At 42.3% G+C, this 70,545-nt stretch overlaps 8 protein-coding genes and 1 pseudogene across 8 annotated transcripts; 5 read left to right on the top strand and 4 right to left on the bottom strand.

Moving 5' to 3' along the window:
• Window positions 1-5,066: 5,066 nt before the first annotated feature.
• On the top strand, window positions 5,067-6,495 carry betaggt-II (geranylgeranyl transferase type-2 subunit beta). The gene is made up of 4 exons (XM_065235529.1): window positions 5,067-5,186; window positions 5,257-5,361; window positions 5,433-5,792; window positions 5,852-6,495. The coding sequence occupies exons 1-4, from the start codon at window positions 5,184-5,186 to the stop codon at window positions 6,380-6,382; spliced, it is 999 nt and encodes a 332-aa protein (XP_065091601.1). The 5' UTR covers window positions 5,067-5,183; the 3' UTR covers window positions 6,383-6,495.
• LOC135712571 (transmembrane protein 256 homolog) lies at window positions 6,380-7,242 on the bottom strand. Its single transcript, XM_065235530.1, has 3 exons — window positions 7,080-7,242; window positions 6,721-7,023; window positions 6,380-6,657 (listed from the first exon to the last, which is right to left on the bottom strand). The coding sequence occupies exons 1-3, from the start codon at window positions 7,161-7,163 to the stop codon at window positions 6,514-6,516; spliced, it is 531 nt and encodes a 176-aa protein (XP_065091602.1). The 5' UTR covers window positions 7,164-7,242; the 3' UTR covers window positions 6,380-6,513.
• A 1,680-nt stretch (window positions 7,243-8,922) lies between these two features.
• Window positions 8,923-10,369, top strand: LOC135712563 (probable mitochondrial glutathione transporter SLC25A40). Its single transcript, XM_065235525.1, has 2 exons — window positions 8,923-9,134; window positions 9,348-10,369. Exons 1-2 carry the CDS (start codon window positions 9,002-9,004, stop codon window positions 10,352-10,354), a joined length of 1,140 nt encoding a protein of 379 aa, XP_065091597.1. The 5' UTR covers window positions 8,923-9,001; the 3' UTR covers window positions 10,355-10,369.
• A 156-nt stretch (window positions 10,370-10,525) lies between these two features.
• LOC135712572 (uncharacterized) lies at window positions 10,526-25,535 on the bottom strand (annotated as a pseudogene).
• A 733-nt stretch (window positions 25,536-26,268) lies between these two features.
• Window positions 26,269-27,438, top strand: BBS5 (Bardet-Biedl syndrome 5 protein). The gene is made up of 2 exons (XM_065235549.1): window positions 26,269-26,366; window positions 26,438-27,438. Exons 1-2 carry the CDS (start codon window positions 26,311-26,313, stop codon window positions 27,423-27,425), a joined length of 1,044 nt encoding a protein of 347 aa, XP_065091621.1. The 5' UTR covers window positions 26,269-26,310; the 3' UTR covers window positions 27,426-27,438.
• Window positions 27,439-27,978: 540 nt separating this feature from the next.
• On the bottom strand, window positions 27,979-29,904 carry Gmppb (GDP-mannose pyrophosphorylase B). The gene is made up of 3 exons (XM_065235532.1): window positions 29,762-29,904; window positions 29,603-29,659; window positions 27,979-29,529 (listed from the first exon to the last, which is right to left on the bottom strand). Exon 3 carries the CDS (start codon window positions 29,425-29,427, stop codon window positions 28,345-28,347), a length of 1,083 nt encoding a protein of 360 aa, XP_065091604.1. The 5' UTR covers window positions 29,428-29,529; window positions 29,603-29,659; window positions 29,762-29,904; the 3' UTR covers window positions 27,979-28,344.
• Window positions 29,905-36,897: 6,993 nt separating this feature from the next.
• On the top strand, window positions 36,898-38,867 carry LOC135712575 (uncharacterized). The gene is made up of 4 exons (XM_065235533.1): window positions 36,898-36,996; window positions 37,057-38,282; window positions 38,345-38,485; window positions 38,553-38,867. Exons 2-4 carry the CDS (start codon window positions 37,065-37,067, stop codon window positions 38,784-38,786), a joined length of 1,593 nt encoding a protein of 530 aa, XP_065091605.1. The 5' UTR covers window positions 36,898-36,996; window positions 37,057-37,064; the 3' UTR covers window positions 38,787-38,867.
• A 576-nt stretch (window positions 38,868-39,443) lies between these two features.
• LOC135712561 (uncharacterized) lies at window positions 39,444-41,669 on the bottom strand. Its single transcript, XM_065235523.1, has 2 exons — window positions 41,292-41,669; window positions 39,444-40,740 (listed from the first exon to the last, which is right to left on the bottom strand). The coding sequence occupies exons 1-2, from the start codon at window positions 41,590-41,592 to the stop codon at window positions 39,467-39,469; spliced, it is 1,575 nt and encodes a 524-aa protein (XP_065091595.1). The 5' UTR covers window positions 41,593-41,669; the 3' UTR covers window positions 39,444-39,466.
• Window positions 41,670-47,682: 6,013 nt separating this feature from the next.
• Window positions 47,683-49,691, top strand: atms (RNA polymerase II-associated factor 1-like protein antimeros). Its single transcript, XM_065235527.1, has 2 exons — window positions 47,683-47,889; window positions 47,970-49,691. The coding sequence occupies exons 1-2, from the start codon at window positions 47,816-47,818 to the stop codon at window positions 49,567-49,569; spliced, it is 1,674 nt and encodes a 557-aa protein (XP_065091599.1). The 5' UTR covers window positions 47,683-47,815; the 3' UTR covers window positions 49,570-49,691.
• The last annotated feature ends 20,854 nt before the right edge of the window (window positions 49,692-70,545 follow it).

A 70,545-nucleotide genomic window follows, 5' to 3' on the forward strand; every position in this document is an offset into this window, starting at 1 on the left:
GTTTGTTTTTATTGAAATAAAAGTGAAAAATTTTAGTATGAAAGTAATTTGTTTGATTTAACAGTGTTTTTTCATCGGTTCTGTTATCGATTTAAAAGTGTTTTCTTTTAACGTGAAAATTGTACAACTGTCAAATCGTACAACACAACCTAAATATCACATATTTCGGGTTTGACCGTATGGAATTCGTTGTCTCTTTCGTTCCTCTGCTTCTTATTTGATATGCAGTGTATGACATCATATTAGCTGGCTCATAATAACAACATAGGAATGAAAGGGACAAACAACTCACAGTGCCCAGTGCTGTAACAATACAAGCGAGTCGTTTTGGTCGGCGTTGGCTCACATTTACAAGTCGCGTGTCCTGTGTAGTGGTTGTATTTCGTGCCCGTCGATATTAAAACTGGATGTTTTCGCGTTTCGGATGATTTCGTTTTTCGGATGTTTTCGCGTTTCGGATGTTTTAAATGTTGCCGCTGTTCGTCTGGTGATTCATAGTAAGTAAATATACATTCAGTGCAGTGAAAATAAACATGATACCTCAGTCAGAATTTCTGGACGTTGAGATGTATGAAGAGGAAGCGGAAGAAGGAGAAGATGTAGGTGAGGAGGAAGAGGTTGAAATTTTGAAATCTCTAGATGATTCCGATATCTCTGAAGATTTCGGGGACGAAGAGGAACCCCTTAAGGAGGATGATCCAAGCTTCGATACATTAGCTGGTGAGTAATATTAATAAATAATTTTGAACTTAGAACATAAAAAGAATAACTGACATAACCTTTAAGGCAAAGCAGCCATTGACAAAAAATTCATAACCTCATTTTTTTCTTATTATTATTTTTTACTTCACAGTAGATGACACGCCATCCGGACTCCGACCATCAGATCCTGTTATTATCAAACAACAAACTCAAGTAGGGTCCGAGCCCATACCGAAAGGTAAGTAGCAAGTTATTTTTGCACAACTAGACTGTAAAATTTTCAACGATTTTTCTCACATTGGAGCAGATTTTTGAGGAAAATACCGGAAAACTATCTCAGTCTATGAGTTAACGACATATGAGCGAATTTGAGTGAACAAAACACAAATTTGAGTTGATCTCATTGGCCGTGTACCTACATAAAGTTAAAACATGATGAAAAAAAATCCAATATCTATTGATATTCAAGAATAACTATGCAAATAGACGTATCTGATTTCGTAAACAATCACTTCAATCGACGATTTGTGGTAACTGCTAGCTCACTCACAGAAACTAACAACACCAGATAGTAGGAGAGAGATTCCCCTACCTGATGATGGTGTTTACGTGGGTGAGTTAGCAGTTAAATCAAATCGTCGATTGAAGTGATTGTTCACAAAATCAGTTACGTTGATTTGAATAGTTACGCTTGAATATTTGTTTTGCATATCCTTGGTAAGCCAAAAATCCAAAATAAAAATCGATCGAGACATATTAAACTTTGCAACAACTCTTCTAGAAATTTGGATAGATTTCTATTTCTCTTTGTATATTATTTTGAATGTTGTTATTTTATCTTCTACAGCTGAACAAAACGTATCCACACCGGTCACTGAAACGGCGGTGGCAGCTCCTGAGTCATTTCACCGATCGGAGCCGCATGAGGCTATGGAAACATTAATCAGTTCTGTAGCTCCAGGAACCGTTCCCAGTAACTTCTATCCCAGAACGTCTGAGATGTAATAAATCTTGAATATCTTCAAATAAACTATGTTTGACAATTAATTATCATTAAGGACTTTGTACCCATTTTGAAGCCGTGCTTCCATTTTGAGTTCATTGTAAAAAGCCTGCATACTTAGCCTGCAAAATGGGTGTTGGTACTGCGAACAAGCACAGCATTGAAACGTATTTTTCAGGCTTATTATTACAGTCATTAATATATCATTCAAACTTGATTCAAAATGAAGGCATTGTTTCAAACTAGGTACCAAACCTGCATTGTATTTTCCATGCTATCCGTTTAATAAATCAGGTATTCTCACATTATTTCCTATTTGCCTTTATCAACAATGACTAGCCAAATTCTTGAGTCTCTAAACACATGCAAACCAACAGAATGGTCCCTTATTGTAAGATATTTCTTTAATTATCAACAATGCTGATTTGCATACGTGTGTTTTGATACACAAAAAAGCTATGTTAGATACAGCAAATAGGGCAAGGGGTGTAACTCTAAGATTATACAAATCAATCATCCAGTCCAAATCCAAACATTGCTTTTCTATCCCTATGAGAACGATCATGCACAAAAAAAAAGCTTGTGAGGGTCGTGTAAGGATAAAAAAGAACTGTTCAGGATTGGACTGGATATTTAGCTTGTATATTTTTAGAGTCACACGTCCTGGGCTCAGCTTAACTTTTTAAGATCCATAAACATTTATTTTGAAAACAAGAATAGTGATATCAATAATATCCCATTTTTAAAATGAAAGATTTAAAAATCATTTTAACTATAGTAAACATTCATTTTAAAAGTGATATTTGAGAAAACTTTTCATTTTCATACTGCTATACTTTTCGCTTGATATTATAAACATTTATTTTGAATACATAACCTTTCTATTTAAAAGATTTAAGTATTTCATCTAAAAGTAAACGTTTTCATGTTAAAAATATTTTTGATGTAGATTCAAAATAGACCATATCTTTTTAACTATATCACACTTTCCTGCCAAAAGTATGTTGTGGATTAGAAACAATCTGCTTTCAAATTAAAAACCGCCATGTTTTTATTTTGACAGTAGTACAATTCGGTTTGAAAGTTTCTACTTTTAAAAATAGGGTGCGGCTCACTTTTGAATTGACAGTTGGCTGACTTTTATTTTGAATGCAAAAGACTTTCTACCAAAAAGAACCAACGCAAACTTTTAATTCTACCAATGTTTTTTTTAATTGTATCAACGATAATTCTTTGTGTGTATAAACACTTTTCACCTCTTGCTGTACAATGATTATTTAGGAGTCATAAAAGAGTGTAACAAACGCCTCTCAGGTTCAATCTCTAATACATTTCGAAGCAGCTGTTAGGAGGTGTCTACAAACGTTGTATTAGAGCTTTCACCAAAACAATAAAGCTTGACTTTAAATATGTATCTATAAACGTTGTATAACAGTTGCTTCCATCCGGTTGTTAAGGTGTCATTGAAAAGTGCTATAAACGCTTTTCACCGCTTGCTGTACAATGATTATTTAGGAGTCATAAAAGAGTGCAACAAACGCCTCTCAGGTTTACTCTCTACTAAATTTCAAAGCAGCTGTCAAGAAGTGTCTACAAACGTTGTATAAGAGCTTTCACCAAAATAATAAAGCTTGAGTTTAAATATGTATCTATAAACGTTGTATAAAAGTTGCTTCTACTCCTATACCACGTATACATATAATGCTGTAGTTGAACAGGTTCTCCAAACCAGTGTAAACAAGAGTTTTACAGAAGTTGTAATAAACAAATTGTGCAGTTATTATTCAGCATGCAGTTGAATAAAATCACAATGGAAGCGTTTCTTCAACAAGAAATTGATTTTGGGTAAACGTTTTACTGAATACGTTAGACAACACCTTTGTATTGCAGTTGTATAGGTTCTCCAAACCAGTGTAAACAAGGGTTTTATAAAAGTTGTGGTGTACACATTGTGCAATTATTATTCAACATGCAGATGAACAAAATCAAAACGAAAGCGTTTCTTCAACTGGAAATTGTTACTTGGGATTGTTCGACCATTTAAAATCGAGATTTAGATGTGTCGTACCCCTCGCTAAAATGCAATTCGCCTGGTTGACCCTAGGTTGCGTTTAGTTGATCGTTCATGCAATTTTTTCACTAGTTGCTTTTCCCTCGTTCTTTTAACGCGTCAGTTGGAAGTCAGTGCTGTCGGTTCTACGAAATGTTCCGTAGATCTATCCAGCTTCCATGCTCGGTAATGGCGGCCTGTTTGAATGAATAAATCAGTGCCAACATTTCAAAGGGGCGTAATTGCTTTTGTAAACAATGGCTTTAGCTGTCGATTTCTCGCAAATGAAAGCTCACCTCTTCAAATTAACAATTCTAGATGGTAGAGGAAACATCCCCCTACTTGGTGGTGTAAATAACTTTCATGAGTCAGCTTTTATTCATGAGAAATCGAAATGTTGGCACTGAAATGTTTCCTTCGCTGTGCTTTTTGACACTTCTGTTCCTGAGAGAGGGAAAGGGAGGTGTCAAAATCCGAACCTCCAGATAGCACCGTTGAAGGATACATTTATTCATACAAACAGGTCGCCATTACCGAGCATGGAATATTAGGAACGGAATGACTAATGTGCAGCAATTGTGATGTAATATTCAACAACTTTTTTTTTCTGTATTCGTCAGATGTGGTATGTGTCTCCAGTGGGATGCTTTGACCACTTATCATTTTCAAGACCTGACATCTACTAACTAGACGTGAAAAAGAACTGGCATCACTGATAAGTTCGACATGTGGTGGCTTGCTTAATGCTTCAGTGGCACCACCATGACAAATGCAAGGACATTCCCAACTAAAACATTAATTGCAATGTATGTGCCTGTTTGTCTGTGGAAAAGTGGTTCGTTTTCGCCCCCGTATAGAGATTTTCACGTCCGGTTGTATTGGTGCGAATGTGAGAACGTGTTAGTGAAAATCCGAGGAAAATACATAACAAATCTCTGTCAAATCTCATTTTGGCAGATCTAATTTCATATATTTTTTAGGTTAGCAAGAGGAAAATAATAAAAAAAAAACTTTACACGGTGGTGCACCCGCTACTGTGCGTGCGTTAAACGTCACTAATCTCTATTGTCTTGTCTGAATGCTTTATGTGAAATATTTGACACACGGTGCAATTTCCCAGACCATTTCCCACCTTTTTTATTTATATTCCTTCGTAGATGGTCACTCTATTCATCAAAATGAACGTCACAAGTAGTTGTGAATTTTTTCACCTTTCCTTTAATCAATTTGACATTTCCCTTTGTTTTGACGGTCATTTCAATAAACAGAATGAATCAGTGCATAAAAAAATTCTCGGTCGGAATAATTGAATGCGTTGAATACACCACAAGTTTCTGAGGACAAATTGTGCATTTTTTCAGTAAATTTTTCATTGAATCATCGATAGGAATCGTTCAAATAGTAGGAAAGGCAACTGTAGCAATAAAAATGGTGAGCTAAACAAGATTTTCGGAGCTGTAACTAAAAGTTAAACTTTTTCCCCATCGTCCACACGAAACAGGCCTTTGTTACAAACGACGTATCAATCAGCGACGAACCAAGAGAGCTCCTATTCGACAAGCACGTAGAGTACATTGCCAACCACGGTAACGATAAAAATGACTATGTACGTGAGCAACAGTAAATAGTATTTGATTCCTTGAATGTTAAATTACTCTCGTGGTTGCAATTTTGTAGGAATACTGCATGACGGAATTTCTCCGTATGTCCGGTATCTACTGGGGCGTGACGGGACTGGATCTGATGTACAAGTTAGAACGTGTAAACCGACAGGAGATTGTCGATTTTATTAAGAAGTGCCAGTGTCCGGTTGGTGGGGGAATTTCTGCCTGCGAAGGTCACGATCCACACCTGCTGTACACTTTGAGTGCGGTGCAGATTCTGTGTATCTACGACTGTCTGGAGGAAATCGACACGGAAGCCATCGCCCGGTACGTCAGTTCATTGCAGCAGCTGGACGGTAGCTTCTTCGGGGATAAATGGGGCGAGGTCGATACGCGATTCTCGTTCTGTGCCGTGGCAATTCTCAGCCTGATTGTGAGTGTTGATTTGTGTGCGAAAGTAGTTATAATTAGTTGAATTTGTTTCTGTTTTAGAACAAAATGGATGTTATCGACTTGGAGAAGGCTGTCAACTTCGTCATGTCCTGCTGCAACTCAGACGGAGGTTTCGGTTCGAAACCAAACGCAGAGAGCCATGCCGGACTTATCTATTGTTGTGTGGGATTTCTTTCGATTACCGATCAGTTGCATCGACTGGATGGCGAGAAGCTGGCCTGGTGGTTATGCGAACGTCAGTTGCCAAGCGGGGGATTGAATGGAAGGCCGGAAAAGCTACCGGATGTCTGCTATTCCTGGTGGGTGCTGGCATCACTGACCATCATGGGTCGGTTGCATTGGATTAGTGCGGAGAAGCTTGAGAAGTTTATCCTCTCCTGTCAGGATGCCGAAACGGGAGGATTCTCGGATCGTACCGGTAACATGCCCGACATTTTCCACACTCTTTTTGGTTTGGGAGCACTTTCACTGCTCGGGGATGATAGATTACGAAAGGTGAATCCCACTTTCTGCATGCCACAGTATGTGATTGATCGTTGCAACGTTAAACCCAAAATGATCGCCCTGTGAGAGGCTGGTTTGGTTTAAACACAGACATTTTATTATTTTAATAGTTTCTAGTACATCTACAACAGCAATGGTTCCATTAAGTTTGTTAAGACAAGCGTTGTTTTGTGGATGAAGTTACTGATCTTAGAAGCTTAGATTACGAAAGAAAGCCATCCAAAGATTAGTAGAAATCCACCAACTGGGGTCAGCTGACTGACGCGGCGATCATTGGTAAAGGAGATATAGTAGCATGTTCCGCAAAAAAGGACCATTCCCGAAGTCATCAAAACGGCAGTCTGGAAAAGCAAACATAGATAGACGTCATCTTTTGTTGGGCAATACCTGCCAAAAAGACTTACCAGATACGGCTTTCTGGCCAGTGGAGCCGCCAGCAGGGCCAGCGAATGGAGAAAATGGTACCGATTGGTCATTTCGAAAATGCTTCTGGGGTCACGTTCCTTCTCGTCGGCAATGTTGAACCGATGGTGGGCTCCGTAGGCACCGAGCATGACGGCAGTGGCACCGCTGAGACCGGCCAGCTTCAGAATGTGCCGACTGGAACCCAGCAGCTTCCACAACGGCGGCATCACCTCCGATACCACCACTTTTGTACTTTGGTTGGCGACCTGTTGACCGACGACAGCACCCTTCGATTTCATACCCTAGAAAATGAGAGGAATAATTATGGTACAAGTAGAAGTAGCAAACTATGACATACATTCCCGGACGACAGAAACGACCAGACTCCGCTGGCAACAGGGTTGTTGAAGAGGACGTAGTTCATTGCATCGTTGACGCCCATTCCGAGTTGTGGACCGTTTTCTTCGTGGACGTAACGATGGAATTGAGGATTGTATAAATTTGTGGGTAATTTCGGCTGGTACAGCGTAGTGCAAAATGCAAATTGCGACAAACAGTAAACAGAAACGATTGTGACTGGGATCGATTTTTTGACAACTTTTGAGCGTCACGAGACAACCCGAATAATAATATATGGTTTCCTTAAAAGTTTTACGATTAATCGATCATTTATTAAGTTGGCCGAACCACACACAAAACAGACTTATTAATGTTTTCGTTCTGAAACTATACCGAGGAAAAAGAACGAATTTGTCTTATGAAAAATTATTTTCCATGCTTAATCTTAACAGTAGTAATTATGAACGTTTGCATGATAAAGTTTCATCCTTATTTATTGTGCATTGTTGCATCTGGATGTTGAAAATAAAGGGTTGATAAGAACCATTACCATTCAAAATTAATGGTTTCTTCATGTACAATTCCAGAATAAGAACTTCAATCAAACCTTATTAACTATAGTTCACAAACCTTAATGGATATGGTGATGGTAATATTTATGGTAAATGTGGTAACCTTAACATTAATGACCGATTTTTTTTTCCTCTGTTCGGGACATAAAACTACTGCGACCAGTAATTTGATCTATTGTAGTATATCCCGTGTCCTTAGTTTAGTGCATGTCGTATTACTTCATCACTATTGAAAAATGATGAAGTATTCGGTTTTGATACAGTTGTCATTCTTGCCTTCATCGCAAGGAATCGATTCTAATTGAAAGGTTCCGCTATTTATACCCTTCGGAGTGTTGGAACACCCTCCAAAGGCGCGCTCCTTTGTCAGTCAAAATTGGATTCCTTAGCAACAAAATTAAGGAATGTCACCGATAGTGACCATGCATCAGAACCCTAGTCTTAACCACTTCAAACCAGGGAACAACGAATAGAAGATTAGGAATCACATAGATGAAGACTAACTAACAGTAAACAATGGCTTTAGCCGTCGATTTCTCGCGAATAAAAGCTCACTCATGAAAAATAATGACACTAGAAGGTAGAGGAATGTTTCCTCTACCAGCTAGAATTGTAATTTTGGAGAGGTAAGATTTCATTCGCGAGAAATTGATGGCTAAAGTCATTGTTTACAAAAGCAATTACGCCCCTTTGAAATGTTGGCACTGAACTCAATTTTCCTTGTTTCAAGATCATCCTCGGTCCAGGCAACCCGAGGACTTATCACTATCAACAAGGCATAAAAAGTAACAAGGACTAAGATGTGTTCCTTTGATTACTGAAAAATCCTGTTCCCCTAGTTTGAAATAGTCAAGACTAGGAATCGGTGGTAGATCCCGTAACGTACCACGAAAAGGTGATCTACCCACGTTAATGACCGATTAATCGTAAAACTAACAAAAATTATAAATTATTATGAGGGATGATTTGTGTTTATGTGGGCGGGAAGTTCGTATGATGTTCAGTGACGCTTTAATGGCATTATCGCCCAATGCTAGTCGAGTTTTTCATCGACTGCTGTTTTGTTTCGGATTTTCGCTGTCGTGTTTTTTAATACGATCCGTCAAACGAAATAAAAAAATAATCATCACCGATCGCTCCCCGTTCCTCGCTGCGTGCATCGGTATATAGATTGCGAGTGTTACGCGTGCAGTGATAAATGCATTAGATTCTTAGTTTTTATCACCTATTATTGCGCAAAACTCGCTAGTAACAGCTTTTATACTAATCAGAATGACTGTCATTTTTTGTTAGTGCTAGTGATAGTCTACTACTTGATTGTTATCCGTGTTGTGAAATCTCCCGTGGTACCCAGCATCAGTAGATCATAATGACCGACACGGGTTCCCGTACCGAATCTCTACCGGCACCGGGTGACAACATGGATGACAGCCGCTTTCGAATCCGGCCGTATCAACAGGTCTTGTCGTCCTGCAGCGGAGCACTCGTTACTTCACTTTTTAGTAAGTATTTTGGGGCTTATTACGGATGTCACTTCACGGTGAAAACTTGTCACTTGTCGTCACGGTGAAGTGATTCCCATTTGATTTGTACGGCAATCACGGCTCTTATTATGAGTATCACTTCCTTATCACCGTGTAGTAACACCCGTATTATAAGGCCCTTTGTGTAGGCCTTTTCACTATAGAAACTAACGATTGGTATTCGGATTGCAGTGACGCCCTTGGATGTGGTAAAGACCCGGATACAGACACAGCAGAAGCTGATGCTTTCCAACAAATGTTATCTGTACTGTAACGGGTTGATGGATCATCTTTGTCCTTGCGGTCCCAATGGAACTATGACAGCATTTACCAAACCGAAGCTACATTTCACTGGGACGGTGGATGCGTTTGTCAAAATCAGCCACCACGAGGGGGTGAAATCGCTTTGGTCCGGACTAAGTCCGACGTTAGTGCTGGCCCTTCCTACTACTGTGATCTATTTTGTTGCGTACGAGCAGTTCAGGTTGAGGTTGAAGGATTTCTACCTCCGGAAAAGGGACAAATCGACAGAGCTACCACTTTGGTTTCCACTGATAGCTGGAGGATCGGCCCGTGTGTTGGCCGTTACCATTGTGAACCCTCTGGAGCTGATTCGGACCAAGATGCAATCGGAGAAACTCAGCTACACCGAGGTGGGGCAAGGCTTCCGCAGCATGCTCAAAGTGCATGGAATCTTAGGATTGTGGAAAGGATTTTTCCCGACCATACTGAGGGATGTCCCGTTCAGTGGCATCTACTGGACGACGTACGAAACGTTAAAAAAGCACAGTAACGTAACGCAGCCCACGTTCGGTTTCAGCTTTGTCAGCGGGGCTATTTCCGGCGGCATCGCAGCGTTCCTTACCGTTCCATTTGATGTGGTTAAAACTCATCAGCAGATTGAATTCGGCGAAAAGTTCCTGTACGCAGAAAACGGCGAAAAAAGGAAGCCACAGAAAAGCTCCGGAATGTTCGAAACGATGCGTAACATTTACGTCCGCAACGGAGTCAAAGGTCTGTTTTCCGGCTTAACGCCGCGACTGGTTAAGGTAGCCCCGGCTTGTGCCATCATGATTGCCTCGTTCGAATATGGAAAGAATTTCTTCTACAACTACAACGTGGCGCGGTACCAGACAAAACGGGAAAAGGAACAGAATCTGGTGATCAAGACCAGCAAGCATCCGGGCGTTGGATATTGAAGATCTAAAATGGCTTCGGGAATGAAAGACACATCAAACTATAATTGTGTATTTTTTGTTGTTAAAATATAGATTGTACAGAACATGGTAAATGAGAAAATAAGAGTTGATTAGTCGTGAAGGTGGCGCTCACGAACGCGGTCGATGCATTTTTACTCCATCTAGGCGAGTTTAGTTATCCTGTTGAACGAAAATTAAGCCGGTAAAATCCTCTGGTTCCATAAAAGAAAACGTAGGTAGATTATTTACAATCAACAGGCCAGGAAATTCGCAGTTGACCAGGGCTTCGTAGACGTAGAACCTCCGGCGGATATACATAAATGTTGCATGGAAGGCATCCATGTTTCGAGTTGTCAGTGTGCGGTTGAGCCAGTTACGGCTATTAACGTTGTCAAAATGTTGTTCCACGGTCAGAAGGATGATGTCGGCCATGTATGAGGTTATCATCCGTTTCTGTTAAAAACACAAACCGGGTTGCAACATTGATCGTATTTATTGTTGCTTCGATGTCGGAGTTCAGCTCAAACTCCGGAAACTTCAACTCGACGGTGTGATACACATGGTTTTGTTTGATTCTGATTCGTCGCGTCGGTGATGGCTCGCCATGGCAGCGATCATTCCGAGCTAGCACTACACCGGCCAGCCTACCGTAGAAATTGACCACAAGCTGGTAAAGATCTATGTTCTTCGTTTTCCAGTACCGCAGATCTTTCAAAATCAGAGTTATCGTAGAAGTTCGATTGTGTTATATATCGTAGATAAAACCCGTCAAATTTTCATCTTGAACCGATAGTTGAAGCTTTGCCTATAATTTCGAAAATTCCAAATACTTAAACCAAACGAAGTTCCAATCCACTGCAACCTACCGTGTTATACACCAGTTCATAAGCAATTCGCAAAGCATCAGCTTTATCCTGGGAACCAAACAGCCGCTCTGCAACGTCATTGTACGCCTCTCGGGTAATGTTACGAGGCATGCTTCGAACCAGGCCATATATTTGTTGAATATCATCTCCTAAAGCATGCGATCCCATCACCGATGAAGGGAGCAAAGCCGCCATAAGGCGTCGTTTCTTAGCCGTGTTCAACTCCATGGCGCGACAAATGGTGCCACGGTCGAAGTCAGAAACCATCATTGTGCCAAACAATCACATCAAATGCCAATGTGCAGCAGATAGTCACTCAGCTTCGACAGCACGTCCAGAACACCGTGCTCGACGATGAGGATCCCTCCAAGGCAATCGTCGAAGGGCAAACCAGATGAATCGTCGTTGAATGGACTCTACTATTTGTACACTGTTTTGGTAATTGGGATTCCATACAGGGCTGCAGTATTCTAACACCGACCGGACGAGGGAGCAGTAAAGCGACTTCAAACAGTAGATGTCCGTGAAACTCTTAGCAAAATGAAGCCGAGCGTTCTGGATGCCTTGTTGATCACGTACGAGATATGCTGGCTGTATGTGAGTTGGCAATCTAAGATGACTCCCAGATCCTTAATGTGATTCACACGATGTACGTCAAGGCCTTCTAGGATATAACTGAATGTAATTGGATGTTCACGTGAGAACGTGATTACTGAACATTTTGTTGGATTTACAACCATGCGGTTCAGTTGGCACCAATTAGCAAAAGCGTTGAGTTGGGTTGGAGAAGGTGGCAGTCAGCGATGATTCGGATTCGGAGATAGATTTTCATGTCGTATGCGAACGACAGTCGTGGACCGTCGAGGACGAAATTGACGTCGTTGAAATACACAAAATTGACGTGCGGAATACCCGAAGTGGCAGGGAACGAAGGAGATCGGCATTCGTCAATTGCAACTTCCAACTGACGATCAGATAGATATAGGATGCGAACCATCGTAGGAGACTGCCGTTTATACCGAGCCTATCCAGTTTGGCCATCGCTATAGGATGGTTCAACTTGTCGAAGGCGGCTGATAGGTCAGTGTAGATGACATCTGTTTGATCATAATATGGTCTGTCATACTCTCCGTAATGTACGAGGTGAGACACAGAAGGTTGGAAGTAGTCGACCGCCCTGTCATGAAACCATGCTGGTTTTCGCTCAAGTGCTGCTTGAAGTGAGAGACAAATGGTTCCATAACGACCAACTTAAACAGTTTACATAGGTATGGCACACAACAATGTGATGCCGCGGTAGTTGTCGATGTTTCTTTTGCATCCCTTCTTATGCACTGGAAACATCTCAGCTGATTTCCAGCACCCCACTGGAGAGGGACATTTCGAACAGAAGGCAGAGATGAGCCACCACGCTATCGATGTGTTGCTTGAGAAAGACGGAAGGAACTCCGTCAGGTCCAGGATAGTAACTGAAGACTTCAGTTGCGAAGTCGCCCTAGTTATCATAGCGTGGGTCGATATTCATAGCTGCCAAAGATTGACCAGACATTGTAACATTACTCGTCAGGTAGGTTCTCATCCGAGAATACACTCGCCAACTTGGTTGAGAACAGACGGCAAATGTCCTGAAGGGATGAAGCTGCTTCGCCGTTCAGTACCATAGTCGATGGAAGGCCAAACTCCTTTCGTTGCTCATTCACGTAATTCCAATAAGTTTTCGGGTGTGATCGATGCTTCCGTTGAACATCTCGTTGATAACGATAACGCATGATTGATCCTCGCATAATGGTCCTTGAGTTGTAGGGTGTGGTACTTGGTGTATTTTATTAGCGCGGCTCTTTTGGAAGACTTTAACATACGGAGTTCACTTGTTTGCCAAGGATGATGATTACCTTGTTTATGAACTTTTTTTCGGAACGTGTCGCTCAACGACGTAAGCCAAAATATGCGAGAGCGTTTGGGCAGCTGCATTGACATCGGCAGGGACGAGTATCATGTGCCAGTCCAAATTCGAAAGAAGTTCCCCGATACTGTCGTGGTCAGCATTTCGGAAATCGGAGGATACCAAGTTTTTCTGATCCGGTCTGAAGTTTTCGAAACTGTCCGCATAATTATCGCAACTGTCGGGCCCGTCAACGAAACATACAAGTTCGGCTTGACAGTCGTCTCGGATGAAGAGCAGCACCAATTTCTCCAGGCGACTTAAGGTGTTTCGCTGTGAGATCCTTCGGTCCTGACTACGAGGTATTTCGTTCCGATCGGAATCCTAACAACAGCTGTAAATCTACTGGTGGGGGTGTCCTTTAGCTGTCCGTGGCGGGTTGGAGGCAAAGGCCATCGAGAACGATTCATGGAACTATGTGGAGCAGGTTTGGACAGCCATCAATCTGGGTGATCGCACACTATTTCTATGCGCTCTGTACATTCCACCTGATCGAGTCCGGGACAATGAACTCATCGATACTGACTGTCGGTCAGTTTTCACAGTTATCGAAAGTGCCACTCCAGTTGATGAGATATTAATTTTTGGTGACTTCAATCTGCCAGGCGTTTCGTGGAGTCCATCTCATAGCGGATTCCTGTACCCAGATCCTGATAGCTCTACATTTCACGCAGGAGCTATTCTGCCGGTGGAAGCATAACTGTCCCATGTGACATTTTGACTTTTTTGAGGTTATGATGCTTAACGTTATAAATCAATACATATTTGTAAAATATTATATTAAAACATGCTGTTTATTCTAGACAAATTTAAAAAAAAAATTGTGAAGTCGTTTTGTCCCATTGCAAAAATGGACGCATATCTGTCCCACTGCTCCAATTTTTAATATGTATAAGAAATTCTTCAAAGGTTATAGTCTGTTATAATACATCGTAAACATATTACAAGATCCAAACGATTACCCAAATGGTAAAATTAATCTAAAAATGATGTTTCGTCTTCTCCAATAACAGGTACGACAACTGCCAACAGAGAGGCCTTCCTATCTACTTAAATTCAACGAGGAAACCTTTTCCAGAGAACGTTAGCTTCAGTAGAGAACGTATAGTTGGCGATCAGCTGGAGTTATTTCTTGGAAAACAGTTTGCAGTATTTAAGGTCCTCACTATTGATGTTGCTTGCGTATCCTAGCTCATATCGTCCTTTTTGAGAAAAACAATTTTCTCATGATGTCCACATACGGGCGAGGCTTGAATAAGTTCAACGTGTACTGTACGTGTAACGTGTACATGCAGACACTGGAAATGATCGTGCGTATGCGCCAACAGGAGCAATTGTCTCGTTAAAGACTAATAGCTATCACTACCACTGGAACCACCGTACTGCTTTAAATTTTCTATGGCAGACGTTTCCGGCCCACATTCAAATCAGTGTCAACATTTCCAAGGGGCGTAATTGCTTTTGTAAGCATTGGCTTTAGCCGTCGATATCTCGCAAGTAAATGCTCACCCCTCCAAATTAGCAATGCTAGCTGGTAGATGAAACATTCCTCTGTCTGTGTCTCTGTGGTGTCATTAACTTTCATGAGTGAGCCTGTTTCTATGAGAAATCGACGGCTAAATCCATTGTTCACTAATGTAGTTACGCCCCTTTGAAATGTTGGCACTGAAATCAACCATTTTAAAGAAAAAACTCCAACCGTCACTCACGAAGTGTCAAACATAACAACAGCAGCAACTGAGAAGCCTGAGAAGTTGTTCACAGTGGGACAGATACGACAGATATGCGTATATTTTTCAACTCGTCTGAGAAATTCGCAGCATAAGTGTCACAGAAGATTTTGTCATGGAAAAATTTCTTTTTATGCAAAATTTTGACAAACTTTCTATGGAATAGTTGTATTACGTTAGTTTTTCGAAGCACAACCAAATTTTTCCGTGAAATTTTACGATAGCAGCAAAACGTCTTTTCAATCTTTAACTGCAGTTTGCTCATTTTTGTGTTTTGTAACATGGGACAGTTATGCTTCCACCGGCATTATTAGCCTTCTCAAAAACTATAGCGCAGCAACTCTTTCTCAAATTAACCATGTAGTTAACGAAAATGATCGTAGTTTGGACCTCTGCTTCGTGAGCACACAGGACAGGGCTCCATTAATTTCCTCGGCTCGGTGACGTTGAGGCTGCAGCGTCTTGGCATATGTCATTGACAGACACGTTCCGAAAAGAACTCACCACAAAGTGTCTCACCCTCCCTGGCAGACGAGAGAGCTACGTAGGTTGAAGTCAATCAAGAGAGCAGCATTGAGAAGATTTACGAAGTATCGCACGCTTCCTCTGAAACTACATTATGTGAGGCTGAATCTCATGTACCAGCGAGTCAGTCGTGAATGCTTTTCAAGTTTCCAACGAGGCATCAAGCGCAAACTTAAGCTACACCCGAAATCCTTTTGGAACTACGTGAACGAACAACGTAGGGAATCCGGCCTCCCATCGTCTATGGAATTCAACAAGGAAATGGTGCTGCCACAGTTCAGGCACAGACAAACAGACGTACACACTTAGATTTTTTCGCCGAGATGGGCACCACCGAGCAGCTCGGCATTTTATTTTGCTGGATCTCAGTGAAAAACTTGCCGAGATTCAGCTAACAAACGGGAATTTTGCCGAGATCTCAGCTAACAAACATATTTTTTGCTGAATTTCCAGCAAAATAAAATGCCGAGCTGCTCGGTGGTGCCCATCTCGGCAAAAAAATCTAAGTGTGTAACTCTTAGAAAAACTTGTTCTTGAAAACATAGTATCTCAAAACGTATAACCTCAGTAACAAAGAGATGTTTTCAGAGCCTTAACCGTCGCCGATGCTCTGCAAGGAAGAATCGACTGCGAAGCAATTCTGCAACAAGTGAACATTAATGTTCAACCTCGATCACTACGCAACAGTCTTATGCTGAGACTTCCACTTCTTCGAACTAATTATAGCATAGGGAGCGCTATTTACGGCTTGCAGCTAGTGTTCAACCGAGTAGCGTCGATGTTCGATTTCCACTTGACACGGAATATGCTTCGCCGAAGATTCTCTGCCTTTTTTGCTGACCGAAGGCGCTTGATGCCCAACAGCTAAGTGTAAAATTTAAGACTTATAAATTTTTAGTAACTTGACAATGCTTTCCTAGTTATTTTCGTTTGTAACTGTAGTAACTGTAGTATATGTAAGTCGTCTGTATAATCTGTACTTTTTTTACAACACATCATTGGGACTATTTCTAGTCTGTTGATGCAACCATAACAAATAGACAAATAAACGACATCTCTCTGGCTTTCGCGGAAAACAAGCTTGCTCGCTAACTCGTAAACAATATTGCATAGAAGTTCTATAGAATATATAGAAATGTCAAAGTGATCCAATGCCAGCGCTGCGGCGAGTAGTTCGCGGAACTGATAATATTCAAATCAACCGTTAAATGCATGAACGAAGATACACAATGAAGAGTTACGTCTGTTTGTCTGTGGTTCAGGATATATGCCACCTTTTTTCCGAAAAGTTTGCCAGTATGTATGTATTCACTAATGAGATACTAACTGACGACCATATTAAGCTGGCTGCCAGAAACGTTCCAGTAAATGATCAAATGCTGGGTGCAATTGATGTTAATGCTAATGCTGAGATGATTTCTAAGGCCGCGACTCTGCTCAAGTCATTCTTCAATCCTGGACCTGATGGAGTTCCATCTGTATTTTTAAGAGACATATTGCTAGCTTGTTAATTCCGCTTCTTCGACTGTTCCGAATGTCTCTCTCCAGTGGCATATTTCCATCTTGCCGGAAATTTGCGCACATGTTTCCCGTCCACAAAAAAAGGAAGGAAACGAGCTGTGGATAACTATCGAGGAATTACATCGTTAAGTGCCGTTTCGAAGCTATTCGAGCTAGAGATTATGGAACCGTTGCTGTCCCATTGGAAGCAGTAGTTGAGTGCTGATCAACATGGGTTTACTGTCGGCCGCTCTACAACCACCAATCTGCTGTGTCTCACATCGTATATAACCGAAAGCATGTCGGATCGGGTTCAAACGGACGTTATTTATTCAGACCTATCCGCAGCATTCGACAACCATGCTATTGCGGTTGCTAAACTCGGCAGGCTCGGTGTATGCGGTAATCTAATCTTCTGAGTTGGTTTCGATCATATCTTACCGGTCGGCAACTAAAGGTTGTCATAGGAGATTGCAGATCAGCTAGCTTCTTCGCCACATCAGGTATACCTCAGGGAAGCCACATGGGACCGTTACTTCAACGACGTGCATCTGGTCATCGAAGCTCCTCGGTTATCATATGCAGATGAACTCAAAATCTTCCTACGAATCTGCTCCATAGGGTGTTTCTATGCACCACCAATGTAGAGTGCGCTAGGTGATTATAAGAGGAAACGTCAATCAAACCGTTTGTTTACATCAAAATTACATAGAAAGTCTCCTTAATAAAGACATAAAAAAAAAAAAAAAATCAAAATTACATTTTTTTACATCTGAAATTAACGGATATTTTTATGCATGTCTTGCATATTTCCATCGGGAGGGGTCTTATTTTATTATTTTTCACTAATTTGAACGGATTTACAGTTCAAATAACACCACATTAAATATCCGGAAGATCATAACAGCTGGGGCAGTTAAATAAATCTTCAATTTTCTTAACAAAAAGATGTGAAAGCACTAGCCGGATTAATTAGAAAAGATAAAAAATATTTCCGTTTCCTATAGGCGAATCCAAAAGAAACTAAGCGATCGTTTCAGCCTCTGGCGGTTAATAGGGGAACACTCAAAAGAGTGATGATGGTGGAAATTTTCACCGTGAAGCATAGGAGGACAATATTTTCACCTTCCTGATTAATTTATCCACCGCAGGTGCTTGAAATCATCATCCACGTGGAATATTTTGTTTTTTGTATCGGGTTTGCAGTGATCCGGCTGGTGCTTCCATATATTTTTGATAAGAAAAATTAAGATTTATTAAATTGTCCCAGCGGTTATGATCTTCCGGATTTTTAATGTGTGGTTATTTCAGCTGTAAATCAGTTCAGATCTGTACAGAATCGAAAAATACGACCACTCCCGATGGAAATTTACAAGTTGTACAATAAAATGTACATTGTTTTGAGTTTTGAAAATCGTCATTATGATGTAAACAAATGGATTGGATGACATTTCCTTTCAAAATCGGCTAGCGCACTCTACATTGATGGTGCATGAAAAGAGCCTCTCACGGTGAAAATTTCAGCTTTCATCACTCTTTTGATGATTCCCCTATTCACCACCAGAGGCTGAAACGGTCGCTTAGTTTCTATATGCCTTTTTAATGCACCACCAACGTAGAGTGCGCCACGCGAGTTCGAGAAGAAACGTCAACCAAACCGTTTGTTTACATCAGAATAACTATTTTTCACAACGCAAATTAAAGCATTTTTTAATTCAATATCTTGCCAATTTCCATCGGTAATTGTATTATTGTACGATTTTCCACAGATCTGAATTGATTTGTACCTTAACTATTCACACACAAGCAATCCGGAAGATCATAACCACTAAGGCACTTTTCTAATTTTCTATTTTTCTCAACAAAAATATTCCTGAACACTAGCAGGATCTTTGAAAAACGTTACAGAATTATATTTTTCAACTGTAGATCAAGTTTTGTAGCATCTCTGATAAATCAATTTATCAGGAAAAGTAAAAAGGTGTTCCGTTTCCTGTCTCACGGTAGACATTTCTGCTCACAACTGTTGAACGTATCTATATTTTTATCATAGGGGTGCTGATCCACTGAACTAAAATTACAAAGCGCCCTATGCTCACCTTTTTTGTTATTTCTCTTGAAATTTTTTCCTTGCCGATAATACATAACACGTTTGCAATCGAAAGGTTGTGTCGCGAATAATTGTCCGAGTAAATATCACATTTTCCCCACGCGGTAATCGGATTCCCTGTGCTGTTCTCGCCTGTTGTGGCCATTTCCTTCCAACAGGTTATGGGCCCAGTGAGGAATCGAGGAACTCGGTCGATTTAACGGAGAAAATTCGCGGAAGAAAGTTCGGTCGTTTGTTTTTTTTTGGCGTCGTCGTCGTGCGGTTTGTTGCCTGGTGGTGATTTACCGGCGTGATTGAGTGAAAAATGGCGGATCCGGGAAAGTTTGCAATCAGCAAGCTTGGGAACTCCAACTATGCCAGTTGGAAGTTCCAGATGGAGATGTTTTTGATCCGGGAGGATCTTTGGCATGTCGTGGCTGATGCCAAGCCGGAGCCAGTTACTGAAGCCTGGACGAAAGCTGACCGAAAAGCCCGTGCCACATTGGGATTGTGCATTGACGAAAGTCAATATGTGTTAATTAAGGACAGTGACAGTGCGAAGGCGGTATGGGTTGCCTTGAAGGCATACCATGAAAAGTCGACAGCATCGTCGCAGCTATCGCTGCTAAATCGGCTGTGCGATGCAAAGTTAAGTGAAAACGGAAATGTGGAACAACATTTGCTGGAACTAGATGCACTGTTCGAGCGGTTGACAAATGCTGGACTTGAGTTGGCTGAGAAACTGAAGATCGCCATGGTGCTACGGAGCATGCCAGAATCTTATCATTTCTTGGCATCCGCTCTCGAAGCACGACCTGACGCGGACGCTACGATGCAGTTGGTGCGATCAAAGTTGATGGACGAATTTCACAAGCGGCAAGAACGGAGTGGAAAGTTTTCTTCTGGCGAACAAGTGCTCAAAACGCAGAATGTAAACAAAGACAAAGTGTGTTTCTTCTGCAAAAAGCCGGGACATTTTAAAGCTGACTGTCGTAAGTGGCAAAGTGTGAAAGAAAAGAACAGTAGTGGAGGCCCATCCGACAGAAAACCGGGTGGTAGCGGCCAACGTCCGGCGAAGGCTAAGCAAGTGAAAAATCCCGAAGATAACAGTGTGTGTTTCTCCGCTTACGTTGAGAGCGAAGCCATCTGTGCCGTGGCAAAAGTGGATCGGTTGTGGGCAATCGATAGTGGGGCATCTTGCCACATGACCAGCAGTGAAGGATTTTTTCAATAAGCTGGAAAAGTCGTGTGTTACGGTAGTGATGGCGGACGGAAATCGCTCGAAATCTGGTGGTGTTGGCTGTGGTTCCGTGAAAGGCATTGACGGAACCGGGGAGCCGGTTGAGATCAATCTGGACAAAGTGTTGTATGTGCCGAACCTCGACGGTGGGTTGTTGTCAGTCAGTAAAATGGCGGACAAAGGTTACAGTGTGCTATTCACGAAGAACAGTGTTGAAGTGCGTGATAAAGCGGAATCAGTCGTGGCCTTGGGAGAGAGGCGCGGTGGACTTTATTTTTTGAGTGAGTCAGAGATTGCAGCGGTCGCAACCCCCCAGTTCCATACAGTGAACTGCCAGCATACATGGCACCGACGATTCGGGCATCGTGACCCTGCAGTGTTCGAGAAGATCCAACAGGAAGATCTCGCTACCGGTTTGATCCTCGTGAACTGTGGTGCCAAGATAGTGTGTGAGCCGTGTATGGAAGGGAAGATGACTCGGTTGCCATACCCCAAACAGTCCGAGCGAAAGACGACGCAGCCGCTCCAGTTAATCCACACGGACGTCTGTGGTCCGATGAGCAACGTGACTCCCGGTGGAAAGAAGTATTTTTTAACCATCATTGATGATTTTAGCAGGTACGTAGTCATGTATTTGCTAAGAGAAAAATCCGAAGCGAAACAATGCATCATGAGCTTCGTGCGGATGGTTCAGAATAAATTTGGGAGAAAGCCACAGATAATCAGGTCTGATCGTGGCGGAGAATTCGTTAACCAGGAGCTTGAGCAATTCTATCGAGATGAAGGCATCCAGATGCAGCTGACTGCAGGCTACGCACCGCAGCAGAATGGCGTAGCGGAGCGGCGCAATCGCTAGCTCCAGGAAATGGCGGTATGCATGCTCCTCGACGCCGGCCTGGACAAGAGATATTGGGGAGAGGCAATCGCTGCTGCTGCGTATATCCAGAACCGCTTGCCCTCAAGATCCGTGACGAAGACACCGATGGAACTTTGGTGCGGAGATACCTCAGACCGCAAGTCTACCAGTGGATTTGTTTTTATGTTGGGAAGCGCCGTGGTTAGCTGGGGTAGTAGAAAGCAGAACTGTGTCACAATGTCTACTATGGAAGCAGAATATGTCGCGCTATCGGAGGCGGCACAGGAGGCAGTGTGGCTACGACGCCTGTTGTCCGAATTAGGTGTTGAACAGCAACAGCCAACGACGATTAACGAAGATAACCGCAGCTGTATCGACTTCGTTTCCCTCGAGCGCCAAAACAAGCGCAGCAAGCACATCGATACTCGACAACATCATGCGAAGGACTTATGTACGAAAGGATTAATTCAACTGGTCTACTGTCCAACTGATAGGATGGTGGCCGATGTTTTCACCAAACCTTTAGGACCGCAGAAGATCAATCAGTATGCAGCGGATCTAGGGCTAGCCAAGCTGATTGAAGGAGAGTTCGTTCAGTAGTTCAGCGAGGAGGAGTGTTGAACGTATCTATATTTTTATCATAGGGGTGCTGATCCACTGAACTAAAATTACAAAGCGCCCTATGCTCACCTTTTTTGTTATTTCTCTTGAAATTTTTTCCTTGCCGATAATATATAACACGTTTGCAATCGAAAGGTTGTGTCGCGAATAATTGTCCGAGTAAATATCACATTTTCCCCACGCGGTAATCGGATTCCCTGTGCTGTTCTCGCCTGTTGTGGCCATTTCCTTCCAACAACAACACTCTTTTTGACGTTTTCCTATTCATCACCAGAGATTGAATCGATCGTTTAGTTTCTATTAAAAAGGCGTATGGGAACTTAACGATCGATTCAGCCTCTGGTGGTGAATAGGAGAACGTCAAAAAGGGTGTTGTGAGCGAGGTTGTGAGCAGACATTTTTGCCTTAAGACATAGAAAGCGGAACACTTTTTTACTTTTCCTAATAAACATTGTCGCATCTGTTTGCAAGAAAGCGATTGGCTTTGCAGAAAAGACTACAGGGACAAGTGACGGAGTGTCCCTCCTCATGGAGGCGAACGATCTCCTGAATAATACCGCTAACCTGGAGCTCCTCCCTGTAGCCAGGGTCCACTGGTGTGGAGCCAGAGGTTGGAACTCACCCGGTCTGTCCATCGATCCGGCGATAAAGAACAGTTTCCGGGCGGGAACCCCTGCGCTAGTGAGAACAGTAGCCGAATTACATCGAACCAAATACAACAATCATCAAGTACGATACACCAGTTGTCCCACAGCTGTCTACAGCAGCAGTCGATTTTTTATTTCGGTGTGAACCACGCGATAGCCTGTTTTCGAGACTCGCTATTATATAGTTGCTCTTTGTTCGTTGCTAGCAGTTCGGTGCCTTTTGTTACTACGGTGCAAGATGTGTTTAGCTTCAGCCACCATGATGCTAAACCAAACATCGGAGAGATTGCAAATTTCGCCAAAGCACTCGACGCGGATCGGGGTGAAATGGAAGCTGTTTATCGCATTGGTGAGGAAAGGGGAGTATTCATCAAGTTCAAATCAGAGGAAGCGATGCTCCATGCTCTGACGTTCAATTCGGAGGATTTAATCTTCCATTATGCGAATGGAACGACGGCAAAGGTACGCATGTCGCATGCTGGTGAATACATTCAATATGTGCGTGTGTATGACTTGCCACTAGAGGTACCCGACAACGAGCTGGATAAAGTGCTGGGGAAATATGGAAAAATTAAACGCATCATCCGGGAGAAATTTCCATCTGATCTGTGTTTTGAGGTATATACATGGATACGCGGTATATATATGGATGTGAAGAAGGAAATCCCCACGTCATTACATTTCTTCAATCGCAAAGGAAATATATTTTATGATGGCAACATCTTTGTTTTCTGTGCAAGGCGGACGGACACCGGAAGCTTTCCTGTCCCATGCGGAAGGCTGGGAAGGAAGCGGAGAAGCAACCTAAGGAAAAAGGAAAGCAGCAAAGTGAAAGAAAACAAAACAGCAGCAGTACGTATGCTGGTGTAGTGGTGGAAGGTGCGTCGCTAGTCATTAGCGACCAGGAAACGGACACGAGGTTGGAGATGCTGAATGAAAATAACGAAATGGACGTGACGACCCCGACGACCGACGAGAGTAGCGGAGAGCATGCAACGGGAAACGACGTTCAGAAGCAGCAGCAGCGATCACGATTCGGGTTCAATGAAAATGAGGAAAGAAAGAAGTTGCGTGCACGGGAGAAGATCGCTTTGTCGCCGCTTCGATCGCCACCCAGAAAAATCCTATGATAAAATGCATTTTTATATATTTTTTTTGTATTTTGAGTACTAACATTGGTATTCCATGTACTCGGCTCCGCTAAGTTATTTTTATAACATTTGAGCCTTCCAAATAAACGAAATGAAAAAAAAAAAAAAAAAAGTACGATACACCGACGGATCCCGGAGGGGCGGTAGAGTTGGTATTGGAATTTCCGATCCGGAGCTGTGCACCTTTTACCGACTACCAGACCCATGCAGCGTTTTCACTGCTGAAGCAGCCGCCATTCTCGTAGCTGTCACCCTACCCTCGATCAAACCGATCGTCATATTCTCCGACTCTGCAAGTGTTTTAGCAGCTCTCCAGTCTGAAACAGCTAAACACCCCTGGATCCAGGGTATCCAGCAGTTCGCACCTAAGGAAACAACCTTTGTCTGGGTCCCCGGACACTGTGGGATCAGAGATAATGAGGAAGCCGACCACCTGGCGACATCCGGAAGACAGTCCAACTTTTACACCAGAAAGGTTCCGGCCCAGGACATAAAGCGGTGGATCACAATCACTATATGGAACTGCTGGACTAACGAATGGATGCGATCTCGAGACTTATTTATCCGGAAGGTAAAAGGGGATACCAGGAAATGGGAGGATCCACCTGAACACCGACTTCAAGTCATTCTATCTCGGTTGAGAACCGGACATACCAAAGTCTCCCACAACATGAGAGGCGGAGGCGGATTCAGACGGCAGTGCGAGACATGCAATGTTCCACTTACAGTGGAGCATTTCTTATGCGAATGCCCCCAGTACCACGGACCCCGTTCCCTTTACGGGATCTCAGATAGCATCAGGGATATTGAGACAATGATTCGGACTCAAAACTATACCTCGGCAACAAATACTGACTCGGACACGGATGAACGAAGATATTAAACCAAGCAAAGTACGTACAAGGACACGGAAATGGACGAATGACGGCACTAAAATTAAACACAGCGACTACAAAGGAACAGGACACGGAACTTGACCACTTGACCACGATAATCCAAAAGGACAGTAACATCGGTAGCATTAAAGGAAAATTCCCAACTCTGAAATATTAAAACTCTGTTATTATGGAGACTCCCTTCTGGAGCTCCCAACCATCTCCTAACTCCGTATCCTCGGGGTTCTCCTCTGGAACCTCACCTCCCCTTCCTATTAGCTCTGTAATTAGGGGGACTCCCGTCTGAAGTCCCCACCCCTCGTATTCAAGAGATGAACCAGCCCAAGGCTGAAAATCTCTCTAAAGCAAAAAAAAAAAAATATTTTAATTGATTTTTTCGCCAGTTAGTCGTCTGTCACTTCGTTTGTGCTATTACGTTCTCACGAAAACAACAATCGATAATATTTAGCTATGACCTGCTTGGCTCGACAATCGAACGCGTGAATCAGGTGAAAGAATTGGGTGTGATCTTGGATTCGCAGCTTTCATTCAAGCAACACATTGCATATGTTGTTGATAAGGCGTCAAGAACATTAGGGTCTAGATTAGGGTTCATTTTTAGGATAGCTAAAAACTTCACTTGTTCGCTTGTTCGATCGACGTTTGAGTATTGTTCAGCGGTTTGGAACCCAAACTACAACAACGGTGCCGAGAGAATTCGGCAATACCTTAATCTATTATCGTCAGGGGTTAAACAAAGTCCTATAGCACACAAACTTGGCCAATAGATGCTCTGAAACACAATGTATCCTCATGCCAAAATAAAGCTCTCAAGGACATTGTTTACCCCCCGACGATAATAGGTTAAGGTATTACTGAAGCCAACATTTCCCCTAATTGAATTTGTGTAATTGGGATTGAACCCAGACCCACTGGGGGTGAGAAAGCAGTCGGCGCAGGCAGGATTCATTACAACAGTCCCACCAACATATGTTTTCATCGTTAAGGTATGTAGGTACTTACTCCCGATAGCAGTCAATCTCCTGCTTGATGTGTACTTCCCGGTGTTGGAAATTTTTATTGCGAAGCATCAACACGCTTAAGTTGTGCGCTGGGTTGCGCCCTGTATTTGCGGCCATCGTTACTGGAACTGGATTGTTTATTTCACCACTCAACACTCAAACAATCTATCCAGCTTTTTACGCTACAGGGCTTATGGTCGTAAGCTCCAACTCAAATTAACTTTTAATACAGACTCTGGTGGCGAGAGGACGTCCTTAGACGTCCAAAATTAAGAGGAAGAGGAGACAATAGGGGGGCTTTTTTGAACCAATTTTTTGTCAAACGCAAACCAGCGTCTGATTGGTCAGGTGAACGTATAGAAATGCGCGAATTTTTACAACAGGGAATCTATTTTCTTGTATTGTGACAGTCGACTGCGTCGCCCACAATGAAATTGTTTTTGCACGGAGAAGAAGAACACGTCACAGACAAAAAGAAGCCAGTTGTCTCCTCTTCCTCTTAGTTCCAAAAAGGACACCACAAAGAAAACAAATACCGATCCTGTTTGGATGCTCTGGCAAAATGATTGCGATTAACTCTGATGTCAACATCAAAGCAGGCGGACATTCTTGATAGGGATTTAATCCGAGGATAATACCGGTTGGTTAGAGTCCACGCTGGCACGAGGACGACGATCAACCGTCTGAACATTATTATTAATGATATTAAAAGAAAATTCTTGAAGCCATAAATGAACCATCTGTTGATAATTTTTACCGGCGGCAAGCTATGCGCATGACCGTGGCCCTCTTCCTTGGTTGATTTCCTTGGAAACGGATCGTGGCACACACAACAGTTTTTCCGCTTATACCTACTTTGAGTGAGACTTCAGATTCCGCAAGTTGAATAATCATGAATCAAAAACCGGTTTGGGAGGATCGTGAAATCAAGTTCGATATTACCAACATGTAAGCTGGGCGTAACATTATAATCCGTATATCGATATGCAATGTACACGAGTTATCCCTCCTTCCCGCAGCTGTAAGACCATCCGCAGTGGGGAGCAACCACTCGAAATTCTGGATTCCATAGAGGACACCAAAGGCAACCTGGGTGATCGCGGTCGACTTCTGGTAACCAACCTCCGGGTCATCTGGTACTCGGTCACCTCCAACCGGTTTAGCCTATCGATTGGCTTCACCTGCGTTCTCACGATGAACACTAAAACGGTGGTTTCCAAGGTACGAGGAACTACCCAGGCGCTGCATATCCTGAGCGTCGGCAATAATTCGCGGTTTGAGTTCATCTTCACCAATCTCACCGTGAACAATACGAAGCATTTCTCGTCGATCTTCGATATCTATCGACTCTATCAAGCCTCCTTTCTGTACCGAGAGCTCAAGCTGCGTTCGGCAATCGTCAACGGTGGCCAGTTGAATGTGCTAGCTCAGGAACAGGTCTTCAACACCGTCAATGGAGTGTGGAACCTGTCCAGCGATCAGGGAAACCTGGGTATCTTTATTCTGACGATCGTCCGGCTGGTCTGGTTTGCCGAAATGAATAATAGCTTTAATATATCGCTCCCTTACATGCAAATTTCCGACATTCGCATTCGAGAGTCAAAGTATGGTCCCGCGCTGGTCATCCAAACGTTGGATACGGCCGGATCGTATGTGCTCGGATTCCGCATTGATCCACAGGACAAACTGACGGACGTATACAAGGAGTTGTTGTCGCTGCATACTGTGTACACCGAGACACCCCTCTTTGGAGTGTTTTATGAACAGAAACCGGAAGTAGCTCGGTCTCCGTCGGAGTCTATCGACGACATCGAAGAATTGGACAAGACGACAGGTGCTGAAATCAATGGTAAATTTACGGCATACCTAGCCGAATCGGATCCCGGTGGCCGACGGAGGAAGCCGTTCTACTGCAAGGAGCTGGGCTTCGCCATGGAATCCATCAAAGACGGGTACACCTTGAAAGATCTGTGGGAGGTGGTACCGAGCTCGTCGTCGTCGGCTTAGGTGAGGAGGTGGTAAATTGGCGAACTTGGATCGTTTTTGTCAAGTCCTGGTCTCTCTTCACGAATGGGTGCGTGCAGGACGGGTTTCAAAAATGAGATATGGAGCTGTCTACAAACCACGTGGACATTTCAGGGAGTGATTATTAAAATCTCACAAGAAATGCCCTCGTGGTTTGTGGACATGTATTTTTCAGACACAGTTAGATCTATTCTGCGAGCCGTGTGACTCTCTGTAACTAGTGAGGTAACTCTCTATTTGATTTGTACGTAGAATCACCACGTCTGTCACATCGCTAGTAACAGAGAGTCACACGACTCACAGAATAGGCAAGTTCGTGAAAATTTAATTTGCTGAAATTTTGCAATATTTCCCAACACTGTAGAAAAGACCTTACTTCACTTTAGAAAGCTGTCCTGCTCGCAGGGAAAGATTTTTTCGTGAGCGTAAAAAAAAAGTGAAAAGAATTTGTTTACGATGGCTTTAAAAACAAGTGCTTTCATCCTATCTAAGCGTGTAGGGTAATATTTCACTACGAGAGACGAAAATGATGGCACATTTTCAGCGTCATATTTATTCATTAAAGGCTGGAATGCAAAAAATAAAATGCTTTTTTTGAAAAATAAAACTATTCCAATTAAAATAACGATTGTAAAATTGGTTCTTGTACAAAAATTTGCGATAGAACAAAATAATGCAACCCGATCTGCGACGTTCAGATCAGTAATAAATCATCTAAAATAGTCACACATATTTACATGTAGTTATCTTACCGCTCGCAATATTAGTAGGATTTTTTTGCCACGATGCTTCCCAGAAAAAGAAAATGTAACGAATAGTTAAACTTCCCGTTTCCGTTATTCGAATTTGTCCTCGGTCGTCAATCATCAATTCAATATGGCTTTTCGATAGGTGATGTCATCTACATGATGATTTGCGGTTCGGGAACGCTCAGTGATATGCTCTTGTGTGGTAGCACCTGTCCACCATTTATGTAGATTTCGTCCTGCACGATGACATCCTCTCCCAGCACAGTGGTTCCTTCCAATCGAACCCACCGGCCGACCATACAGCGCCACCCTATGATGCAGCTGTCCAACCATGAGTGCGACTTGATTACGGCGCCCCGCAAAACCGTACACCGCTTGATGCAGACCCCGTCCTCGATGATCACATCCGGACCGATGGTTACGTTGGGTCCTATGCGGCAGCCGGCACCGATTTTTGCACTCGGATCAATCAACACATTGCCAACATATCCGGCCGGGCCGTCGTACAACATCTCCGGATGGCGCTGGCGGACAGAATTCAAATATAGGCACATCCCAGTCAGGAAATCTCTCGGCTGGCCGATGTCCATCCAGAATCCATTCAACTCGAATGCATACAACTGCTGCTCGCGGGACATGATTGGAAATATCTCTTTTTCGATTGAGGTCGGTTTTAATTGAATCCGGGATAGTATCGATGGGTTCAATATATACAACCCTGCGTTAATCTTATTGCTAATGAACTCCTGAGGTTTCTCGATAAAGCTTTTGATACAACCATCCTCCGAGTACAATACAACTCCATATTTCGATGGTTCTTCAACCTTGGTTACAACGATGGTCCCTTCCTTACCGTGACTTCGGTGAAACTGCTCCAACTCTTTGAACGGAAAATCACAAATGACGTCTGAATTGAGCACGTAGAAAGGTTCGGAACTCTTCGCTAGGATACCTTTCGCCAGTGCTAACGGTCCAGCCGTTCCTAGCGGCTCCGTCTCGTGTGAAAAGATCAATTTAACACCGAGTTTTTCCACTTTTTGCTTCAGCTCTGCTTCCATCTGTTCCGCTCGGTAGGAGACGGCCAGAATTACCTCATGGACTCCCGCTTCGACTAGGGCTTCAATTTGGTGCAGCAGAATGGGCTTGTTTGCGAATTCTACCAGCGGCTTCGGTGTGCTGAGGGTTAGCGGACGCAGTCGCGTTCCATATCCACCGACAAGAATCAAGGCTCGCATTCTTATCAGTCAATTTTTTTCACTTTAGTAGGTGACTAATTCAACTTTTCTATTGACACGTAACGCTCGATCGCTAATCTTCAATCACTTTTATCCGAAATACTATTGGAAAAGAGCAGCGATGTTAAAATCGATTTTGTTTGCTTACTCTAAGCATCAAATAATGAAAACTTACCGGCAGATCTTGTGGCAAGGCTAACGAGCTCCGATCCCTTCTTGACTCTTGGGCGTTCTACACGTCATTAGATGAAACCATCGAAAATGGTTAGAGGATGTTCGAACACCAGCAGCAGCGGAAAATAGCAAAAAGATAGGTTTCTTCAACGTTGCTTACCTGTGATGGAATATGTTCAAGGTAAAAATGTACTTTTCCTAAGCGTGCTGCTAATCAATCTCTTCCAGTACGATGGAAAATAAAAAAAACGATTAGTGATAGGTAAGTAAGGGTTTTCAGAAGCTTAATATGATAACTGAAGCTCTTCTGATAAAAGTCCAACGCCGAATGCACAACGTATACAAACATTAGTTGGGGTAGAACTGTCAGAATGTCAATTCGGGAGGAGAAAAGGGCAGCTCGTCACCGGTGGAATGGCTGCGTTCTGATGTAAACATTGAGTACGCTAAAAGTGAAACACTCAATTTAGGCTACTGTGTCGTCCAATTACTGTCCTGCTCGTGTTTCTTTTGTTAGGAGCGCCGGCTCGAAAACTTTGGTGACGAACCTGCTATTGCAATGTTTCAGTGTACCACATGGCAACACTACTACTGGATTGTACTACCATTTTCACCAAAATGTACTAGAATGTTTTGGTTCTATCTCTTTCACTCTACTCAAAACTGAAATGCATAAAAAAATGACAAAATGAAAAACTCTTTACACACACAGAGTTTAGATTACCGAAGTCAGTCAAATTTTACTGGGTTTTTTAACAGCTGAGTTTTCAGTAATCAACCCAGTAGTTTTTACTTTTACTGAAAACTCCGGAAATCACAGAATCTCGGAACTGTCAAAAAATTACCGTTTAAACGAAGACATCAAATCAAGAAGTCTGGCAACTCTTCCAGAATCCAAGCGAAAGATACAGTAGCGCTGCCCTAATAAAAATAACCATAAAAAAGAGCTTAACGACGTGTTCGGGGTATCATCCAAACCATTTGTGGGATAGTTTACCTATTCGGGATAAAGTTCGTTTATGGTATTTGTTTATTAGGGTGGGCTCGGGCGAAGGTGGCAGTACCATAGAGGTAACTCTAAGACTAGAAGGTCCCGAAGAAAATCATTATTATTTTTGGCTCACTCAGTACCAGAACAACGGTCCCAAGCAGTCCCAAGCTATTTCACTCACCCCTGCATGTTATGCATGAATCCACACACCCCTGATGTTATCTGTCAAACTTTCATAGCGAATCAAAACAAACATAGTGTAGTAATAGAATTTCAACTAGAATAGGGTACGTTAATCGTTTGCTTGGGACCAATAGGCTACTAAAGTGGTGAGCCAATTTAAAATCGTTAGTTTCGTATTGATTGTTGGAAGTACTGCATATAAAAATGAGCAAATACACAAACCCTTCGTCTGAGGTTGTGATCTTTGATGTCAAATCGTTCGAAGCATTTACCTTTGAGCGGCAGATGACGTGATTGTGTCGGTCTCATAGCGGTTGTATGAGAAAATGGAAGAGATGCCAATCTTCTTGAAATGTTGTCTTCGGTTTAAGTCAGTAAAGAAATTGCTGTCTATGTCAGTAATTCCTTTGTTTACCTTTATTTTTGCTGAGTTTTTCAGTATATCTATTTCAGCATTTTGATGAATAAGTCAGTAAATTCATCAAAAATGTTTATTTACTGGTACAGTCGAATCAACAATCAATACGAAACTAACGATTTTAAATTGGCTCACCACTTTAGTAGCCTATTGGTCCCAAGCAAACGATTAACGTACCCTATTCTAGTTGAAATTCTATTACTACACTATGTTTGTTTTGATTCGCTATGAAAGTTTGACAGATAACATCAGGGGTGTGTGGATTCATGCAGAACATGCAGGGGTGAGTGAAATAGCTTGGGACTGCTTGGGACCGTTGTTCTGGTACTGAGTGAGCCAAAAATAATAATGATTTTCTTCGGGACCCAGTGGTCTTAGAGTTACCTCTATGGTCGAATTTCGCTCGTTGGGCTATTTTTAAGTGGGCTACGTTTTAGTTGGGCTCCCGTTAGTTGGGCTGTAGCAACCGGTGGAAACTAACGATTTAAAATTGGCTCACTACTTGACTAGCCTATTGGTCCCAAGCATATCGATTAACGTACCCCATTCTAGTCGAAATTCTAGTACTAAACTATGTTTGTTTTGATTCGCTATGAAAGTCTGACAGATAAAATGAGAGATTGGTGGATTTTCCTATATTTCGAGGGGTGCATCTATTAGCTTGGGACCGAAGAGCGTACTAGAGCTGAGCCAAAAAGTTGAGCATGTTTCTTCGGGACCTTCTGGTCTTAGAGTTACCTCTATGGTTATACCATAGAGGTAACTCTAAGACTAGAAGGTCCCGAAATAACGTGCTCAACTTTTTGGCTCAGCTCTAGTACGCTCTTCGGTCCCAAGCTAATAGATGCACCCCTCGAAATATAGGAAAATCCACCAATCTCTCATTTTATCTGTCTCAAGCTAATGGATTCACCCCTTGAAACATAGGAAAAACGAATAACCCCTCATTTCATCTGTCAAACTTTCATAGCGAATCAAAACAAACATTGCGTAGTACTAGAATTTCGACTAGAATGGGATACGTTAATCGTTTGCTTGGGACCAATAGGCTAGTCAAGTAGTGAGCCAATTTAAAATCGTTAGTTTCGTATTGATTGTTGGTTATACCAAGCACTGGTTTAAACATTTTTCAGGTTCTATAATTGTTTTTGTCTCCCAGAAGCTCCGTTACCGACATGATTTTTTTTTTCACTTCTTAATGAAAGTCATCCGATGCTAACGCAAAAAATCTGGTTGCCGTTTACTCTGACGAAAAATAAATCACAAACAATGCTGATTGTTCGCCAAGCGGGGGAGGTGACTGTCAAATACGAACAATCATCGCCTACCTCGCATAACTGGTTCCAAACGACAACAAGCCATAAGCATCGACGGTTTGTAGATGTTTGGATCCTAATTCATTAGGATTGGGTGATCTTGGATCGATCCTTGAAAAATCGATCTTTTTCATCGCGATTTCCGACTTTTCGGATCGATTCTTTGCCCACGAAGAGATCGAAAAAATCGATCTCTTCTTTCGATCTTAAAAAAATAGGTTTTAATTTTTTTAAGTGTATTTAAATCGAAAAAAAAAAAACGATTTACTCTCACCACAGGCTGCGTAGTACATTTAAAGAACATAACGTCAACATCAGCGTCGCTCCCTACAATGACGTCACTATTTGCGTTTCCGATATGTACGAATACAGCACCATTTGAAGGTTTGTTCTCCCTCCCTCCTGTGCTCATTGCTCCTTACCGTCACGACAACATTTAATTGAATATTTTAAAGAAAAGAATTTCTTGGGGTACTAACGTAAACAAGCGTATTAAAATAAAAATCAAAAGATCGATCTACCGCAGATCTATCTACCAAAGATCGATCTACCAAAGATCGATTCTTTGGTACCGATTTAATCAGTGGATCGATCCTAGACCCTGAAAAAATAACCATACAATTACCTCGACAATTACTATAAAATAAAATACAATTACAAGCAAATCTATTGCCAACAATCGATCTTAGTACACGAAATTTTAACATATTGTTATCACAATAGATGTACAATACGTCCCAGTTTTCAACAATAGAACAACAATACAATTAATGGTAAATGGCTCAGGTTTGTTCGGGAAAAATTGATTTTTCGTATGGTTAAGATGCATAACGACCCCCTTGTTCTATTGTATACTACCGCATTTACCATAGATTCTATTGTAGAAACAATATATTAAATTGTAAATTAATCGTTGTAGAGAATACGATTTATTATAAATACAATAATCTCTATTGTATGGTTACAATACATTTCATTGTACCTCTACGGATCTTTTTTTATGAGGAGTCAATAATAAGATCGATCCGTCAAGCTCGATCTTTCTCAGAAGATCGCTCAATTCTATAATTCACATTATGGAAAATCAATGAGCGTACACAGGTGAGGCCCAGTGAATTTGTTATCTCTTTCGTTCTTCGGCTGTTTAAATGAATGACGGAGTTGGACGTCACACTCGTATAAGAGCAACCGTAACGGTCGTTATCATTTGCGCGACTATTTTAACAGCGCACAGCGCTCTCATTTTAGTTTAGTCACTCTTCTCCACACCGGTCGCTGATATCGCGGTTATCAATTTACTCGCCTTTGTCCGTACCGGTAGTGAGCATTTTGACATTTCTACGAATAGCAACCAGGGGCCTGGCTGGCGGCCATGTTTTTGATGCTATCATCTGCTCTTGTCTTCCTGCTTATAATACGATTTTCCGTCCCTTTCCGCCATGTATACGTCAGGCGGGCCGTATTTAAATAAGGCCCGTGATGTTGTCTACTGTCAAACGCGTAGGATTGATATAGGGTTGCCAGGCCCCTGATAGCAACCTTTCTCCAGCGCTGCTATCATAGAGGTAACTCTAAGACAAGTAGGTCCCGAAGAACCCAAGTAACCAACAAGCCCGCTAATTCGCCTTTTTGCAATATAAGGATAATATGCGGCTAATATAAAGCTTAGCATGCCCTATGTTAGCCGTGTATAAGCCTTATATTGCAAAAAGGCGAATTAGCGGGCTTGTTGATTACTTGGGAAACGTGCTCAACTTTTTGGCTCACCTCTGGTACTATCTTCGGTCCCAAGCTTGTCGAATCACCCCTCGAAACATAGGTAAAACCAATAACCCCTCATTTTATCTGTCAAACTTTCATAGCGAATCAAAACAAACATTGCGTAGTACTAGAATTTCAACTAGAATAGGGTACGTTAATCGTTTGCTTGGGACCAATAGGCTACTAAGTGGTGAGCCAATTTAAAATCGTTAGTTTCGTATTGATTGTTGCTGCTATCGCGCTGCTAAATTTGGTAAATTGCGACACAACTCGGTTACTCAGATGTTGACATTTGATAAAAGGGTAAACTTTACCCATTTTAATAGAAATTAGATGACATGAGCGCTGCAATAGCTCTATCAAACATAACCTCACCCGACTACACAGAAAAAAAAGTTGTTGAATACAGGCTTCCAATTGCTCATTACAACTAAAATCTAGGGGAAGGACAGGTCCAAGTATCAGCATCAATATCGATGGTGGAAATATTAAATATTTTAATATGTGTGATATTTGCGAATCTTATACTTAGTCTGTTTTTTTTTTGTTATTGACTATTTTTGGTTTGAAATGTACATTTGACATTCGTTTAATAAAAAAAGGATTTCAAACCAGAGGCAAGTCATTCTTTGATGATCTTGCTGGCCATCGCCACCAAAATCCGCTCCTTGTTCTAAAAAATTCGGCATTATTTGTTAGCTGATCTCAGTGCACATAATCGGTCGCACTTCTGTCCCAGAAAATAGTCATTAATTTCCACGAATTCTTCATCGTCTGCGAACCAATGTGCTGTCTTCCGATGGAACGGGAATCGACTGACTATACGCCTCCCGTAAATGGAGTCCCAGAGTGATGGTTCCATGGTCGTATTACACTCGATTTGCAATGAGCCTGCAACTGGCAAAATTTGCTGCTGGGGGAACGTACAGTATCGTTTTTATCATGAAAAGTCGAAGTCGACATCGATCAGATCTATCGAAAACGAAAATCTAGGCAAAAATGAAAGGTGCAGCAAACATAAAAAACAACGGTGAAACGTCATTGAAGTTACACTGTTATTTTTTTTTACTTTGAAGCTGTCCGCTTGACAGTTAATATCATTAATATTTATACTTAAAATTATAATAATTACCAATTTGAGCAATTTTTACACCAAATATTACTTCAGATCAAGTTGTACTTCCCCTAGGCTAAAATGCTATTTTTCGTAATTATGAAACAATGAGATACTATAATGATAATTTTTATTTGTAAGATTCAAGAAGAGGTGGTAAAGTTTGTGTATGACATATAAACCTTGTCAATTTTGCTTTCAGAAGATCACAACTAGCGATTAGCTGTAACGATGATAAACGCGATGAGCGAGCAATTAGCTATCATAAAATCACTAGTGGTGACCTTCTGAAAGCAAAATTGACAAGATTTATATGCCATACACAAACTTTACCACCTCTTCTTGCATCTTTCAAATAAACATTATCATTATAGTATCTCATTGTTTCATAATTACGAAAAAATAGTATTTTAGCTGTAATGAGCAATTGCAAGCCTGGTTGAATATTACATCAAAACTGCTGCAACCAGGTCAATCCATCGGTTGTGTAATATAACGCTGTACGATGTACATCGATTTTGCGAACAAAATTACATCCATTGTTGTAATATTGTATCTGCTTTTTGATATTACATCATTATTTCATACATCAGCTTGAATTACATTGATCGATATTACATTTTTTTTGTTGTGTAGCTCCTCTAGCCTAGTATCAACAATCAATACGAAACTAACGATTTTAAATTGGTTCCCTACTTGACTAGCCTACACAGCAAAAAAAAGTTGTTGAATATTACATCGAAACTGCTGCAACCAGGTCAATCCATCGGTTGTGTAATATCACATTGTACGATGTACATCGATTTTGCGAACAAAATTACATCCATTGATGTAATATTGTATCTGCTTTTTGCTATTACATCATTTTTTCATACATCAGCTTGAATTACGTTGATCGATATTACATTTTTTTTTGCTGTGTATTGGTCCCAAGCAATCGATTAACGATTTACCTGCGCCATTTTTAACGTTAAGAAAATTTCGATTAGAACTATTTACCCAGAATCATGGTAGATTCTACTCGTCAGAACAAAATTAGTTTGCCCAGATTTTGACAGCTCCTTACTGGATACAAGAATGGGTGCCATTTACCCAGTCACTGGATGGATTCAGAATAGCGTGCGCAGCATTTTCTCTTGGCGGGACTCTTATTATAACATCGACTCATATAACATCGACTGTGCCTAAAAGCACGCAGCCAGTTTTGAGTAATTTTCATTTTCCAGAATTGGGCTTCATTTTGTCGTGTTTTTGCAGGCGTGTAAACATGAAAGTTGTCAGAAACTGAGGCTGTGGTCCATTTCGTGAATTTTCACTTAAATTTGACACTTCGAAACTAAATTATAATGTTCGAAAATCCCTCTGTTGTTGATCGGCCAATTTTCGAGAAGGTGTGTGTCAAAATTGATTCCTTGTCTGTCAGATATAAGTCTGCTGGAATAGCAGGTTAATTTGGAAATTTTCCATCTGTCAAGTTTAAGTGAAAATTCGCCAAATGGAACACAGCCTGAAAAACTCTCATCTGTGTAGATTTTAGAAAAAGTTTCAGGTCCACAACTCCTATTTAATTCCACTAGTTTGTTTAAGAAAAGGCTGCTAATAACTCTAGCAAGTAAGTATTTGTGTAATCAAATGTATTTTGTTAGGAAGTTCGTCAAATTATCTTCTTTAGACGCCATAATGTCATCACAGAAGCCGGTTGAAGAAAACATCGTTTCCACTGAACACAATGGCGAATCTACAGAGGAAAGCCCTGCTAACGGTGCTGAACTGGAACCACAGAAACTGCCGGAAGAGACTCCGTTAGAGCAGGGGAAAGAAGTTGCTACAGATGACGCTGAGCCCGAACAGTGTCAGAAGAATGATGTTCCACTAGATAAGAAGGAAGATGCGGAAGAAGAAGACGATCATGAATCGGTCCCGGAAGATTTGAACGATTTTGTTGTGCTGGATGAAGCGGAAATTACTGAATCAGAGGGCGATGATCCACCGCAGGAACATGATAATGATGATGAGGAGGATGAAGAATCGATGCAATGGGATTGCCCATTGGAGCGTCTGGCATCGAGAACGTATACCGATAAAGAGCTCCAACCAACGGAGCTGGATCCACGTTGCAAACCGAATTGGCCGCTAGCCGCGTACTGGCCGGTTTATGTTGGAAACTTCCGTTTGTTCAAGAAGTTCGATTCGGATTACAATTGTTCTCATGCGGTTCACAAGTATTTCGCTTCGAAGGGCTTACCAACTTTTATGGTCTATCGTTTGAAGGATTCGTTTTTCGAGGAATATCAGAAACGGGTTGGGTTTTACGATATGTTGGTATATTTTTGCAGCAAGAAGGATGCAACCAGAGCCATCAAATGGTGTCATCGTGATCTGTACTATGGGCACAGGTTGAACGTGTACTGCGGTCGTACAACGGCTATGTTTCCGACGTTTCCGAACAAGAAGTTCAAATCCTATCGGTTCAAGCACAGGAAAGCAGAAGATAAGCTCGAGACGGAGAGTAACTTGGAAAAATATTTGAGTTGCTATGGGAAAATCATTTGCATCAGCAAGCAGGATTTCGATAACGTCCTGGTGCAATTCACTCGAACACCGTGGCCTGTGAGATTCCCAAAGGATAATCGTGTGCAACTATTTACGATTACCAGACCTGTTCCCAAGCAGCGATTCGTTGAAGGGAACATCGAGCAGCAACTTACCAAGGAGATTGCCGAGAATCCCAGGTTTATGCGAACGCGACTGGTATACAAACTGTTGTTGTCTATCAAGCATGGAGTTATTCCGGAGATGCTGCGGCCGTGGGAGAAAGCGGAGGTGGAAGAAATTGTAATCGAACAACGCCGTCAAGAAAACTGGCGTCAGAGGAGTTCGTACAATCCTAACGTTAGAGTAAGTTTGAGTTTTGTAAGTGAGTGCAGTCCCCTTTTCTCATCTATCATTTTGACATTTAGGACACCTTCAAACGCAGACACGATGATTTCAACTATGGTTCGCCGTCGAAGAGCAGACGTCAGCTTATAAGAGAGGCAAAATCACTGGAGTATCAGTTGATGTGTATCAAGACCAAAATCAACGAAGGCAAGCCCGCTCCAGTGAGTTCTTCTTTTCGTAGTAACTAACTGCTTGAAAGCTACGGTTAAAGTTTCGTAAAATTTTCAGCCTAAATTGCCACCACAGCCCAAATTGCCTCCACAGAAGAATGTCGTCCCCAAGGTGGTGGTGCAGAACAAGGACTTGGAACCGGAACCGAAACCGAAACGGCAGAAAACCGAAACTCAACTTATTCGCCAGCGGATCAGAGGCGCCCGACGTACTCGGAACAGATTCCGCAAGGATGTGTTCGTGCGTCCGTCGGTTAATGCGGAGAAGAATAAACCGGAGGCGGATAATTGAATCATCAGGAATTTACATCATCTCCATTGTATTGAACTCAATCAGAATTTTCTTTTGTTGTTGGATTGCAATACCTAAATAAAAGACCACCATCATAAATGATAGAATGTAATTTGTGCATTTATTTGTTTCTGACGGAAAAACGTCCTTCCCCACAATAATATTCTGAATATGGTGTCCTTGGGTACTCCCGTAGCTGTTAACCATCCATTGGTGTTTGTGGATAGAGGGTGTCCTCTTTCCCCACTTACTGGGTTGTTCTTTGCAAGCAGGGATGCCGGATTTGACGATGGGTATTTGAAATTTAGGGCAAGGTTGCAAATACTCATTTCGCATAAAAACCTGTTAATTTCGCTTCATGAGAGTCGAAATCAGTGATTTTATAATTTCCAACTCATTCGCTCGGCGATAAAAAAAATCGTTGATTGTGACGCTCAGAATGAGAAATTGACAGATTTTGTGTTAAACAAATGCATCCACTTCTTGAACCTTACAAGCGAAACATGTGATCATAGTTCGATTTAAGTAAGGTTTTTAATTCGCAGCAGAAATTTAAAATTTTAATCAGACTTATTAGGAATTTCTTCGTTCGAAGAAACGGCTAATTTTGAGAGGACATGTGACCATTGAATCAATAAGATAGATAGTTGATTTATGAGCAAAGTTTATTTCAAAATTTATTAGCAGCAATTGTGAGTCCACATGTCAGTGGCAAGCTTTGTTTCTGAAAAGGCCGCCTTGCAGTGAACACATTTCCACTTTTTGGTGCTGCAAAGTCGATGCTCCTTGACGGTGATGTGAGAAAGTGGCGAATCGAACGTCGTGTTGCACTCCTGACACGTGTAAGTAATTGCCTTCTTCAGCTGTTCCGCGAATTTCAGGTACGGTTCCCCATCAGTAAACCCGGCTTCCGCATTGACGTAGCCAAGGATCGGTCGGAAGTAGCGATCAATTGTTTCGATGCTTGCCGTATTGGTATCGATTGCGCTTATCAGCTGGAGATTTAGTTCAGGGTTAATAACTTCCTTAACAAACATGTACATTTCCTCATCTCCGAGTTCCTGAGCGATGTCTTCGTTTATGATTCGGTAGTACTTGTAACTAGACAAAAAGCAACTGTACGTGATTTGAAGCTCCTTCATTTCATATTCTGACAAATCCTTTCTTGTTTGCTGAAGTAGGAATATCAATGTGGATCGTTGGCGTTGGCTCATCATGAATTCGTATGTTTCGAAAAGGTTTATCAAAATGTCCACATACTCCAACGTGACGTATTGACCAACCTTTGAAGATTTCAACCTGTAAGGCTTATCTACTTTTTGAAACCACTCCAGACCATTCGGTTTACCATCATTAGCTCTTGGAATGCTTCTTACATTAACGATGTACTTTTCCGAATTTAATGCCACTTCTCTCGATAACTCCAAGAAGGGAAGGGTCAAGTTCAATCGTATTCCAGGCAAAAAAGGTAGATCCTTAAAACTGTCATCTGAACTGGTGCCAGGAGCTTCATTCTTTGGAGGACGGTAAAAAGCATTTAGTTGATTCGATTCCAACTCGAAATATAATTGTTCCAATTCTTTGTGCCCGATTGGTAAATCCAAATTTCCATTGGCATCGTATTGAAGGAATGGTTGGACAGTTCTCAGCATCACTGCACCTTGCAGAGAACCTTTCATGACTTTTTTGTTAGCAATCTCAGCAATTTTATCTCGGTGGCTCTTCAATAACTGCACCAGCTGATATTTGGACTTTGGATCGTTTGAATTGAAGTACTCTTTGATTTTATCGATAACATAATCCGATATCTCATTCATCGTTGCCGGTTTGATATTCAATGGCACTTTAATCTTAAGATCTTGTTCAATCGCTGGAAGCAAATATCGATTGGGCTTTTCGATTTTTCCCATGGTTTTCATGATTTCAAACAGTCGATAAATGTTCCTGGTTGCGTCTACAATATAATACCGTAACATTTATTAAAGGTTTAATTAGAATTCTATGCACTATCCTATCGTTATGTCATTCTTGGCATGTACAGCGTTTTGTAAATCAACTGCTTTTACTTGTTGATAAATTTTTGCCCAATTCAAGAACGAGCGTATTTTATGTTATGTACATAGGGTAAGTGTGCCAGTTTTTGGCCTATTTTAAATTTCAATACAAGGTTAGAACATAAACTGTACCATATAGGGGAAATGGATGTAATGTCGGCCTAAATACCCATCATTTGGGCCCATACATAATTCAGCAATCGACTAAATTTTTAATAGCGACCAAAAATATCCATGAAGCGTTCATCTAGATAAAATTGATAAATAGTTGACTTTTAGCGATGGGTCCAATCTTAGATCCATTTCCCCTATCAATAAACAATACAGATTTAGGCCCTGAGGCCAAAAACTGGCACACTTACCCTACTAGATAGGGTTGCAGCAAAAGCGAGTGGAAATTCGTTTCTGTGACAAGCATGGCCCTAAAAAAAAAACGGCAATAGATACTCACATTGATTCGGAATGTCCTTATGAGGCAAGATGTGATTTTTTAGCTTCAATCGGATTCCGCTCGATTTGTCCGAAGGCGCGTCCCCATCAAAGTCTCCGGGGATGTCGAAATGCCGCGTACAGCAATAGACTCGGCCCTTCTGAAGTGCGATGCCCATAGCATCGCACCATTCGGTTTTCCGTTCCGGGTTTTGAGGAACTTTCAAAAAGAAAAGATATGGACACGTTTTCGAGTTGGCAACGCATCCATCGACAACGCAAGTTTTAATAGCATTTTTATCTTGACTTTTATCACCATTCATTTTAATTGTACTTTTGATCCTGAATTTATTGTTTGTGGAATATTAATAAACTGCCAGGACAACGACAAACAAAATGAGAGCAGCCGGCAACGCTGGCTGCGTCCTGACGTAATCAACAGAATTAGGGATGTGTGAGAGCTTCACGATTCATCGATCTTATCGATTAATATAAAAAAAAAGTCGATGGATTACCCCTAATATACACTGATAAATTAAACTATTCTCATTTTGATTAAAATTTAATCTATTTGACATTAAACTAAGTTCAACGGTTCAACCATAGAGGTAACTCTAAGACCACTGGGTCCCGAAGAAAATCATTATTATTTTTGGCTCACTCAGTACCAGAACAACGGTCCCAAGCAGTCCCAAGCTATTTCACTCACCCCTGCATGTTCTGCATGAATCCACACACCCCTGATGTTATCTGTCAAACTTTCATAGCGAATCAAAACAAACATAGTGTAGTATTAGAATTTCAACTAGAATAGGGTACGTTAATCGTTTGCTTGGGACCAATAGGCTACTAAAGTGGTGAGCCAATTTAAAATCGTTAGTTTCGTATTGATTGTTGGTTCAACCATATCGGATGATTAAAAATTAATAATTTCTTGTTAAAAAAACATCTGATATTAAACACTGTTTAATCATGGTTGATTCAACTGAAAGTTATCGTGTTTGAATAAATTGTAATCAATTTTGATTCTATTTTAATCATTTTAGGATGAACTTCAATCTTTCCTGATTATATATTAATATTTTAAAAGAATAATATCAACCGGTGGAAACTAACGATTTAAAATAGGTTCGCTACTTGACCAATAGCCTGGTCCCAAGTACATCTATAAGCGTACCCCATTCTAGTCGAAATTCTTGTACTACACTATGTTTGTTTTGATTCGCTAGGCAGTAGTCATGATAGAATAACTTCGAAATAATAACTTGTGATAAAAATTTGTCTTTTTAGTATTTTCAGGAATAATAATAAATAATAAGATTCGTTTGAATTGGTCACGTCGCGTCTACGAATCGCGTCTACCCTGCCCGTGGCCTAAGACCAGAAGGTCCCGAAGAAACGGGCTCAAATTTTTTTCTCAGCTCTGGTACTATCTTCGGTCCCAAGCCAATCGATGCACCCCTCGAGACATTGGAAAATCCACGAACCCCTCATTTTATTTGTCAAACTTTCATAGCGAATCAAAACAAACATAGTGTAGTGCTAAAATTTCGACTAGAATGGGATACGTTAATCGATTTACTTGGGACCAATAGGCTAGTCAAGTAGTGAGCCAATTTATAATATTTGTTCCCACCGGTTGGTAAAGCAGTAAGCCAATTTAAAATCGTTAGTTTCCACCGGTTGGTATTACTCAGATTGGGTTTTTCCGCTGCCGCTGCCATTCCATTTCCGCTACACAGAAAAAAAAGTTGTTGAATATTACATCCAAACTGCTGCAACCAGGTCAATCCATCGGTTGTGTAATATAACGTTGTACGATGTACATCGATTTTGCAAACAAAATTACATCCATTGATGTAATATTGTATCTGCTTTTTGCTATTACATCATTATTTCATACATCAGTTTGAAGTACATTGATCGATATTACATTTTTTTTGCTGTGTATACTCACTTTAGCTTCAGCAAAAAAAAATAGTTTGTTATTGTTAAGGCCGACGCACAATGGATAAGTTTTCAGGTTTTTTGACAGTTATCCCATGCATTATCAGTCAAAAACCCCGGAAACTTATACATTGTGCGCCAGCCTTTATCCTCACTTCGGATCATCACTACTCGTGCGCACATAATGGACTATATTCTGTTTTGAACTGACCGTTTGAGCCAAGTCCTTTGTTACGTTTTTTTTTCTTCATCCAATGAATACCCGAGTGAATACCCTCACGGAGAAAAAAAATACTTCCCAAAATTTGAGTTGTTTTTACTTCGTTTTGAGTTGAGAGCCTCTCACTTGCACTCGTTTATTGGTGTCAAAAAAGGAACAAGACCCAACGATATAGTCGAGGATATAGTTCAGCCCAATAATTTACTTTTGCTATCTTTGTCTCTCCCACTTTATTTCTTATAAGTCATCGCACTCTCATACGCTCTTACGTCACACCCCACAAACGAGACGAACAACCCGAAACAAATACCTCTCTCGGGTTTCTATGTTCCGTTTTGCTTCGTATTTTCCGCCACACGAATTCTCTGTTGCATCGCATGTTCCCGTTTTTACTTAATAGAGCAGTGCAATCATCGATAGAAGTACAACATGTACTGAACAACATTGTAACTTTATTTTCGCTTCATTAACTGTGTGATCGAGCACTCAGCGGCTCGATATGTTCATTAATATTCTGGATTGTGAACACCAATAAAACAAGCATTTTTTTAACGAGTTCATCCCATCTACTACAGTGACGTCAAGAGGTAGGTCAATCCACACACTAATCTTGGATCATCTTTTTTGTCGGTGTGCCGATTGTGCCGGTCATAGAGCAAACTTCGATTTTTTGTAAAATAACCATCCCGGCAACCCGGTATTTCTGACACCTTGAATGTTTTGGTTTGAATCGCAAGAGTAAATTGGATTGAGGATGACGGGGGAGGTGGCGGGTGTGCAAAATTTTGGTGTTTTGTGTTATTAGTATAATAAAGGTCCTGTGTTTTAGGGTTTTATAATGCCCTCAAAGGCAGACCATAAACCTAGCCTAGAAAGAGCTGGAACCGGTGGGAAACATTGTTGGAGACCGACTGTAGAGAATGATGAGTATGGCTTCTGTAGTTTGTTGTGTGAGTTGCAGCATTATTTGAATTAAGGGTACTAATGGGGTCTGATTAATTGCCTCTTTCTCTTGAGCTCACTCTAGAACCTACATTTCGTATTTAGGTCCAAATGGTGAGCTTGCTGTCGCGCACAAGAATTTCAAGGACCGAAAAGTTATTATAGAAGCCATTCATATTCCATTGGATTCCATTGGGGCTTCCGAAAGTCGGGTGTCGCGTGATAAGTGATGAATAATCATCTCTTGGCAAAATGTTGGCCAGAGGCGATTGGCTCTGGGCAGTCGAAGATTGTGCTGGACAGGGGCTGGAATCTGCTCGCATACCGGAGGGAGGCATCAAATAGGAACTCACATGCAATGGGATAGCCTTCTTGCTGCGTGATCTGGCTGATATTGGCGTCGGTGCTTTCAGCTTAGATGCGTACCTCAGTACACAGAAAAAAAAGTTGTTGAATATTACATCCAAACTGCTGCAACCAGGTCAATCCATCGGTTGTGTAATATAACGTTGTACGATGTACATCGATTTTGCGAACAAAATTACATCCATTGATGTAATATTGTATCTGCTTTTTGCTATTACATCATTATTTCGTACATCAGCTTGAATTACATTGATCGATATTACATTTTTTTTTTGCTGTGTAGAGCTCCACCGGCAGAAGCCAGACCAGATATCGGAACCGCTAAGTAATGGGTACACACAAAGAAAAACCGTTGCTAAAATTAAAAATACCATTGGTAGAATTGAAAGTTTGCATTGGTTCTTTTTGGTAGAAAGCGGTTAGCTTTCAAAACAAAAATCAGCTAACTGTCAATTCAAAAGCTCCTCGCATGCTACTTTTAAAAGTTGAAACTTTCAAAACGAATTGTAGAACTGTCAAATGAAAAACATGATAGTATTATAATTAAAAGTGGATTATTTTTGTATCAAATCAAACTTTTGTCATGAAAGTTTGGTAAAGTTGTAATAACATGTGCCGTTTTGAATCTATAATAAAAATATTTTCAATTAAAATACAAGCATTTTCAACATTGCAATATTAATTTTCATTTTAAATTCTAATAAATATTTATTCAATCGGTAGTAACAAATGTTTCATAAATTAATAAAGGACTACAACTATATTTATTACTACTATCCACATGAATACAAATATATTAATTATGCTGGGTTTCGGAAGACATCATCCGCAGGTTTTCAGTGAGTAGAAAATCGTTGTCATCGTATTGCGATATCACAAAGTTGCAGGTGGATTTTTTCGGCTGACTGTTGATTCTTGGGTTGATTTGGATTTATTCATTGGTAGATATCATCGTCTGAAAAAAAATCTAAATAACTTCACACAATAACATTGATAATTAAATACTTACAATTTTAACTAATGATGTCACAATGGATTCCGTAACCGACAATCTCGCCGACAATAGTAAAAATATTGCCTGAAATATCCAGCGGATTTAATGTTGATTTTCAGTTTCATTCCACACAAGGAACATGATTTGCGACTTTTGACGTTAAGGTTAAATTTAGCGGCAAATGCTGCCAGTGCTGCCAAAAACGTTGCTATGACAAGGTATTTTTGACAGTTAAACAATTTTCATTTTAAAATATGCGCTTTTAAAAGTACAAGTCAAAAGTGAAAAATACACTTTCAAACCAAACCAAATACTTTTGTTTTAAAAACTTTCATGGTTAAAACTATCAAAGCTGGGAAACTTTTATTTTGAAAACGCATGATTTTTATTGATAAAATTTTTGTTTTTTGTGTGTAATGGTAATGGTGAACCGAGAAGTGAACTGCTGGTCTGAGTTCCTCTGGTATATCCAATTATAGGATGTTCCTGAATATACAGTCAATCAGCATGTAATTTGTATTTGTGTTTGTATTTCTATTTGTATTTAAAATAATCCATCTAACAATTTAGTCTTAATGAATAAAATTAAAGTTAATTTAACACAGACCTAATCCGATTTGCAAAACGTCCAGTTGGTTCATTGAACTCGAAAATCTCTTCGACAGCCGTAATCGCACGAATACACACGAATACATAATGTTAACTTCAATGACAGTTGTCCTGCAGTGCTCTTATTTTATTTACAACAATTCAATGCCTACGAGATTGTGCCGAAGGTGGGCCAAAGGTGTGCCGATGTATGTGCCCAAGTTGTACCAAATCTAATTTTGCACAATGTGCTGTGAGTGACTTACCCCTTGAGTGACGTCACTAATTGCTTGTATCGTACAGGGGTTTTACTCACACAACTTAACCGATTTCTTCACCTCGGTAATCCAGCTCATTGAGTGTACATCGGCTGAATATTTTTCACAGTTCAGTGGTACTGTTTACAGGCACTTAATCGTTTTTTCAAAAAAAAAAAAAATGTTTTAAAATTTCCGAATTTTTACTTGAAAATTGTCGAGGAACAGTGCGGTGAAAAAATGCTGCTCGTGGACAATGCAGAAATGCGGCTTACATCTCACTGCAGTCTGAAAAATTATTGAGAAAATCTCCCAAGAAAAAATCGACTAATAGTACGTTCAGACTACAGAGTTATAACATGTTATAGGGCTATCTTGATGGTGGTTTCTGTGTTGCAATTATTTGACAACCGTTATAACATGTTATAACTCTCCAGTCTGGACGGCGTTTAAGTCCACGTAAACAGTACACAGCAAAAAAAAAAAATGTAATATCGATCGATTAATTCAAGCTGATGTATGAAATCAGTGCTAACATTTGAAAACGGCGCAAAAGCCATTTGTAAACAAATGGTTTGTGGGCCCTTTACTCGCTACCCGAAGAACGCCCACGCAAACCAACAGCATCGTCAGGAAGGGGAAAATTTCCCCTACCCGATGTTGCTGTTGTGTCGCGTGGGTGTACTTCAAGTAGCGAGTGAAGGACCCACAAACCATTTGTTTACAAATGGCTTTTGTGCCGTTTTCAAATGTTAGCACTGAAATAATGATGTAATAGCAAAAAGCAGATACAATATTACATCAATGGATGTAATTTTGTTCGCAAAATCGATGTACATCGTACAACGTTATATTACACAACCGATGGATTGACCTGGTTGCAGCAGTTTGGATGTAATATTCAACAACTTTTTTTTTTTTAATATTGTATCTGCTTTTTGCTATTACATCATTATTATTCATACATCAGCTTGAATTACATTGATCGATATTACATTTTTTTTTGCTGTGTAGCATAAACATACCGTACGCAGCCATTTAGGTGAGTTGCCCTTTTCATCCAGCCCCTACTGTAGCAACGTCAAATGACGGACTTGCTCGGTCGCGGATGTAAAAACAAACGCAAGCAAAAATCGCCATCACGCGTCGTAAATAATTTTCCGTGAATTTCGCTTCCAATCCCGTGCAAATTTGGTGTAAATGTAACCGAGGTTGGTGAGAAACCGGGCACAATGGCACCAACTATCCAAAACGGCACAAATGCGGCCGACAAACGCGGCGCCGTGGCTCGTCCGCAGGAAAGAAGGTAAGTGGTTGTTAGTGCGGTGCAGAATTTAACTACTGGAGTTCAATTTTTTTTTTCTTTCGCCCATTTGCTTTCGCTAGGTCCGAGCTGATCAGCAGGGTAAAATACTGCAATACGCTGCCGGATATTCCGTTCGATCTGAAGTTTATAACGTATCCGTTCGAGAATGATCGTTTCATCCAGTACAAGCCGACGTCGCTGGAGCGGAACTATCGGTATGAAGTGTTGACCGAGCACGATCTGGGAGTAACGATTGACTTGATCAACCGGGATCTGTATCAAATCGATCACCTGGCTCAGTTGGATCCGGCCGATGAGAAGCTGCTGGAGGAAGACATCCATACGCCACAAGATTCGCTGCGTAGTAGTCGGCATGCCAAGTCGGTTTCGTGGTTGCGAAAGTCGGAATATATTTCGACGGAACAGACCCGCTTCCAGCCGCAAACGATGGAGAAGGTCGAAGCGAAGGTTGGTTTCAACGTGAAGAAGAGTTTGAGGGAAGAGACGCTCTACATGGACAGGGAAGCACAGATTAAGGCTATTGAGAATACGTTCGAAGACAATAAGAAGGACATCACCACTCACTACAGCAAGCCGGGAGTTACTGCGGTGGAGGTTCTACCGGTGTTTCCGGACTTTGCCAACTGGAAGTATCCTTGTGCTCAGGTTATTTTCGATTTCGATCCAGCCCCGGCAGGAAAGAACGTTCCGGCGCAGTTGGAGGAAATGTCTCAGGCTATGATCCGTGGTGTTATGGACGAAAGTGGTGAACAGTTTGTGGCATACTTCTTGCCCCAGGAGGAAACACTGGAGAAGAGACGTCGCGATTTGGTTAATGAGGTCCTCTACGAGGATGAAGAGGAGTACGAGTACAAGATGGCTCGCGAATACAACTGGAACGTCAAGAGTAAGGCTTCCAAGGGTTACGAGGAGAACTACTTTCTGGTTCTTCGTCAGGATGGAATGTACTACAATGAGCTGGAGACACGTGTACGGCTGAGCAAGCGTCGGCAGAAGGCAGGACAGCAGCCGAACAATACCAAACTGGTGGTCAAACATCGTCCGTTGAATGCTTCTGAACATCGTATGCAACGTTACCGCGAACGCCAGTTGGAACCACCAGGCGAAGAGGACGACGAAGATGTCGAGGAGGAAGAGGAAGAAGAGGAGGACATGGAAGAAGAGATTCAAGAAACTCAAGACGAAGACGAGAAAAAGGTCGAGGAAGGCGAAGAGGATAAGGACGAAGATGCAAGAAGCCGTTCCAGATCCCGTTCTCGCAGTGGATCCGAACGATCCCGTTCGGGCTCACGCTCACGGTCTGGATCGCGGTCCCGTTCCGTATCGCGTAGTCGGTCACGTTCGGGCAGCCGCCAGAGTCGCTCGCGGAGCCGCAGTCGCTCGAAATCCGGCAGCCGTAGTCGCAGTGGTTCCCGCTCGGCTGGATCAAGATCGCGATCGGGCTCGCGAAGCCGATCGGCGTCCAAGTCGCGTTCCCGTTCGAAATCAAAGTCTCGGTCCCGTTCCAGATCTGGATCCCGCTCGCAGTCAGCTGGGTCGAGATCGCGTTCCGGCTCAAGAAGCCGTTCAGGAACACCAGCTTCCAGCAAGGGAGGATCGCGTAGTCGCTCGGGAAGTCGTTCCGGAAGCGAACAACGGTCCGGAAGTGGTTCGGAATAAAGAAGAAGAAGAACCAATGAAAATGAACGTGTGCTTACGAAAGCAACAAGTAGTAGTTTCACTTTCTATCTTAATGTGACGTGTAATATTCATTACGGATATTGGTAATAAATTACTTTAAAGCAATATTTCTAAGATTTGCGGATGACAATAATTATACTTGATTCTTTCGGCAAAGGACACCATGGTGGGTGGTGGTGGTGCTGCAGTTTTATCATTCCCCCTTATTCTGCGAGTCACGTGACTCCATTTCAAGCTGAACTTGAATTGTATTAGGTCCTAACTGCCGCTATTCGCATAACATTCCCATGTCCTATGGATTTCCTATCTACATAGGACTGTTATGCGAATAGCGGCAGCTAAGTAACATTGATCGATTCTTTTCGTCGACTTTCTCTTTCGTTAATAACTTTAGCACATAACTGTTTCTTGTTGTGTTTGTCATATTAGGTGCTAGATAAAAGCTTCTTTTATCGATCTGTGTGCCGAAAATACCTGAGAATATATTTACATGGCCGTAGGAATACAAAGAGAAAGTTGACGAAGAGAATCTGTCCATGTTACTTAGGACCTAATGCAATGTTCAGCTTGATTTGATTTGCTTGTATTGGTACGATATGCGAAAGCGTGTTAGCAACACCTACACGGCGAATGAGAACGACCCAAATTTGAGTTTAGTTCACTCATAATCGCCAAAAGTGCAGGAACGCAGCGAGGAGTTAAATTTGTCTCATGGCTTCCTGTGGAAAACCTAAAAAATCTGCCGGAAAATGAGGAAATAAACGAAAATTTTATTCAGTCTCGGAGTAGTACCAATAGACTGAGTGAATCCAATCTTTACTTTTCTCAAATTCAGGATTTTTCCCTGGAAAAACATGAGGCAAATTTACTAATCGCTGAGTTCCTGCACTTTTGGCGATTATGAGTGAAGTAAACTCAAATTTGGGACGTTCTCATTCGCCGTGTAACTTTTATGAAGGTGTCAATCGCAAGGGGGGGGGGGGGGGAGGTGGCTGTCAAATACGAACAATCGTCGCCTACCTCGCATAACTGGTTCCAAACGTAAACAAGCCATAAGAAACCTACGAACCAGTTTCATACAAGATGATCAGTAGGCTGATTTGACAGCACATCCCCTCCCAGGTCAATCGTCGTATGCATGGTGGGTATATAAATGGTGATACAGCTTTGTCACTATATAGGCGAGGAGGTCGCGGGGGGGAAAAGTGCGGTTTTAGAGCAAATTGTAAACAAACTCGGTCGCTGTCCCATACAAAAATCCAACATGGCTGAATCATGAATTTGACACATTAGAACACCTATATGTAGTCACCTTGGTCGTATGTAACAAATTAGACAGAAGCGTAATAACTGTACATACGAAAACCTGGGGGGGGGAGGGGGGTACGTGCTGTCAAATCAGCCTACTGATCATTCTTGTATGAAACTGGTTCCAAACGTAAACAAGCGCTGTAGGTTTCTTATGGCTTGTTTACGTTTGGAACCAGTTATGCGAGGTAGGCGACGATTGTTCGTATTTGACAGCCACCTCCCCCCTTGACGAAAACAGAACACCTCGTTTCTTTAATTATTACTATTTCTATTATAGACAAAAATGTTACATACGACCCAATCTAATAGGACTTCAGTAGGCCACCACCTCGCTTTTCGTAAAAAATCTGCACGGCCAATCAGAACGACTCAGCGACTGAATTCAATTGACTCAGAGCATTTTCTTTCCATATGAAAATTAATCATATTTGGGAAAACTTGCAGGAACTCATAGCATGAGCAACTCAGTGCCAACATTTCAAAGGGGCGTAATTGCATTTGTAAACAATGGCTTTAGAAGTCGATTTCTCGTGAATGAAAGCTCACTCATGAAAATGAATGACACCAGCACGTAGAGGGATGTTTCCTGTACCAGCTAGTATTTGTAATCTAGAGGGGTGGGCTTTTATTTGCGAGAAATCGACGACTAAAGCTATTGTTTACAAAATCAATTACGCCCATTTGAAATGTTGGCACTAAACTGCAGGTTTTTGTCAAATATGAGTAAATTTCGTATGGAAAGAAAATGCTTTGGGTCAATTGAATTCAGGCACTGAGCGTTATGATTGGCCGTGTGCTCCAATATGAAGAAAATCGACTAGGATAAACTAACGTTTTTGCGAATTCGAGTGACTGAAACTCTATTTAAGTGGATTTACTCACAAAGTGAGTAAAATTGTCCTCGATTTTCCAGGAAAAACTTCTCGAATATTCACGACCCAAATTTGAGTTTAGTTCACTCATAATCGCCAAAAGTGCAGGGACTCAGCGATGAGTAAAATTTGTCCTAAAAAATCTGCCGGAAAATGAGGAAATTGACGAACATTTTATTCAGTCTCGGAGTAGTACCAATAGACTGAGTGAATCCAATCTTTACTTTTCTCAAATTCGGGAATTTTTCCCTGGAAAATCCTGGAAAAACCTGCGAAAACATGAGGCAAATTTACTCATAGCTTAGTTCCTGCACTTTTGGCGATTATGAGTTTTAGAATTTGGGTCATTCTCATTCGCCGTGTGGGGAAAATCGATGAGGTTTAGTACACGGTAACCGCAAAATACCCAATAATGACTACAAAGTAAGCATTTACGAGGGAAACTGGGATTACCCATTGAATGAGTAAAATTTTACCCATTTATGAGTAATTACAACAACAAAAACAAGAAGTAAGTCAGTGCCAACATTTCAAAGGGGCGTAATTGCTTTTGTAAACAATGACTTTAGCCGTCAATTTCTCGCGAATGAAATCTTACCTCTCCAAAATTACAATGCTAGCTGGTAGAGGAAACATTCCTCTACCTGCTGGTGTCATTATTTTTCATGAGTGAGCTTTTATTCGCGAGAAATCGATGGCTAAAGCCATTGTTTACAAATGCAATTACGCCCCTTTGAAATGTTGGCACTGAAGTATTCATTTTTGAATAACAAATCAGTGCTAACATTTGAAAACGGCGCAAAAGCCATTTGTAAACAAATGGTTTGTGGGCCCTTTACTCGCTACCCGAAGAACGCCCACGCAAACCAACAGCATCGTCAGGAAGGGGAAAATTTCCCCTACCCGATGTTGCTGTTGTGTCGCGTGGGTGTACTTCAAGTAGTGAGTAAAGGGCCCACAAACCATTTGTTTACAAATGGCTTTTGTGCCGTTTTCAAATGTTAGCACTGAAATACTCGTAAATGGGCAATATTTTTACTCAATTAATGGGTAGTCCCAGTCTCCCTCAAAAATGCTTACTTTGTAGTCATTATTGGGTATTTTGCGGTTACCGTGTATACTCCTAGACTGAGTAAAATTTTCACGGATGTTCCTCATATTCGAGAAGTTGAGTCGACTCGAGTTAGTTTGTACGACCGTGTTTCATTTAAACTTTATTTATGTTCCGCCTGAAGTGTACATTTAGGTGAAAAAGAAAAAGCTAACTGTTTGATTTTTTCAGCCTAATAGATATGCAACCATGTGGTATCGTTGAGTCCGTCCTTCCATAGATGACGTAGAATATTTTTAACCAATTTTCAGGGTGGCAAATTGGGAGATTTCAGTGAAAGCTCAGCGCTGATGATTAAAAAGTGTTAAAAATCTCAGTAAATTACATAAATCGGGAGTTATTGTCATTGGTATTACGTGACCTTTGAAGTTCAGGAGATTCCGGAACGCAGCAGAGGAAGAGGACAAACTTCAGCTGACGTGGAGAAGCAGAATTACATTTCAGGAGTGGAAAATGAAAGAAGAAGAAAACTTCGAATAAAACGGATCCAAGGGACACTTCGTGCTGCTGTCGAGGCCAGCCTGGTTATTAGTGTTATATCCGTAGCCAAGGCCAACAAGTAAAACAAGCTGTTGTTAAGAGCTACTATTTATTACGTCTATCTTGGTTGGTGGTCGGATAAAGAACTCTAACTCTCTCTAACTAATGACAGTCAGGCAAGGCCTACTACATCTAGGCCTATTACATCTCCCCCTTTTAGAAAATGTCATAGGAAGAGAGCCATCTTGGAATTCTTGATTCTCGTACAGAACGTCGAATAAAGTCTCCAACTGCTTCAGATGATACGGGCTTTTGTGCGGACTGAAGTTCTCCATCTTGAGCAGCAGGTTCATGATCGATTGTCTAAAAAGGATTTTCGCCAGACGTACTTGCCACTTGACCATCAGCTTCGAGTGATACGGAACCAACAGGAATAGGGACATCGTGATTGAATGGCACTTCTTGATCCAACGGTACAGCTTCATCTTGAATTTCATCAAGCAGGATTTCCCATGGTAGTTGCTGCGTCGCTTGCTCTGGATCATCAGAAGTGTGACGAGGGCGCATTTGGTTTACATGCGACCTCACCAGCTTCGGTCTCCCGTTCATGTCCAGTGCAACGATATAGTTGACGGAACCTTTCCGTTCGATGACTCGACCAGGAATCCAGGACTTGGCGTTTCTGCGATGCTGTTCAACGTAGACCAGGTCATCTTCTTCAAACTCGCGCTTGACTGCTCCATGCCGCCAATTGAACTGTTCGTTTTGTTTGTGGTTCTTGACATCTTGACAGCTTCAGTTACAGGAACAGGTTTCTTCAGTAGGTCCAAAGTGGTGCGCACTGGTCTTCCGAGGAATGCTTCTGCTGGAGACGTCGACTGCGGTGTGTTTCGGTTTGGGATTGAACGATACACCGAAAGGAATATCTGCAGGTGCTCCAGTGTGGGTGATCCTTCCCCCTTGGCTAGCTTCTTGAGGCCACGCTTGAGTGAATCAACGAATCGCTCCGCTTGGCCGTTGGACTGCGGGTGGTAGGGAGCAGTGCGGAGATGGGTGATACCATTTGCATGGCAATACTATTGAAACTGCTCGCTGGTGAATTGCGTTCCGTTGTCTGAGACCAATGTGTCTGGGTTGCCGTAACGAGAAAACGTTTCACGCAGCATATTCAGGGTTGCAGTTGTGGTAATGATTGAGTGCGAAAAATTTCGGGCCACTTAGAGAAAGCATCTACCATGACGAAATAGTAGTATCCATGGATCGGACCAGCAAAATCGATATGGACACGTTGCCATGGCTTGTCCGGGAGAGGCCATGACTCCAAGGTTGCTTTTGTCGGGGACTTCGCTGCTTCAGCACATGCAGGGCACTGACGGACAAATTGCTCCACATCGTCGTCAACGTTAGGCCAGTAGATGTAACTTCGGGCCAGAGACTTCATTCGGTCCATTCCTGGGTGTCCACGATGCAGTTGACTAACGATCCGCTTTCGAAACTTTGATAGGACGACGATTCGATCGCCGAACATAACGCAGTTGTCGACAACTTGAAGTCCATCTCGTCTGGCGAAGAACTTCTTGACATCAGGATCAGCAACTTGCTTCGCATTTGCTGGCCAACCTTCGTTAAGGAAATTCACCACTTGCTGAAGAACTGGATCCTTTCGCGTCTCAGCCACAATCATCTGGTGCGTGACTGGAAGGTTGCTGATGGTGTCGTCGAGAATTGCTTTTGCTTCAGATTCGACGCACACGGCGGCTATGACGTAATCCTCATCTGGTCTATGCTGCGATTACATTAGCCGGGATAGAAAATCTGCATAGCCAAAATTCGTCGATGAAACGTGTTGGATGTCGAAATCGTACAGCAGAAGTGTCAAGGCCCAGCGCTGTAAACGGTTTGCTGTGTAAACAGAAATACCTTTTTTTGAGCCGAAAACCTTGAGTAGCAGTTGATGATCGGTTTGCAGGAGGAAGTGTCGTCCTTACAGCATTTTGTGGAAACGGGTGACAGCGAATATCAGGGCCAATGCTTCCTTCTCCACTTGTCCGTAGTTCATTTCTGCTGGGGTCAGTGAGCGCGAGGCGTGCGCAATTGCCTTCACTTCACCGGTCGGGAATCGATGCATGATGACAGCGCCAAGGCCGTACTTCGATGCATCTGCTTCAACAACGATTTCCTTGGACGGGTCGTAGTGTGTAAGCAGCAGGTCGGAAAGTAGAATGGCCTTGAGCTGCTCGAAAGACTTCTGGCAATCCTTGGTCCAGTTCCAGCGTGCATCTTTCTTGAGGAGGCTGTCCAGAGGAGCCCTGAGTTGCTTCATCTGCTTAACGAATCTACCATAGTAGTTGACAGCACCGAGGTAGGAACGGAGTTGCTGGACATCCTTGGGAGACTGCATCTTGGAAATGGCTTCTGTTTTTGAAGGGTCAGGCCGAATACCGTCCTTATCCACGATGTGTCCGAGAAACTTGATCTGGGATAGTGCGAAACGACATTTTTCGAGGCGTAGGTGAAAGCCATACTCACGGATCTGCTCGAGAACAGCGTAGAGACTGCGATCGTGTTCCTGCTTGGTGCGACCAGCGATGAGGATGTCGTCCAAATACGGCTTGACTCCAGGGATGCCGGCCACCATGCTGTCGATGATGCGCTGGAAAGCGCCGGGTGGTTATACTGGAACAGTCCACGATGCGTGTTGACCGTGAGTAGCTTCAGACAAATCGAGATGAGTGAAGTAACGTGCTCCAGCTAGTTCCGCAAAGAGGTCGTCAGGATGAGGCAGTGGATGATGGTCACATTCTAGCGCGATGTTCAGCCCCGTCGAATAATCGCGACATACACGGACTGATACATTGTCCGACTTGCGTACGACGACTATTGGTGCCCACAGAAACACACTTCGACACACTTCAAACACCCACAAACACCCTTCCGCCGTATGATAAGCAAAATTTTTAACCAATTCTGGCACCACTGCAAATGATTATTGAAAGTTTGGAGATGTCCGAATTGTGTTTGGCGGTGGGCGGGATTAGCGTGGAAGATAGTTACTATGACCAGGGGAATTGGTGTGTTATTTTTAGAAAAGAATGAATATTTAGACCATTAAGGCACAGATAAAATTAAGGTGATCGATCGACTTGACTTCATCCAAAATGTGTCCCCGAAATGTAGATTTATTTAAAATACCAATTCATTTACTCATCATCAACCGCTTTCACGACTCTGTAGAAATTGACCAACTCGTCATAGTTATAATTCTCTAGCAGGTCAGTCAACTGCAGCAGTTTCGTCTTCACATTGACCCCTTTGAACTTGAATTTTATCGATGTACAGATCGGTCAGAATCTCGTAGATGCGGTTTATCGTTTTGAATGTCCAAATCGATCAGTGCCTGCAGTATCTGGTGGTCCTCCGTCAGCTCGTTGTAGTGAACGATCTTCGGCTCGATCAACTTGATAAATCCGGTGAAGGTTTGCTCGTTGATATCTGAAAATGGGTGCTACGCTATGATCAATCAAATCGAATTTGTTGAAAGCTGTTACTTACTAGTTGAAATCTACAAGATGGCACTGGCACTGGTACTGGCGGTTGAAGAAGCATTAGGAGCCCTTCGGAGAAAGAAACCCCATTCTGCCCCGGGTGAAGACGGCATGTCATATGGCATCCTAAACAACCTAAGACAAGACATGCAAATCAAGGTGTGCGAAATGCTGAGCGAAGTGTTCGTCACCGAACGAATCCCGGAAAGATGGAGAAAGACGCTGATTAAAACCATTCCTAAACATAAAGGAGATCCTCTCAATCCAGCCTCTAGTCATCCCATAGCTCTCATGAATGTCAACCTCAAACTCATCAACTCGGCTGTCAACAGTAGTCTGTCAGAAATCACCGAAATCAAGAATCTGCTTCCCCCTCAATCTTTCGGTTTTGGTAAGAACTGCACCGCCCAAAGCTGCGTGAGCTACGTCGTAAACAGGACCAAGGACGTGCAACAAGATGGAAAACATCCCATGGTCGTCTTTCTAGACATGTCTCAAGCCTTCGACTCGGTGCACAAGCTGCTGAATTCCCCAAAAAACCTAAAAATCCCGAACAAACTCATCTCCTGGCTGCACACCTACCTCAGCCCCCGAAGGTTGGTCCTCAATACGAATGAAGGAGACATCTACAGGGAAGTGAGTGAACGACTCCCTCAAGGCCACTCTCTCCCATGCTGTTCAACCTCTACACGAAGGAGTTCCACGGTATTACCGAGGAAGATTGCCTTACCTTACCTTAAGGGTCCAGTGCACCCCCAGCGGTGCAAAGGGCCAACGTGAAAGACTTCCATCCTGGGTGGCTGCTCGCTTTTGCCTTGACCTGGGCCCAGGTCAGATTCCTATCGACTTGCTTAATTTCCTTATTGAGGCTCCACCGCCATGAGCCCTTGGGTCTGCCTCTGCTGCGATGTCCTGCCGGATACCAATACAGCGCTTGCTTGCAGATTTCGTTTCCGCCCCGTCGAAGTGTGTGGCCGACCCACCTCCACTTTCGCTCTCGAATTTCTGTTGCTATCGGCTTCTGATAACATCGACGATGGAGCTCGGCATTCGAGATCCAGTTGTGAGGCCACCAGGCACGAATTATATACCGCAGGCATCGGTTGATGGAGACCTGCAGCTTTTGAGTGTTCTCCGCTGATACACACCACGTCTCGCTGGCGTATAACAACACAGATTTCACGTTCGAGTTGAAAATTCGGATTTTGGTGCGTTGACTTATCTGGTTGGATCTCCATACGTTTCGTAAACTCGCAAAGACAGCCCTAGCCTTCTTGATTCGTGCACCTATGTCGCTCTTGGTCCCGCCGTCCAACGCTATTTGGCTGCCAAGATGTTGGAAACTTTCGATCTTCTCCACTGTTTGCCCCGCTACCGTAAAGTTGGAAGGGTTGCCCGTGTTGACATCCAACGATTTGGTCTTGTTGACGTTGATGGTGAGACCCGCCGCAGAGGAGCGTTCGGCTAGGTCATTGACCTTACTCTGCATATCAGAGCACCGTTGTGCTAGTAGAGCAACATCATCAGCCAACTCGAAGTCGTTGAGATGCTCCATGGTGATAGGCTGCCAAAGCAGCCCACGGTTCGGTACACGGTCAATTGCACCTGTCGGTTACGATGAGAAACAGTAGCGGTGATAGTATACATCCTTGTCTCACACCAGCGACTACCCGGATAGGGTCGGACAAGGCTCCGTTATGCAGAACTCTGCACGTGAAAGCCTCATACTGCGCTTCGATGGGGTTGACGATTTTATCAGGGACTCCCTTGCGTCTCAGGGCGCCCCACAGATTCTCGTGATTGAGACGGTCGAAAGCTTTTTCGTAGTCAATGAATATCAAATAAAGGGATTCTTGGAATTCATTGATCTGCTCCAGGATGATGCGGAACGTGACAATATGGTCCACACAAGATCTTCCGGCACGGAATCCTGCCTGCTGCCGTCGGAGAGTCGCGTCGATCTTCTCCTGTATCCGATTCAGGATAACTTTGCACAGAACTTTGAGAACAATACACAGTAACATGATGCCTCGCCAATTGTCACATACAGTCAGATCCCCCTTCTTTGGGACCTTCACTAAGATGCCCTGCATCCAGTCGGCCGGAAAAGTCGCGGTGTCCCAGATATTACAGAATAGCTGATACATTTGTGCGGATAGCATGGGGTCAGCTTTGAGCATCTCTGCTGATATGCGATCGACCCTTGGCGCCTTGTTGGATTTCATGCTTCGGATAGCTGCTTCAATCTCCTGCAGTGATGTGGCCTCGGAATTGACGCGAGTGATCCGCCGCACCCTAGGCGTATCATGCCGAGATGTTGATGGCTGGTTGGCCGTCGAAACTTGAAGAAGTTGTTCGAAGTGCTCAAACCAGCGTTTCTGCTTCTCTACGCTCCTCAATCTTCCGCCAGGTTTCATCTGTGATCCACTCTTTCCTCTGGGTGCGCAGCTCACTCGCTTGTTTCTATAAAGGCATTCTTGATGGTCGTCCATTGTTCTTCTACGCTGCCACCTTCTGGAACGTCCGCAGCTCGAGTCTCAAGTTCTTCAACAAAAGACCTTTTTACCGCTGGATCTTCAAGTTAGCGTGTGTTGATTCGCCGCCCGAGTCTCTCCTCTCGTCGCTGGATCCGCGCCATGCGTAGGCGGATTTCGCCGATTAGAAGGTGATGGTCAAACGCGATGTCGGCACTGCGTTTATTCCGGACATCAAGAAGGCTCCAAGGAAGATTGCGAACTCGTCCAATTCGTTGTCGATTTTGCGGTGATAGTTGTAGCAACCGTGACGAAGCTTCCGAGAAAGCCAACTCCTACCTTTCCCAACTCCGTCTTGGCCTAGAGTCTATGGACCCCAGGATCAACGTATTCGAATGCGCAGCAATAACCTTCACAAGAAAGGATACGAGGGGAGTGATTACGCTATATAATCGACTGTTTTCCGTCACGCTTTGACCGGGAGGAATCCAACAGAATTGAAACCACTTTTCTCTGATGACGCTGTCTGTGGGATGCCAGAAGAAACTGACATTTTGTCAGGTTTTATTCGGTTTATTGTTACAGAAGGATGCCGTGCATTTCAATTGTATTCGTTTTACCGTGACGCTAAAGCAGGCGACAGTCGCTCAAATTAAAAGTCACTCGAAATAAACCAAACCTTGCAGACAAAATAACTTAGTTGGCCGTGCATCCAGATTAACTTTTATTCTCTCCACGCGTCTCAGAGCACAAATCTCACTCATGAAATTCAAAGTCCTTGTTTTCTGTACTGCATTCACCTTTAAATTAACCTTCGAAAACAAAAATTAAACTGAAACGGTTAAAGAATACTCCCGTTCCTTTATTTTTCAGCTTTATTTTGTGTATGCCCTGGTCGCGTGCTGTGAACTATAGATCAACACTTATCACGTACTCGCAGCTCTCTTGTGTGCATGTGAAAATGGAAAAGTTTCCCATGCGATCAAAGTTGGCCACGAAAATAAAAACAAAACCAACGTTTTGACGTTTTGATAGCCACCTCAAGTTATATAGCTCCTCTCGGGAAACTTTGATGTGCCCATCTATCTTTTCCAATCTCAAACATTTATCGGCATGCTTCGAATTTTCCACCCCAAACAGTGTTCATTGTTTATTCCCTAAAAAGACCAAAAATAAGCAAACACGACAACGGACGTGTTCCGGTTTTTCCTCGCTGCATCCATGTAGCGGATACCGGCCACACCTGAGGGCGCATCATCAGCATCAAAGCCAATCGTGAAAATCAGGTAGTTCGTTGCAATCCACGGAAGCCGGAAAAGATTCAATTTACCTACCTCTCTCTACATATGTATTAGGGCTGGGAAAACAGCTTTCCAACAACGCCTACTACTCCGTACTCCGTTTCGCCGTAATGCGGAGAATTCATACGAAATTCGGAAAAATGCGTTCGGCACGGAGCTGCCTTCCGGCCAACAACGACAACGGTTGGTCGTCAGATCGATGACATGTCGAATGTCTGATGCTGTCGCATTCGACGTGTGCAAGTGGGGGACGAGAACTTTTGAAGCGACACGGCATAAAAAAAAACTAACACTTGAAAAGCGAATTGAATTAGATTTATCAGTTTGTAGACTAACATCAAGTGAGAGGATAAACTACAGCAGTAGTCATATCTAGGTAGGTACCTACAGCAGCATTGAAACAGTAGAGGGCAAAAAATAACGGGACGAGATTTCTCATAGGTCGGTCCGGTTCGATGGCACCCGGGGCGATAGTTTTCGCTCTATGCTTTCAATGATTGACGAGATTTTTGTGCATCATCTCCATACGGAAAATGGGGAAGGGATGGTGCTGCTGTATCCTTAGTGGTGTATAGGGTTGCCACGAACCCTACGTCCACGTGTCGATTGGCGACCGATTGCTTTGATCTGGCTGGGGATGCAAATTTATTGAAATGCATAAAATGTATCTGTTCAGTACCAGTTCGTGATCGGTTTCGGGAACCCAACTCTCACCAGCAGCGAACGGTGACGCTGGTTATTTTCCTGCTAGGTAGTCGTTTTGTTTGTTGCAATAGCAACGAAAAAGGATCGAAGCAAGCTAGGATCGGATCAGTGCCACTTTGTTAGTGGCGTTTTTATAGCTGTCGGGTGCTATTTTTAGCATGCATGCATACGTTGTTCATCGAAAGAACGATAGCATTAGAGACAGGTGATTGAGTTTGTTTTGAAACCTTCGCTCTCACACTTTGTGACAGAATCCTGACGTTTCGGCTGACGTCAGCATGTACCATATTTAGATATTCAAGTTTTGAGGTTAGCTGCGAGCTTAAATCGCACGATTTTCGTTTTCAACGAAGCAAAATGCACTCATTTTGCATTAGAGTTGTAACAGCAAATAACACATTTTTGCACTTGCTCGTTTCTTCTGTCTGGTGGTACAGACGAGCAATGGAGACGGCAACTGCAAAAACTAAAGAACGATAGAAGCTGTCATGACAGAGCGGGATTAACCATTCATCTCAATCAGGAGGGCCGAGATGAACAAGAACCATGAGGAGTAACGGCTTTGCGCTGCTGCAGCTCGTAGGGACAAGTAGACAAACGAGAGAAAGGATTTGGTTCGTACGTCCGGCAGAGGGCGAACGTGCTACTTGACGGTCCGCAGGAGAAAAACAGGGAAAATGTCATACACAGTCTACTCTCCGTATCTCGATGTTCTATATGTGTGACCACTTTTTTTTTTCTATATTTCGATGGTTATCTCAGTCCCTTCAAATGGTCTAGTAGGCTGTTGTTGTTCTATATCTTTATATTTGCTCTATATCAGAGGTGACTGATATTTATAAAACGAGATTGACGTTCATCAGAGGCAATCTAATACTAGAGTCTGTGTATAAGAGTCACGTCAAGAGAAAAAACCGTGGAACTCGCATCACGATTTTCGGAAGATTCCTTTCCCTTTCACCTGGCAACAGAGGACTCTGCACCAACTTCAAATTACTTCCAGCGAGAGAACAAAAGTGGCTGTAGGAAATCATTATATCAGTGAATTATCTTTCATTTTCATTTTACAGCGTTTGGTGGGGCAATGGTAGCGCAAGTCAATCCAAAGCCGAGGATAAAGGAAAGGTAATGGCTGAATAGTCTATGCGGACCACTTGAACGCCATGGGAAAAGGAAGGGATTGAAGAGGTCGGTTATTTGGGGGTTTTGAGGAAATGACACCTAGTACTAGAGTTGTGCTGCAAAATGTAAAGAACCCCTAATTTCATGTATATACCAAATTGATATTTTAAAGCAACCATCAAAATAAACAGACAATATATGAAAAGGCTAGTTGCCAGTTGCTTTAAAGGCTAGTTGCCTCCCTAAGCGGACCCCCGTATCCTAACTCTTTTGTTAATCTACTTAATGTTATTAGGCTGTCTAAATTGTCTTATTTAAGTTCGTTTGATGATTATGATATCTCATTAGTCTAATTTGAAATCTCTAATTTACCTAATCAATCATAACTCATGCTTTATTAAGTACCTAAACTGCTATGTAATCTAAATTTAACGTGTTTCAAGTAATTTTGACTTTGATCTATATTTATTATATCTTAGATCGACCTAGGTGACACCTTCAAGTGACTAAAATGCTTCACTTTGAAATTAGTTTCCTAGCTGATTTTAAATTATATAGGATATAGCTGAGTGTGCCCGGTCTTGCTCGGGATTCAATATTAGCTTGAGTTTAGGCGCCGATTTAAAAAAAGCATGCTATATTGTACGTAGCCCCCCCCCCCTATTATCTAAGGGGCTACCCCCTATGATTATCTCCTTATACCCCCACACTCGCCCCCACTTGCCTAATTTGGTTCCATTTGCTTGATTAGTTCTCGAGTTATGCAGAAATTTATGTTTCATTTGTATGGGAGCCCCCCCCCCCTTGCAGAGAGGGGAGGGGTCTCAAACCATCATAAGAACCTTCCCCGGTCCCAAAAACCCATGCATACAAATTTTCACGCCGATCGATTCAGTAGTTTCCGAGTCAGACAGACAGACAGACAGACAGACAGACAGACAGACAGACAGACAGACAGACAGACAGACAGACAGACAGACAGACAGACAGACAGACAGACAGACAGACAGACAGACAGACAGACAGACAGACAGACAGACAGACAGACAGACAGACAGACAGACAGACAGACAGACAGACAGACAGACAGACAGACAGACAGACAGACAGACAGACAGACAGACAGACAGACAGACAGACAGACAGACAGACAGACAGACAGACAGACAGACAGACAGACAGACAGACAGACAGACAGACAGACAGACAGACAGACAGACAGACAGACAGACAGACAGACAGACAGACAGACAGACAGACAGACAGACAGACAGACAGACAGACAGACAGACAGACAGACAGACAGACAGACAGACAGACAGACAGACAGACAGACAGACAGACAGACAGACAGACAGACAGACAGACAGACAGACAGACAGACAGACAGACAGACAGACAGACAGACAGACAGACAGACAGACAGACAGACAGACAGACAGACAGACAGACAGACAGACAGACAGACAGACAGACAGACAGACAGACAGACAGACAGACAGACAGACAGACAGACAGACAGACAGACAGACAGACAGACAGACAGACAGACAGACAGACAGACAGACAGACAGACAGACAGACAGACAGACAGACAGACAGACAGACAGACAGACAGACAGACAGACAGACAGACAGACAGACAGACAGACAGACAGACAGACAGACAGACAGACAGACAGACAGACAGACAGACAGACAGACAGACAGACAGACAGACAGACAGACAGACAGACAGACAGACAGACAGACAGACAGACAGACAGACAGACAGACAGACAGACAGACAGACAGACAGACAGACAGACAGACAGACAGACAGACAGACAGACAGACAGACAGACAGACAGACAGACAGACAGACAGACAGACAGACAGACAGACAGACAGACAGACAGACAGACAGACAGACAGACAGACAGACAGACAGACAGACAGACAGACAGACAGACAGACAGACAGACAGACAGACAGACAGACAGACAGACAGACAGACAGACAGACAGACAGACAGACAGACAGACAGACAGACAGACAGACAGACAGACAGACAGACAGACAGACAGACAGACAGACAGACAGACAGACAGACAGACAGACAGACAGACAGACAGACAGACAGACAGACAGACAGACAGACAGACAGACAGACAGACAGACAGACAGACAGACAGACAGACAGACAGACAGACAGACAGACAGACAGACAGACAGACAGACAGACAGACAGACAGACAGACAGACAGACAGACAGACAGACAGACAGACAGACAGACAGACAGACAGACAGACAGACAGACAGACAGACAGACAGACAGACAGACAGACAGACAGACAGACAGACAGACAGACAGACAGACAGACAGACAGACAGACAGACAGACAGACAGACAGACAGACAGACAGACAGACAGACAGACAGACAGACAGACAGACAGACAGACAGACAGACAGACAGACAGACAGACAGACAGACAGACAGACAGACAGACAGACAGACAGACAGACAGACAGACAGACAGACAGACAGACAGACAGACAGACAGACAGACAGACAGACAGACAGACAGACAGACAGACAGACAGACAGACAGACAGACAGACAGACAGACAGACAGACAGACAGACAGACAGACAGACAGACAGACAGACAGACAGACAGACAGACAGACAGACAGACAGACAGACAGACAGACAGACAGACAGACAGACAGACAGACAGACAGACAGACAGACAGACAGACAGACAGACAGACAGACAGACAGACAGACAGACAGACAGACAGACAGACAGACAGACAGACAGACAGACAGACAGACAGACAGACAGACAGACAGACAGACAGACAGACAGACAGACAGACAGACAGACAGACAGACAGACAGACAGACAGACAGACAGACAGACAGACAGACAGACAGACAGACAGACAGACAGACAGACAGACAGACAGACAGACAGACAGACAGACAGACAGACAGACAGACAGACAGACAGACAGACAGACAGACAGACAGACAGACAGACAGACAGACAGACAGACAGACAGACAGACAGACAGACAGACAGACAGACAGACAGACAGACAGACAGACAGACAGACAGACAGACAGACAGACAGACAGACAGACAGACAGACAGACAGACAGACAGACAGACAGACAGACAGACAGACAGACAGACAGACAGACAGACAGACAGACAGACAGACAGACAGACAGACAGACAGACAGACAGACAGACAGACAGACAGACAGACAGACAGACAGACAGACAGACAGACAGACAGACAGACAGACAGACAGACAGACAGACAGACAGACAGACAGACAGACAGACAGACAGACAGACAGACAGACAGACAGACAGACAGACAGACAGACAGACAGACAGACAGACAGACAGACAGACAGACAGACAGACAGACAGACAGACAGACAGACAGACAGACAGACAGACAGACAGACAGACAGACAGACAGACAGACAGACAGACAGACAGACAGACAGACAGACAGACAGAAATTCATTTTTATATATATAGATATGCTCCAACCACAGACAAACAGACATAACACTCACAAATTGTTCATCGCACAAGCATTTAACGGTCAATTTAAAAGTATCTCAGTTGGTAGTTCTGCCACATGTGGCGCGCATAGTCAATTCCCTTGCGTTTGACGTTTACACACTACCGCCATCTGTTCAGCGTACTACCCACCACAGTGTATTCAACAGATGGCGGTAATGTTTTAGTGACGATGTTTTACAATGAGAAATATTCAATGTGTTATCTCTGTTTGTCTGTGCTCCAACTACACTCACACGTTTCCACCATGTCGTCCCACAAAATTATGTATGGATATGTCACAATAGAAGCACGCCACAGTGGAAATCCCGAGCCATAGTTCAAACACTTATCCCAAATCAAAATGAAGCACATATAAGATTAGTTACAATACCATGTACAAAAATGGTGTTTGACATTGTTCCCTGAGTAATACCTCAATGAAAACAACAATGAAAGCTTGTCACGCAAGTAGAAGGAGCACTGTTGGGCACTTTCTGAAATATTTCAATAGTATAATTCCCTTGCAAGCCCAAATAAATCTATCTGTGTAAAAATAAATAAAATAAGAGTGATTTGCGGAAAAACCCGCCAGTATCGCACCCAACGTCAGTGCCTATACGTAAGCGTACTACAACGCGGCTCCCAAACAAAGGAGTAACAAGTGTCATACTATCACTTCAGGCTAGTACCTGGGTTCTCTCATGCAATGGTTCATCAGAGAGGGGAAGCTCAGTAATCCTCATCACATGCTCATGACGCTATTCTGTCACGGTATGAGCCAACGATGCCGGATCTAAACCAACCGTCTCCAACGCTCCATTATGAAGCATAAGATTAGGCCCGCCCACCAAAGTCCAGGTTAAAAACTAGCCAAGGGGAGTGAATTATCTTAACAACAAATATTACAAATTCTCATTACCGATCATTACCAAACGTATCCCATGACAATTTGAAGCTCACTGCGTGTTTATGATCATTTTCTCGATTATATTTTATCACAATACCTTTCGTGGAGCTTTCATAGCATCGTAAAGTTTGCTTACTTTGCACGATAGGTAAACGGCTTGACAATTCAATAGGTAGACTTGGTTTCACTCTTGGCGTGACTGCAAGTTTTAAATCTGTAACCAGTGGTGTGTCTGTCTGTCTGTCTGAGATTAGTGAGATTGTCGCGATTAGTGTTTCGTATTTTATGTACAACAATAGTAAAATCACAGACAGACAGACATAACATTCATTGACCAAGCATTTAACGGTCAACTTAAAAGTATCTCAGTTGGTAGTACTGCAACCTGTGGCGCGCATAGTCAATTCCCTTGCGTTTGACGTTTGCACACTACCGCCATCTGTTCAGCGTACTACCCACCACAGTGTACTCAACAGATGGCGGTAATGTTTTATCGACGATGTTTTACAGTGAGAAATATTCAATGTGTTATGTCTGTTTGTCTGTGGTAAAAGCCAACCAATTACCACTGTTGTCGTAGCGGTGATAAAAATGTAAACATCTGTCAAACGTGACTCACATCACAATTTTCACTTTTTAAATTGAAAATCTGTCTTGTCTTGGTACGTTTTTGGTGGTCAAAAAGCTTGTAGAATTGTAAGAAAAGCGTCCTTCTTCAAAGTGACAAATGACTACAATGATATCACTGCTTGCAATCAGGAAAATAGTTGAATGTTTAGACTATTTACGTAAACACAAGCTCCACCGCTTAACATTCGCATTGTTGTTGGAGGATCGTTGCATTATCCCGGGATGCAACGAGAACAAATTTCAACTTTTTCGAGTTCCGAATTCGGGGAGCAACAAATTCGTGCAGTGGAGAAAGGTTGCCACTGTTTACGGATCAGAAGAATATAAGTTCCAAAGTTTGTTGTCGGGGGGGTAATTTGAGATTAATTTCATGTGGCCGCTCCCCGGGATGGGAACTTTGCAGAACAAATCCATTCCCCTCAATTCTTGCTTTGCTGCTGATCTACTGGTGTAGACCAGGCACACAATATGCTAGGTATCTAAATCCGCTAGCACAGAGTCCCCAACATCATCCAGTATATCCAGCAGACTGACTTGGACGTCGATTTCAATCATACAAAACATAACCTAAATAATATCGGTGCATCAAAAAACGCATTTTCATTATCTTTCAATGACATTGCAATGAAAATTACCATAACATTACATTATTCGACAACTTTCATACATGTATCATCCATAGTAATGCTCGTATCTCACTATTTTGAACTCTTTTTTCAATAATTTATCACTCAAACTCTGGAATTTAAACCAGCTGCCATAAATTTATCACCATCGACTAGTACTATTTACCGCCACTAGTGACGCATACATTTCACTTGGATTCTTCTATACCTCGATGAACATTTCAAATTGTCCTATCTGCTTTGATCGATTTTCTTCATTGACTTTCTCTTTTCATAACCACTGCAATGCAAACAGATTTTGCGCTAATTCTACCACATAGTTTGATAAAGGAGGTTTTTATCGAAGACTACAAATCAAGAAGACTGGCAACTGTTCCCTTCTCCCATACAAATGTCAAACGTCACTGATAACAGCGCCTCTGTCAATCAAAGGTGGAACTTTGAAACACAAGTGTTAGTGAGACTGCTCATAAACAGTGACTGTGTGTGTGTGACCTACTGTCACCGAAACGAATAATCATAACACAGTACTCGTTGTTGTTTTTGTTTTGCTTTACACAATTTCACGGCAATTTGTATCCTAATCCCAGCAAGCCGATTGTTTTCCAAATCCAAACCGAAAAAAAATGGTGGATCAAGTAGAGGATTGAAACTTGGATCGATACCTAGTGAAAATAACTTTTACTTGTGATCGCGGAACCGAAATATTGTTTAGCAATCAGCTTCCACCACCATTGAATGCACTACCATCATTCGGAAGCTGCTGAAAATTCAAAAAATGTTCGGCTGCCTTTCAGTTTATCCTTCTTTCCTTCTACTGCTGTCAGTTCTTAGTCGACCTGCAGAGTCACTTGGTTAGAAGAATTTACACTCGTTCGGCAATCTGTTTGTAGGTGAGGATAGAGTCGGTGTATAATGAGTCACGCCAAGAGTGAAGCCAAGTCTACCTATTGAACTGTCAAACCGGCTACCTATCGTGCAAAGTAAACAAGCATTACGATGCTATGAAAGGTCCACGAAAGGTATTGCAATTAAATATAAAATATAACCGAAGAAATGATCATATACACGCAGTGAGCATTACATATTTCATGCGATACGTTTTGTAATGATCAGTAATGACAATTTCTACTATTTTTCTTTAAGATAATCCGACAAAATCACTGATTATAATGATTTACTACAGCCTATAATTTTTTTCCTGGCTAGAAGTCATTTGAAGTTGATGCAGAAGTCCTCTGTTGCCAAGTTAAAAGAAAGGGAATCTTTCGAAAACCGTGATGCGAGTTCAACTGTTTTTCTCTTGGCGTGACTCATTATACACCGACTCTAGGTGAGGATGGCTATTTTGATTCTGTGACACTCGCGTGAGTGAATGAATCTTCCCATGCTTGGTTGTCAGAACATGAAACCACCGGATAGAGATCCTCTGTATGCTTTAACAGTTCTTGGAATCGACCGACCCCTTCCAGAGAATGATAATAACAGTGTCGGATTGGCCAGTGACATTCAAATGGTCAGTGAGTACTGTGCCAAGTTGCCGAGCGTCACAACTTAACTCCCCTCACTGTGGTCAGGTGCCAAAGCCATGCGAGACGGGCATGCATTTTACTAATGCACCATACGAATGCCCATAAATGCATCACTAAAGGCCTAAGGAAAAGTGGAAGATCATTCTGAGATAGCACATTAATGATCGAGGACGGTCCCACCCACATTGTGCATTAGACCTGTTCATTTTAAACGAAATGTTCGGAATGTAACGGGTCAACCGTGATTACTGTTCGTCATGTTAATTTGAACTTCTCTGCAAATTTTCAGCAAAATCGGTGATGATTTAGAGGTGCTTCAAGTTAATTTTATGTTTTTAAGGTAATTTACGGCTTACAATATTTGTATCTCGAGACTGAAACAACGAAAGCTGCTGTAACAACTTTCATAGCAAAGTTTAATGTGTTATGTATCAACTTTGTAACCAAAGGTTGACTATTCGAAGTGATTTTATTGAAGTTTGACTTAGTTTCATGCTCGAAGATATCTAAAAAAGTGAAGAATTTTAAAGTATTTGTTCTACGAATTTTCCACCCATATGATATAAAAATGTGTAGTGTACGGCATAATGTTCCTCATATTGTTCTAGAAGTTTCGTTCCAACATAGTTTTCGTGTATATTTCATAGATTGAGAGATAAAAATCAGAAAAGAGGCCGTTTTAGCTAAAATTCACAAGACAACAGAACCAATAAAAGTCAAATAGATTGACAGAACATAGTTGCATTGCTTTTCAATGACGACCGATGA

Source organism: Ochlerotatus camptorhynchus, unplaced genomic scaffold (genome assembly GCF_037179485.1).
Source record: "Ochlerotatus camptorhynchus isolate MF236.1 unplaced genomic scaffold, CSIRO-AGI_Acam_v1.1 ptg000493l, whole genome shotgun sequence".
Classification (NCBI taxonomy): Eukaryota; Metazoa; Arthropoda; class Insecta; order Diptera; family Culicidae; genus Ochlerotatus; species Ochlerotatus camptorhynchus.

Excerpts from the sequence above, each read along its gene's own strand:
- betaggt-II (XM_065235529.1), top strand. Across the intron at positions 5,362-5,432 it reads GTAACGATAAAAATGACTAT|GAATACTGCATGACGGAATT; the intron begins GTACGTGAGCAA and ends GCAATTTTGTAG. Across the intron at positions 5,793-5,851 it reads TGGCAATTCTCAGCCTGATT|AACAAAATGGATGTTATCGA; the intron begins GTGAGTGTTGAT and ends TTTCTGTTTTAG.
- LOC135712571 (XM_065235530.1), bottom strand. The coding sequence starts at position 7,163 with ATGGGCGTCAACGATGCAATGAACTACGTCCTCTTCAACAACCCTGTT. Across the intron at positions 7,024-7,079 it reads CGTTTCTGTCGTCCGGGAAT|GGTATGAAATCGAAGGGTGC; the intron begins GTATGTCATAGT and ends CTCATTTTCTAG. Across the intron at positions 6,658-6,720 it reads TGGCCAGAAAGCCGTATCTG|ACTGCCGTTTTGATGACTTC; the intron begins GTAAGTCTTTTT and ends TTGCTTTTCCAG.
- LOC135712563 (XM_065235525.1), top strand. The coding sequence starts at position 9,002 with ATGACCGACACGGGTTCCCGTACCGAATCTCTACCGGCACCGGGTGAC. Across the intron at positions 9,135-9,347 it reads ACTCGTTACTTCACTTTTTA|TGACGCCCTTGGATGTGGTA; the intron begins GTAAGTATTTTG and ends TTCGGATTGCAG.
- BBS5 (XM_065235549.1), top strand. The coding sequence starts at position 26,311 with ATGAATCAAAAACCGGTTTGGGAGGATCGTGAAATCAAGTTCGATATT. Across the intron at positions 26,367-26,437 it reads AAGTTCGATATTACCAACAT|CTGTAAGACCATCCGCAGTG; the intron begins GTAAGCTGGGCG and ends TCCTTCCCGCAG.
- Gmppb (XM_065235532.1), bottom strand. The coding sequence starts at position 29,427 with ATGCGAGCCTTGATTCTTGTCGGTGGATATGGAACGCGACTGCGTCCG.
- LOC135712575 (XM_065235533.1), top strand. The coding sequence starts at position 37,065 with ATGTCATCACAGAAGCCGGTTGAAGAAAACATCGTTTCCACTGAACAC. Across the intron at positions 38,283-38,344 it reads CGTACAATCCTAACGTTAGA|GACACCTTCAAACGCAGACA; the intron begins GTAAGTTTGAGT and ends TTTGACATTTAG. Across the intron at positions 38,486-38,552 it reads ACGAAGGCAAGCCCGCTCCA|CCTAAATTGCCACCACAGCC; the intron begins GTGAGTTCTTCT and ends TAAAATTTTCAG.
- LOC135712561 (XM_065235523.1), bottom strand. The coding sequence starts at position 41,592 with ATGAATGGTGATAAAAGTCAAGATAAAAATGCTATTAAAACTTGCGTT. Across the intron at positions 40,741-41,291 it reads TAAGGACATTCCGAATCAAT|ACGCAACCAGGAACATTTAT; the intron begins GTGAGTATCTAT and ends ATTATATTGTAG.
- atms (XM_065235527.1), top strand. The coding sequence starts at position 47,816 with ATGGCACCAACTATCCAAAACGGCACAAATGCGGCCGACAAACGCGGC. Across the intron at positions 47,890-47,969 it reads GCTCGTCCGCAGGAAAGAAG|GTCCGAGCTGATCAGCAGGG; the intron begins GTAAGTGGTTGT and ends TGCTTTCGCTAG.